This window comes from Cavia porcellus, unplaced genomic scaffold (genome assembly GCF_034190915.1).
Source record: "Cavia porcellus strain 051 isolate PalLab524CR breed Dunkin Hartley unplaced genomic scaffold, mCavPor4.1 scaffold_4, whole genome shotgun sequence".
In the NCBI taxonomy this organism is placed as follows: domain Eukaryota; kingdom Metazoa; phylum Chordata; class Mammalia; order Rodentia; family Caviidae; genus Cavia; species Cavia porcellus.
Window position 1 is genome coordinate 89,378,930 of NW_026947487.1, and position 72,089 is coordinate 89,451,018.

The following is a 72,089-nucleotide window of genomic DNA, read 5'->3' on the forward strand; positions in this document are numbered from 1 at the left end:
TATTATCTGACCATAGAGCAATGAAATTGGAAATTGATCATAAAAGAAGCAGAAAAAAAAAAAAAAAAAACACCATAAACACACGGAAATTAAATGACATCCTTCTGAACAGTCAACATGTCACAGATAAAATTAAAGAAGAAATTAAACAGTATCTACAGTCCAAAGAAAATGCAAACACAACTTACAGGAACTTGTGGGATGTAATAAAAGCGTCCTCAGGGAGAAATACATAGCAATGAATTTGCACATCAGGAAAATGTAAAGAGAACACATAAACAACCTAATGCTGCACCTCAAGCTACTAGGAAAAGAAAAGCAAGTCAAGCTGAAAACCCAAACAAAAGAAGAAATTGTAACGATCAGCGCAGAAACTAACGCATTTGAGACCAAGAAATCAACACAAAGAGTTAGCAAATTAAAGAGTTGGTTCTTTGAAAGAATAAACAAAATTAGTGGTCAGGGACTTAGCACAGTGGCAGGAGTGCCTATCCAGAAAGTGCAAGGACAGGAGTTAGATCACTGTTACAAAAAAAAAAAAAAAAAAAAAAAAAAAAAAAAAAATTCATAAACTCCTATCAAATTTTATCAAAAAAAGAAAAGAAAAAAACTGAAATTCATTCAATAAGGAATGAAAAGATTGTACTGACTACAGATCCTGTAGAAATTCAGAAATCATTAGTACCTAATTCTAAAATATTGACTATCATTAGATGGAAAACACAGAAGAAATTGATAGGTTCCTAGGAATTATTCAATTACCAAAGCTGAATCAAGAACCCAATATTAGCCATAGAAATATGCAATTGAAAATGAAAATCAGTTTTATTATTAATGTCTCTTAGTTCATTGAAAATGAAGGGATATGCTAATATCTACTGGAAAAATTTTAATGCTCATATCTTCTCTGAATATCTATTTTAAAAATAACAATATACAATTTATTAATTATTGTTTGTCTTTTGTTATGAAATTTTGTTTTACCTTTCTTCCACAAAAATAAAACAAACAAAAAACTTAAAAAATGAATAAATAATTTTAGGAATCAAAAAAGATATGCAATTAAGCAAAAGATAGTTTACAATTTTATGGATGTTCATCATGTATGTTTTTCCAATATGGTTGATGGGAAGAAGTAATTTAATGTAATACCTTGCATAAGCATAACTGGCCATAGTAAACAAGTACAAGTAAATCCAAGATTATAAAGGCTGTTAATATAAATATTTAGTACACAAATACAGAGGAATAAATATGGTGATACAATGCAAGAAAGATAATAGCAAACCTTGCACTCCATATTGATATGTAAACTTACATCAATTAGAAATACTGCTGGATGTCTCAGTTTAAACATAGTGAAAAGGTGCTGCTTAGCTTTGAAGATCTCCTTAAATGTCATTTGGAAAAATTTACGATTTCATTAGAATTGGAGAAATTGGGGCACTTGTGAGATATCTAGACCTTTAGGACTCAGTTTTCACAATGAGCTTAATCAGTTATCAAGGGACTGGTTTGACTATCACAAAATGGATTTATTACAAAAGTAACATCAACTCTCCTGGGGTGCTTTTGATCTTGTACTACTTGCATGGGCTTACATCCATTTTCATCTTCTCTTGACATGTGTCTTTATTCTGTAATGGTACAATTTGCATAAAGTCATGGACCAGATGCAAGCACTCTGATGCAAGCACTCTGTCTCTGTCTGCAAAGCTGAGAAATAAATGTTTCTTTGTAAATCCCTTGACCTCTGATATTCTGTTACAGAAACAAAGAACAGATGGAAAAAAAAAGACATTCTTTGTCAGAACTTCTAATTACAGAAATTAAACCTCACATAGAAAATACAAAATATTCTCACAAGATGCTTTAGAAAAACCAGAGGCTTAATTTTAAAGGGTACTTTAAATGAAAAATTATTTTTTTAATTTTCATGAAAAATTATTTTTTATTTTCTTTAGAAGGACAAAGACAAAGTTAAAACAGAATTAATTTAAAACTTTTAAATAAAACATCTATTTTTATTAGTAGATATTTACGGAGTAGGTAACGCAGTTTTATATGGGTCCACACATGTATTGCAAAATAATTTTGGGAATCCTGTAGTTCATCTTGGGATTCTTTTAAAGATTTAGTTCAGCCTGTTTTTGAAATCAACATGAGTGTTCTTTCATATACAACTTGCAATTAAGCTTGCGTAGTTGCATTAGTAGTTTTCAGAAACAGCACAGTTTTTTCTTTTTAGACAGATGTTGCAAACAACCAATCACTTTAATTATTCAGGGTTTGGACAGACTCTGGTGCTAAATTTTAGTAAGACTTCATCTACTATCGTTTTGAGTTTAAATAGTGCCTGTAGATTCTATGTTCTTCTTAGCCCTTAGAAATGGTAGGGAATGCAGCTTTGCCCCTGAAAGGTCCCAGACCCAAAATTTTAACCTCTTGCTCTATAAAGATTTCAGGGCTGGCAAAGTTTTTGAGTGAGAGAATAGTGGTTTGCTTGAGAGAAATCTTTTCCCAGAATGGGTCTTTCCTAATACGGAGGATCTCTCAGTATTTTACTCAAGATTTTCTTGTTGTGTTCAGATTAACTTTCAAGCCTTGCGTATCATCTGAGAATATAGTCAACGTACTATGAGGAGAGTTGTTCAAGTGCATTTTCTGCATTTTATGAACAAAATGCAGAAGTGAAGGCTGCATTTCTGACGTTTAACAAAATTCTTCACAGGATAAATGAACTCTGATTTGTCTCCTCCTCGCTGCTTGTCCTGGAAAAGACAGAGAATAGGCACTTAGTATGCACTAAAATTTAGGCAAGAAGAAGCTTTTAAGCTGGAACTCATTAAGCTTTTTGCCTTACTTTATGTTTTAGAAATACATTCTCATACCTTCCATAGCATTTTGTTATCTCATATGTATGCTTTATTTTTTTTTTAATTTTGCCAACATTTTCCAGTTGTACAAAGAAAGTGCCGCTCTGCTAAAAATTAACACATCTTACCTGAAAACAGATGTCTTCATATATTTTTGAAACGTGAATATTTAAAGTGGGAAATAATATCACAGGTGCAGAATAAAGGTTGGATACTAATATATTAGTATCCAAAATAGGGATATAGGATTGAACTGCAATAATCTTCCCTAACCTATGTGGCATATATTCCAAGATGCTAAGTGGGTACCTGAAACCTTAGATAGTAATGAATTCTATGCAGTATATACTGTACTTCTGCTATACCTTACAGGGCAGCCACACCAGAGCTAATCTGTCCTTCCATGTCTTATGACCTGGTATCTCCTTTGAATCACTATTTTTGGTTTGAGGATCATTATTCAGTAAAATAAAGGGTACTTGAACACTGAACTTACACAATTGATCTGAAAAACAAGGAGAGCTACTTCACTAACTAACAGACAAGTAGCATACACAGATTAAATGCAAAGTTTTCAGAAATAGTTTACATTGTGAGTGAGAAAAAGCAAGATGTCATGAATTATCACAGTACTCAAAACAGCATTTGATGTAAAGTTTATACATTGTTCATTTTGGTAATATTTCATTGAACATTTTTGGAACACAGTTTACTGTAGGTAACAAAAATGCAGCAAGTAAAATTATGAATAGGGAAGTAAGGAGACTCTTCTTTGCTCAAATTAGAAAAATGAAAAGATCATTATTATTTTTCTTTGCAAGAGAAGTCAGTAAATTGGAATGTTTAAAAATAAGCAGACACTGAGTAGTATGAAACTTTATGACTTTAAGAAAGTTAAACACATTTTCTGAGTTCCAGATTGCTCCTTGTTGAGGTAGAATGAGCAATCTTTTTCATGTTTTCTCATAACGAGGCTGCATAACTAATCATTTCAAAGCTCTGGGAACAAAATCATCTGATGGTGATCTCCTTCCTTAGAGCATTCCACCATGATAAACAGCCAGCTCTACACTACGATGGCATATTTCTGTGAGTTTGATAAATATTTACAGTAAATTAAAATAATTAAGTTTGTTGTAGGCAAACATTTTTTAGTATATGTCCTGCTTTCAAAATAGTGTCCTCAGTGCCTTCCTGGTAAGCACAAGGTCCTGAGATCAATTCCTGGTATAAAAAAAGAAAAAGATAACAACATTTGCTGTCATTGTAAGATAAAACTTCTTAAATTATTTTATATAAGCTGATTTGAGGATAGGTCTGCAGAGGAAGAGCTGGGCAGATCTGGGGTGCCCTCACCGGCCTCTCTGCGTGTCTGGAGAACTCTGGATATCTGCACCCAGACTGCTGGAGTTCCCTCAGGCTTCCAGGTGCAGTGAAGGAGAGAGGTGGGTTTGAGGCTTCCACATCAGCCTCCCCATTCCCGGCTTCATTTGGAGACCTGCTGAGCTCCCGATAGGTGGGCTGGCCCACACTACCAGCCTAGCCCAGCCTGTTTAGCTGCCGCGCCTGGCCATAGGTCTGCAGAGGAGGAGCTGGGCAGATCTGGGGTGCCCTCACCGGCCTCTCTGCGTGTCTGGAGGACTCTGGATATCTGCGCCCAGACTGCTGGAGTTCCCTCAGGCTTCCAGGTGCAGTGAAGGAGAGAGGTGGGTTTGAGGCTTCCACATCAGCCTCCCCATTCCCGGCTTCACTTGGAGACCTGCTGAGCTCCCCATAGGTGGGCTGGCCCACACTACCAGCCTAGCCCAGCCTGTTTAGCTGCCGCACCTGGCCATAGGCCTGCAGAGGAGGAGCTGGGCAGATCTGGGGTGCCCTCACCGGCCTCTCTGCGTGTCTGGAGGACTCTGGATTTCTGCGGCCAGACGGCTGGAGTTCCCTCAGGCTTCCAGGTGCAGTGAAGGAGAGAGGTGGGTTTGAGGCTTCCACATCAGCCTCCCCATTCCTGGCTTCATTTGGAGACCTGCTGAGCTCCCGATAGGTGGGCTGGCCCACACTACCAGCCTAGCCCAGCCTGTTTAGCTGCCACGCCTGGCCATTGGTCTGCAGAGGAGGAGCTGGGCAGATTTGGGGTGCCTGCATCGGCCTCTCCATGTGTCTGGAGGACTGTGGATATCTCTGCAACCAGGGAGGGTCCACAGGTTCTTGAAGCACTGCGGCCTGTGGTGAGTACCCTAACCCGGCTGCGATTGAAGAACTGTGGAGCTTCCAAGGGGCAGGTGGGCGCGCAGTGTCCCTGAGGCCCAGCTTGTCTGGAACTGCAGAGTTCTGAGCAGGCAGAGGAGGGCCACTGGTTCTGTAGGCCTAATGGCTTGGAGTAGCGCGGCGCCAGAGTCTCAGTAGCTCCAAACATAGAAGGGGATTTTCAACAGATCCTGAGGAAGCTTTCAAATAACACTTGAAACACAGAAATATAGGAAAATGACAAAACGAAAGACCAAATTACAACCTCAAACCTCCAGCCCATCTCAAGAAACCCTAGGAGTGATGTATATAGAAGAAAATATATCCCATCCACCTCATATATCGGACACAATAGCCACTGAAATTGACAAGCAACTCCAGGAAGCTTTAAAGAAATTCAAACTCGAAATAATCTCCCAGATAAAAGAAGAAATGATAAAAGAAATGAAAGAGATTCTAAATATATCTAAAGAAAACACAGATAAAAAATTGGAGGAAATAAACAAAAAGATAGAATCCCTAGACGAGCAATATAAGAAACAAACAGAATACATAATGCAGATGCACAGAGATATACAGGAAATAAAAAACTCCACTGAAAGTTGTAAAAGCCGCCTTAATGAAAGTGAAGATAGAATTTCAGACCTTGAAGACAGGATTGCAGCTAGTGAACAGGAAAGGAAAGATCTTTTGAAAACAACAAGGAACCAGGAAACAACAATTCAACAACTGCATGACGATGCAAAGAAGAATAACATAAGAATGATAGGGATTAATGAAAGAGAGGGAGACAACATGTAGGATGTCAGGAGGATATTTAGAGAAGTAATAGCTGAAAATTTCCCAAGCATGAGATCAGAAACTGACATCAGGATCAGTGAAGCATATAGAACTCCAAACAGTCATAACCAAAATAAAACTACACCCAGACATATAATAATCACCATCCCAGAAATCCAACACAAGAATAGATTATTAAAAGCTGACAGAGAGAAAAGACAAATCACTTATAAAGGAAAACCTATCAGAATCACAGCAGACTTCTCAGCACAAATGATAAAGTCAAGAAGAGCATGGAGTGAAGTATTCCAGATCCTAAAGCAAAACGATTTCCAACCAAGACTGATATATCCTGCAAAACTATCATTCAAAATAGATGGTGCAATACGATACTTCCATGACAAAGAACAGCTGAAGAACTTCATGAACACCAAACCAACCCTGCAAAAAATATTGAAAGACAGTTTAGATACACAAAGGAAAAAAACACTAAGCAAAGCAAATAATTAAACAGAACCGAAAGATAAAGATGCAACAGCAGAGAGATAACATTCCTACAATTAACCAGCATTTAACAGTAATAACCATTAGTGTAAATGGTCTCAATGCACCAATCAAAAGAAACAGACTAGCAGAATGGATCAAGAAACAAAATCCAACCATATGCTGTTTACAGGAAACCCATCTAACCCAGAAAGATACTCACAGACTGAAAGTCAAAGGATGGAAAACAATTCTTCATGCAGCAGGAATCCAAAAAAAGGTAGGAGTAGCCATTCTGTTTGCAGACAACGTGAACTTTAAACCAACAATGACCATAAAGGACAAAGAAGGTCACTACATACTCGTAAGGGGAAAACTCCAAGAGGAAGAGATAACTATCTTAAATATATACGCACCAAACTCCAGAGCACCCAGTTATATAAAACAATTATTAACAGAAATGAAAACTCAAATTATCAGTAACACAATTGTAACAGGAGACCTTAGTACACCACTGACACCAAGGGACAGATCAACCAGACAGAAAATGAGCAAAGAAATAACAGAACTGAATCACACCTGTGAACAAATGGGTTTGATAGACATATACAGAATGTTCCACCCAACAACATCAGAATACACATTCTTCTCAGCAGTACATGGATCATTTTCTAAAATAGACCATATATTAGCTCACAGAACATATTTAAGCAAATGCAAAAGAGTTGAAATCATCCCTTGCATATTATCGGATCATAGCGCTCTGAAATTAGAAATTAATGACAAAGGATACTGCAAAAATTCCACAAACACATGGAAACTAAATAAAACACTCTTGAGTAATCAGTGGGTCACAGAAGAAATTAAAGAAGAAATTAAACAATACCTAAAAGAAAATGAAAATGCAGATACAACTTACCGGAATCTGTGGGATGCAATGAAAGCTGTTCTGAGAGGAAAATTTATTGCACTGAGTTCCCACATCAGGAAAACAGAACGAATACAAATAAATAACTTGATGCTACACCTCAAACAGCTAGAAAAAGAAGAGCAAGTCAAGCCCAAAGCCAAAAGAAGAGAGGAAATTATAAAAATCAGAGCAGAAATCAATGCAATAGAGACTAAGAAAACAATCCAAAGAATCAACGAATCAAAGAGTTGGTTCTTTGAAAGAATAAATAAAATCGATAAGCCCCTAGCCAACCTTATTAAAAAAAGGAAAGAAAAAGCTCAAATTCATGCAATAAGAAATGAAAAAGGAGAAATCACTACAGACCCAATAGAAATACAGAGGATCATCAACACCTATTTCGAAAACCTCTACTCTCAAAAGTTTGATAACACAGAAGAAATAGACAGATTCTTAGAAGCATATGAAGTACCAAAGCTAGATCAAGAGGATATAAAACTGTTGAATAACCCAATCTCTGCTAATGAAATTGAGAATGTAATTGGGTCCTTGCCCACCAAGAAGAGCCCAGGCCCAGATGGATTCACTGCAGAATTCTACAAGAAATATAAAGAAGACCTAATGCCGACACTCCTCAAACTATTCAATGAAATTGAAAGGGAAGCAATCCTTCCTAAGTCATTCCTGGAAGCAAATATTACTCTAGTACCAAAACCTGAGAAAGACCCAACTATAAAAGAGAACTATAGACCGATCTCCCTAATGAATACAGATGCAAAAATCCTCAATAAAATATTGGCAAATAGGATCCAGCAAATCATCAAGAAGATTATACACCATGACCAAGTGGGATTCATCCCAGGAATGCAAGGATGGTTCAACATACACAAATCAATAAATGTAAACCACCATATCAATAAAGCCAAAAATAAGAATCACATGATCATCTCTATAGATGCAGAAAAAGCCTTCGATAAGGTCCAACACTTATTCATGATAAGAACTTTACAGAAAATTGGAATAAATGGTCTTTACCTCAATATAATAAAGGCCATTTATGATAAACCAACAGCCAGCATCATACTAAATGGCCAAAAATTGAAAGCCTTTACTTTAAAATCGGGTACAAGACAAGGATGTCCTTTATCACCACTCCTATTTAATATAGTACTGGAAGTACTAGCCAGAGCAATTAGGCAAGAAAGAGAAATAAAAGGGGTAAAGACAGGAAAAGAAGAAGTTAAATTATCATTGTTTGCAGATGACATGATACTCTACATAGAAGACCCCCTAAACTCCATTGAAATACTCTTAGATACAATAAATAAATTCAGTAATGTGGCTGGATACAAAATCAATACTCAGAAATCAATAGCATTCCTATACACGAACAACAAAATTACAGAGAGGGAAATAAGAGAAACTGGACTATTCACATTAGCAAGCAAAAAAATGAAATATTTAGGAATTACTCTTACGAAAGAAGTGAAAGACTTATACAGTGAAAATTATAATACACTGAAAAAGGAAATTGAAGATGATCTCAGATAATGGAAAGACATCCCTTGCTCATGGATAGGAAGAACAAACATTGTGAAAATGGCCATTCTCCCAAAACTGTTATACAGATTCAATGCAATCCCAATAGAAATACCATCAACATACCTTATAGATCTAGAGAAATCACTCCTAAATTTCATCTGGAACCAGAAGAGACCTAGAATCGCAAAGGCAATTCTAAGCAGCAAAGACAAAGCAGGAGGCATCACAATCCCTGACTTGAAGTTATACTACAAAGCAACAGTAGTAAAATCAACATGGTATTGGAATCAAAACAGAGCTGAAGATCAGTGGAATAGATTAGAAGATACAACCACAACTACGAACACACTCAACCACCTTATTTTTGATAAAGGAGCCAAGCAGGTTCACTGGAAGAACGACAGTCTCTTTAATAAATGGTGCTGGAAAAACTGGCTCTCCATTTGCCAAAAACTAAAGCTAGACCCATGTCTATCACCATGTACTAAATTAAAATCTAAATGGGTCAAAGATCTGAATATTAAAACAGAAACACTAAATCTATTGGAAGACAAAATAGGTAGAAACCTTGGAGACATAGGAGTAGGTAAAGAATTCATGAACAGGACTCAAACCGCACGGGAAATACTTCCCAGAATCAATAACTGGGACCACTTCTTATTAAAAAGTTTCTGCATGTCAAAAGAAATCTCCAGCATAGTGAAAAGAAAACCCACAAACTGGGAAAAGATTTTAGTGAACTCTCTCTCAGACAAGGGCCTCTTGTCTAAAACATATAAAGAATTAAAGAAACTCAGACCTCCGAAATTCAAAGATCCAATCCAAAAATGGGCATCTGAGATGAATATGCAATTCTCAGTGAAGAAATGCAAATGGCAAATAAATACATGAAAAAATGCTCATCATCATTGGTCATTAGAGAAATGCAAATTAAAACCACACTGAGATACCATCTCACTCCTGAAAGAATGGCCAGGATCAAGAAAACCGACAACAAATGCTGGAGAGGCTGTGGGGAAAAAGGAACTCTCCTGCACTGCTGGTGGGAGTGTAGACTGGTACAGCCTTTGTGGAGATCTGTCTGGAGATTTCTCAAAAAGTTGGGACTGGAAATCCCATTTATTCCAGCTATTCCACTTCTAGGCATATTCCCAGAAGAACTGAAAGCATCATACCACAGTGATATATGTGCACCTATGTTTATAGCAGCACAATTTGTAATCGCCAGATCTTGGAAACAACCCAAGTGCCCATCAACTGAGGAATGGATAAAAAAGTTGTGGTATTTCTATACAATGGAGTATTATTCAGCTATAAAGAAGGATCACATTGAGATATTTATCAATAAATGGGCGCAGCTTGAGACCATACTCATTAGTGAAATAAATCAATCTCGCATGTGTGAATACCGAATAGTTTCCCTAATGTAAATATTGATTCAAATATATAAAAATATGTGGTAATCATGATTCCCCATTAGGTGGCCTTGAAGCCTTATAAAGTTTTCACTCATTAATTAGAAAGGCTTTATTCTGGGCTTCTTGATATGAAAATATTTGAAGCTAGAGTATATGAAGTTTTACCCAAATATTTCAAGGAAAAAGACACTATGGTAACTACTATTAAGTCAGGTTATATGGTGGTGAAGTACTAGGTTGTTGAAACAGTCATACTGTGACCTCTATTGTTATATTGTTATGTCCTGTTTTATCTCAATCTCCCCCTTATTGTTTCAAAAAAAATTATTTAGTCATTTCTTATGTTTGTCTTAATTAAAGAAAAAATTCAAAAAAATTAGGATATATAAATAGTAACTCTTTTCGATTTCCTATTAACTTGTTTTGAAGTCCTGTAGTACTCCCACGATCTTGTTCTGACTGATTAGACTCTGTTCCATTCTATATGATAGTATCAAGTTTGAAGACATAGGCAACTACTTTGAAGACAATAAGATTCACTAAGATACCCATTCTGGTTTGACTATTGTCTTCTTTGGAAGTCCTGTAATGTTTACAATGCCTAAGTTTTATTGGTCTTGTTCTCTACTGTTTTGTCCAACTTTATAATATCTAATAAGATAGACAATTCTTTTTAAGGAAACAAGGGACAACGTTGATAACCATTGTTGATAAACTTGTACTCTGTTCTACACCATGTGCTATGTCTATCCTTGGTATTGACTGACAGCTTTGTTTTGCCATATTTGACTGTATTCTCCCCCCCCCCCAAGAAAGTAATAAGCACTAAGGAGTAGTAAAATCCAAGAAGTGTAAATTTTGTTGTAAAAAAGAGAGGGAAAAAAAAAAAAAAAGAAAAAGAGCTCTAACGGATATAACAGCAAGTGTGTTTGGGGGCAGTCTCCCTGTTTGAATGTCCACCTTGTGTTCTTTGATACTGTGATTTGAGGAACTATTTTCAAGAAAATAGTGTGTAATCTACTAGCAGGTAATTTCTTACTGTTATGTTTTTTTGTTTTGTTTTGTTTTGTTTTGTTTTGTTTTGTTTTGTAGTTCTGTATTGCGTGTACCCTTACGCCGCTTTGGTTTGTTTTGTGTTTTTCTCTTTTTCCTCTTAAATTAAAAAAAAAAAAAAAGCTGATTTGAGTTTTTCGATGTTTCTTTAATCACCTTTTTTACAGAATACAGCAAAATTATGACCTAAAAATGGATAGACAAAACAATCAATCTTTTCATGCTTCATTTTTAGTAAATCAAATATCTGTGTTTTATGCAGATATCTAAAGTGCATGTCAATCATTCTATTGTTGTTACATGCCAAAAGAACCATTTAAAGATTGGGTATTTTAAAATCCTAAATTCTAGTACATTAACTCAATTTTATAATAAATTTATTTTGTGTTCCCTTACATTCATATCTATTTTTCCTGTAGTTACCTTGAAATTAACATGGAACCAAATGCCATCTACTTTTCAGTTAATTTAATATCTCTTAAATTTTTCTCAGCTACTTACAGAATATTCATTCTGAAGTTTATTTTGGAATTCATACAATAATCATTCAGAAATGATGCTTTAATTCATCTGGTCTCCTTTTCATATACCTAATTTATTGTTCATTTTATTAAAATGGTATAAATATAAATATGTTCATGACAAATAAAATATAAGCTAGAATATTAAAAAAGCAATAATGCAGGTAAAGAGAATAATTTCCTAGATAGTGCTTGATAAAATATTTTAAAATTCCATGTAACATTGAGGAAAGTTATTTGCAATTTTGCCAGAAATGGTTATTAATATCTGTTTCAATTAGAGCTATGTTCCAGTAAATAGCTTGGAGACTTCAATATCAACAGCACTCATTTTATTTTTCAAGATTTTCATGGATGTAAATTTTAGAAGAGCTTGGCTGAAGTGTTTAGTTGAACTCTCTTACACAGCTGAAGTTAGACTGTGGACAGAGGTGAACCTGACTTTTCTTTCCTATGCATCTCTGTAATTTGGTCTCTGTCACAACATGGTGGCTTCAGGGCAGTGAGACTGCTTATAGAGAAGCTACAAGCTTCAGAGTGGAGCATGCCAGAAAGCAATGAATAGATTAAAAAATGAAGCAGGATCCTTTGTGCACAGCCAATGGTTACAAATGAGTCCCAAACCTACTCAGACATAAAAGGACGAGAGGTAAACTACATATCCTGATGAGAAACTGGCAGGATCCTATAAGACACATGGTGAAGAACACTTTTTTAAGTTTGGCCTATAATGGCCACTATATTAAGACACATAAATTACCAGATATTCAAATGCCAACACAAATGCTCTTAAGTGGCTTGGTGGGTAAATGATAAATATTAGCTTTAATTGTCTCCTAATGACATGTCCTCTCCTGTTATCCTGGGTGTTCAGAAAGGATAAAATTCAGAACACTGCTAAGCGTCAGTCTAATACGGTGTTATAGATTTAAAAATTTTAATTATAATGTGTGAAACTGAAGTTTCCTCTACACTGTTAAAATACTTTTTATACTAACTGCCAATTTAATTTTTCCTTTATACATTTAAGGTTTATATATTTGGTTATTATTACTTTAATATTTTTCTCTATTGGTATATGCGGGCAGTGCGTGTGTTGTTTGTGTATATATGTTGCATGTGTTTGTTATATGGTATATTATATGTTATATTGTATAAATGCATAAATGTATAATTACAGTTATACATTTTTCAATATAATTATGTGCTTTAGAGTTTATGTACAGTGATGATAATTTAGTTTATTATTCAGTAAATATTTGTCTCCCTTCAATGTGGACACAGTTTATTACTGGGGCTCATTAATTTCAAGCTTAGACAAGTAATTTGCATTGACAACAGGACATGATTGTAGTACAAGCTTTAAATGTGCACACACAATTTCCTATGGTGTCGGTGGCTCCAGGAATAGATCATAGAAAAATGTCACAGGAATCACTCCCCTTCAACTTGACCTATAAATAAGAACACAGAGAAGAAACCCAGTCTGAATGTGAGCACCCAGGTGGATCCATTCCAAGACACCAAACAATTATGGGTCACAGATACATAAAATTAAAATAAATGCATGTCTGGACAGACAACTGAATATGTATGGTTTGATTTGCAGCACTATTATTTTAATAGCAATTAATATAATAACCAAATCTGTAAATCATTTTTACTATCCACAAGTGTCATTTTCCCCCTATTAACACAATGGACCCAACTAATTAGTTTAAATAGACATCAGAGATGTACAACATAGGGTCCTATGCAGGGAAAACAAGACAATATGGAAACTGTTGCCACTTTTTATATTTATTAAATTAGGGATGTAGATGTACCATCTTCCCATTACAAAGCTGTGTAGATGTGCCAGCTGGCACAGGACCATGATTTAAGGGACTAGAATTGAATGAGGTGGAAGTAAATGGCCACCATCTGGGTAAAGCTCAAGTGAGCTTGTTCGGACAAGACTCCAGGGTCAAGTAGATGCAACAGACTTTAATTTCAAGATGCAGCTGTGAGGGCATATTCTCCCTCCTGCAGGCCATGGTGCAGGTGTGGGACATCAGCAATATGTTTTCAAATGGGATGGGATGCAGTTGTGTCTAGGAGGCACATGTGGTTTCTGTGTCTGAAGAACCATGTATAATAGCCCCTGGGCATGTGTCAAGAAACTGGAAGCTATTATTAGAACTTGTGTGAGCCAAAAAAGACAGCCTGCTTTACACTGTACAAGGTATCTTTCTGCAGGGCTAATTAGAACATGCTGATTCCTTTTTCTCTGCAACCTGGATTATGAAAACTGATATTTATTGAAGTGCTTGGATTGCTACAATTTTGTTGCTGAGCTTTAAAAGTGGTGAAGAAAACACAGCTTAGCATTCCGATCATGGTGATTGATGTTTCCATGTTGAGTAGTAGGATCTACATACATTCTGAAGCAACCAATCTACTAGCCTATATTGAAAATTTTTAAGAGGGAGGCATGCTTTCGGTTTAAGTTAAAAATTAAGAAGGGAATACAGAGTATAGGACTACCTTGTATAAGGGCTCACTCATATTTGGAACATTTGATTTGAGGACCTCTGATTTTCTCTTGTTGTGTGGCTGGGTCAACTTACTGATCTGGAGAACTGTAATTAGACTGCTCACAATAACATTTAATGGCCTCAAAGAAAATATCTGTTCTCCATAAAATGTCTGTGTATTTATAGTCCAGACCTTGACTGGATGTGGCCAGTGGATAATGATTTAAATCAGCTATACATACTACATGATACTCACAAAATTCATTAAACCTAAACTATGCTAAATCTTAACAATTTAGGGGAAAAAACACTTGACAAAAAATAATTCATTTCTTTTGCCTAAGGCATGAGATGTTTTCTGGCTAGGCTGAGTGGAATATAGATGACTGATCCAGAATAACCAAACTCAAATCCTTGAAAGAGAATCTTAGAGAATTACATGTGAGTTAGGGAGCTCAGCAGAAGCAGGGGCAGAGCATGGCCACGTGACTTACATCAAGGATACTGCAAGTCTCTCTTTAGTAGCTCCCAGCATGCCTTGTACAGTTTCCATACTCCTCTGCCGAGCACTTTGTATTGGATCAGAATACTGTTAGGAGCTCTGCCTTTATCACTGTGCTACTAGCAGGCAGGATTATTGTGTCATTCTTTGCCTTCTTTATGATTAACACAGGGCTTGTCTATATAGGGTGTTCTGAATGCAAGTTTGTGTATATCAAGGAAATGAAACACAAGTACTTAGTGAAATGAAATGGGATATTTGTAAACTTTATATATTTGTAACTATATATAAATATATATATATAAAGTTATGGCAGCCAGTGCCAACATAATGAAGGGGAGAAAGTCCACAGTAACTATTGGAACCCAGGTAAATTGGTTTAATCTATTCTTGGAAAACAAAGCAATCTTTATTAAGACAAATGACAATGTGCACATCCATTAGGCTGGTAAAAGGCTCCCTGGAGTTTGTCCTCGGGATGTCATCCAACAAAAATTACGGATGCAAAGAAGCATCTATGGAATGAATTTTCCAAACTATGAAAAGAAAGAATTAAACTATTTTTATGAAGCAGGCCATGGCGCACTGAAAATGAACTTAAATAATGCAAGAAAATATGAAAAAAGTCTGCATTATAATACTAAAAGCAAAACCTAAGTCAAACCCTATGCATGCAACATTTCCAGTTATACAAAATTATAAAATAAATGTGCAATGATTGAAGGTAACATAGTACAGAAAATATAATTGAGTGATAATGTTTACTTAATGGGAAAATTTTTTCTATAGGTTTTCCAAGTTTTATTTAGCCTAACATTATACCATGATAATTGAATATAAATTGATTGTAATAGGTATTCCATATTTTCCACATAATAAAAAGCACTTTACTAACCCTGTGGTATTTCTGCTCTGAAAGTTTAGAAAGAAAGATAGAGATAAACCATATTATTACAATCTATTATTTAATGATCCTGCACTAGATTTCTGCATCAGTGTACATTAGAAAAGAGATATACGGGCCTTCCACATACCGAGAAAAGCATATTAAATCACTAAACAGATGACAAATAAACTGGGACTAGAAGTACAAAGCTTTGTGGTTGGTCCAGGCAGAAAGAAAGCCAAGGGGCTAAAGGCTATGTCAGAAGAGCTAATGTTTGGATATAAAATATAATAATAAATTCAAGTATAGGGGAAGATGTTATGGTAAATGCAGACTGGCCTATGCTTTATGGAGGTGATTTTAGAGATCAAAATGAGGTGGAGTGCTTTGATAATGGGAATACGTACAATAGTTTTCAATACTAAAAGAGAATGAAAAAGATGGAACAGTTTATTTCTGGAGAATGAACTGCATTTCTAGAGTTTTTCAATACTTTAAACATTTACTTTGTACCTAACTCACTTAACTTTGCTATTTATTAATTTCACCAAACAGACTAGAGCTCACCTTCTCTTTTAAAATATAAATATTTAGTTTTCATGTTTTAAATCCAATCCTAGATGTGGTGGCAAACTGACCTTTTTAATAGAAAATATAATTCCAGTGGATTTTATTTTCTTTTGTAAATGTCTTTCAGATATAACTCATAGATGTTCATGAGTTAATAATTCCTCAATAATCATCAGTTATTATTAATAAATATGTATGAAACATTGCAGGTTGAAGGGTAAGTGGTCTTACCTTTGCCACATTAATCAAGGGTTATTCTACTTCATAGCATCTTCCATTGACAAAGGAAGAATTTTTAATTCTCACTTTCCACATAAAAAACTCAATTTCAAATTGGTCAGTTAGCTTAAGTAATAACTTGTATGTGAAGTTTTGGCTTGAGATTCAGCTTCTCTCCACCTCAAAGCCTACTGCATTTCTGGTGCTATACACTTTTAATGGTACTATTATTTCCTTTGTACAGATTTCTTAGGGCATCTATCTTGACAATCAGGAGGGTTATTAATGGTATTGGCTGAGAGGCACATAATTCATTAAATAAAATATTATAAAGTGTGTGACAAGCACCAAAATTTGGAGAAAAAGAGAAGAATCAGAAAAGAAAATTCTGTGCTTGTGGACTTCTTGGTCTAGTGCAGAGATGGATAAGCAAATCAGTGGCAGAAATGTCTTAATGAGTATAATTGAAATAATACACTAGTAAGATTTTATAACACTATTTATAATGAACATATGCAGTCTATGTGAGAGAGTTATGATTTCCACTTCAAAGATGGAGAGAGAAAACACATTAAAGAGGAAGAGGTACGTTTTCAGGTACTCTTAAACACTTTGCAATATCAACTAACATGACTGATACGTGACCTTAATCAGGGGCATAAATACTCTCTCCCTTTGCCCACATTAGTCTGACAAAAAGGGAAAAGTGTCAGACTTTGTTAAGAAAATATTCTCCCTTTACTGAATGAGATTAGTTCATACAAGCCTACGATTTGTCACCTACATCCATTTTAGGAATGACTGGAAATTATTCTGTTGGGAAAAGCTCGGGTGAAGAATCGGTTTTGGGATACTGGTTTCTGCCCCTCGCAATCAGGCATCCTTTTTCAAATTCTGGTTGCCATAACAACCAAATAGCACTTTTGGTCCCCAACACAACAGACTCCTTTATTGTGATGATTATTATTAGTGAGTTTTCACTCCAGGCAGAAATCTGATTTACTTTCCCTGAGGAAACTCAGCATACAACATGCAAAATGTCAGAGGGAGAATAATGCAAACTGGAGGTATGGAAGTGCTGAGACATAAAACATGTCTAGGAAACTACACCTTGTGAGGCCTATATCATTTTTAAATGAAAAGTTGTCAGATTATTCAGCCAAAAGTGTGATGTTAACTTTGTCACGCCTGGGAGCTACATAATAGTTATCGGAAAGGCAGTGTTGTAGGTTATCTATGATGGAGTGCTTGATAAAACTTGACACCTGAAAACTTTGAAGGTTCCTGAATTTTTGACATTGTGTTGTAGACCTATTGATTGAAGATGAAAATACATTTTAAAAAATGAGTGTTTTCCTTAGGACACCAGCCAGAGCAAAATATGCTTAGCTTTCTTTAAAAATTTACGAATGAAAGAAAAGCAATTTCCTCTCAAAATGCAACAAGCAATCGTGATGCCTGTGAATAAGATATCCAGCTCTAAATGTGCTGCTTCTGAAAAGAAGATTTTACACAGTTTCTTTCCCAAAGTTAGACAAGGCATTATCGTAACCTTTTAATGAAGTTTGACCTTCAGGGAACCACAAGAATAAAATTTCTTAGAGACTTTAGTATGGGAAAATAAAGATTGCATCTACTATTCCAGCCAACTATTTATTTGTGGTATGTTTATCAGTAATGTGCCCCTGCTCAACAAAATTGTGTCCTTGAACTAGGGATATAAAATGATACTATTAAGGGAGCCAAGCCAAGTCCAGTCAAGGAAAGTCATTTATTTTCACTGGCCGAGCTGGTCAAGGGAATTTCTGCTCAGCAGCTTGACTCACTTGAGATCAAACACTGCCATCATGCCTGTAATTACACCATGCAAGTGATTTCTAGGAATGAACACTGAAAAGAAAACAGACATTCCTGAGTAATACTGTATTTCCGTGTAGAAGAGATAGAAAAGTGAATGCAATATATATTTTTATGTAATTTATAAACAATAAAACACCTTCCATTTGTTTCAATCCATTTTTTAAAATCATACCAAACCACCCAAAACTTAATAGATTAACACAATGAATATTACTTATTTGTGTAATAGTCTCTGATTTAATGGCATTCTTACTGTGGGGCAGTATATCTGGGGCAGGGATAGCTGGGTTTTTGTGTTTGTATATTTGGTTGGTTTGTTGGTTTAGTTTGGGTTTTTAGAGCTCCAGTGAACTTCTGTTGAAATAAATTAACAAAAATCAAAATTTTCCAATCATCTCTTCTGAATCTTACAGAACTCAGCAGGCTGTCATCCATGTGCATGTACACAGAACATCATACATCCCAATGAAAGACTTCCCCACTGGAACACTTGCCAGTTAACAGAAAATTCTGGTCTTACATATGTGAGATGCATTCTAGAACTGATGAGGTGGCTAAGATAGATCCTCACTGGGACTTTTTAAAATGCTAGTTGAATGATTTCCAGCATTCAGAGAAAACAAGACGCAATGCAGAACAATTTTGAATTCTTCGTATTATTGCTGCAGTAATGGCAGTAAGTTGTCACCAGTTCAATGGTCAAAAGATAGAAAGGTAAATCTCTTTAGGAGCATTACTAAAGCAGTTTTGTAGAATTTATTTTTCAACATACTTGAAGTTTCTTTCTTGGAACTGAGAACATCAAAGAGCTGGTCTGCTTTAAAATATTTTAATTTAGGTTTGTCGGCAATTTTTTCTTTCAAAGGACGTGAATATTTCCAAATACATTGAAAGGTGAAAGGAGCAGCAATATATTTACCAAGGTTAATACACTATTACAGCTAATTATACAAGGTCTCAATTGTATGATTTTAAAATTATATTTGAGGAAATAAAATTAGTTTTATTTGTTTTATAGTTCTTTATGATAAAATAATTGTGATCTGATTTGCTTTTACTGCAGAAGCTGAATTATTCTGGCAGGATAAAATCTATTTAGGAGACACAGAGTGAAACATTTTCTTGCCTAATTTGAAATTATCACAGACTATTTTGTCTTATTTTACATACTGTTTTAGTGAGGCATTTAAGACTATGTATGAGAACTTATGTAATTTACATGTCACCTACATTTCAAGGTGTATGACATGCATAAAATATCATTGCCAATCTTAGGGGCTTAACCCAATAGTCCTCCACTCCTACTGTTTTGGTGAGCCACAATTTAGAAGTGACTCAGCAGAAAGTTTCTATTTCAAAATTTTTGCATACTTTAACTTTACAATTTGGTTGAGGTTGAGATCCTTTAAGAATTCATATTTCACATGGCTGGAACCTGGGCTACAGTACTCCAGGAGCTCAGAGGTGGGACAACTGGGGTTTTGGTAGACTCTCTCTGAGTCTGCAATTACTGCATAAGATCTCTTTAGAACAACAGATTTAGAGCCAATGACTAGGTTTTATTTTTTCTTTCTTTCTGTGTCTCCTCTCTCCTCTCTGTCCTCCTCTTCTTCCGTCCTTTCTTCTGTACTGAACCCAGGGGCTTTGTCCTGAAGTACATCCACAGTTCTCTTTCTTTCTTGCCTTTTTTGCTTTTTCTTTCTTTCTTTCTTTCTTTCTTTCTTTCTTTCTTTCTTTCTTTCTTGAGTAGGATCTCATTGAGTCCTTAAATTTCCATGGCTAAGATGCCACTCACAATCTGTCTCCTCCCAGATGTTGAGATTACGAGCCTGGGCCACTACACTGGCCCTGAATTTCTTACATGAAAATTCAGATCATTGTACTAGTCACTGCAGCTGTTGAAGGAGGTAAAGATGAGATAATCTAGGTATAAGAATTATAAAAATACATATTTATTCAAGTCAATTAGAATCAAATACTGAGCACTTATTGTGCTGCCTACAAACCTCAGCACTAACAGGGTACAAAGGTGGATTTATTTTATTATCAACAGGTCAGTTCATCATAATAAAATAAAATGAGCACTATGATAGAATATAACCTGTTATTGGTGTAAAGGAAAGTAATAACAAGCATGTCAAGAAGGGTATCTTTGATTGGAAAAGGATTGATGATTGAGAAAATGTTCAACCATAAGGATTTCTCTGAATGAAAATGAGAATGGAAAAATAGTCATTCCAAACACACAGTAAATTGGGGGGAAATTCATGAATATTATATACAAGACAGAATATTCAGAAGCATTAGTAAGCTTATTTTATGACACAAATTTTATATATTCATAAACTGAAACTTGGCTTTATTCATTTTTCCAGGGTCACAGGACTTTTCAATGAGTAACTCAGAAAGAACTCTAGAAATTGTATGACCTCAATCAGGTTTTCTTTTTTATTGAATGGATCTTAAAATAATACTGATTTTTAGTCATTTAAGAGAAATATCACATCCCATTTCAACATGTTACTTTCCTTTAGTGTAATATTCATTAACAAACCTAAAGTAATTCACTTGCTTTTTATTTTCATTTCATTGTTAGGCTCTTCAAATTGAATCTGGAATTTATGGCAAACTCACTTTACAGTGATCAGTTATAAAACTGATTCTGCTTAGGTAAAATTGTGGAAAAATTCTATTTTTAGTTTTATATGTTAATATAAAACTTAATTTTAAATGTATATATAAGTAGCAAACTTAGCTAATTCAGAATGATGTACCTGGTAGGTGTTTCAGAATTGCCAAGGCAAAAAAAAAAAAAAAAAAAAAAACAAAAAAAAAAAACTGGTAGATTTGGTAGAGACCTTGGGCTGGAGAATAGCAATTGGCACTAAGGGAAAAGGTGTGAACAGTGTAAAATCGGATTCTGATCCTTCCAGCAATCAACACTTTAGGAAACCATTAAGGGTGGTTTTCACAGGATTGCTCAAGTGTCTTAAAGAAATATGTCAGAGGAAGGACACTTGTTAAGGGCTTAGGAATGGATTTTTCACATTGTCTGAAATAATTCAGCAATTTTCCAAAAAGACAGCTTTGTTAGGTCCAATATGTGATTTTCTAATCATATTGTCTTTCTACATTTGAGGTTATAAACTCACCTTCATAAATAGCTCTGGAATAGACCAGTGACAGTAAATTTAACCTAAAGTGATGGAGACACACTTCTCCTCACTAGGGAAATGGTAACCATAGTGAAAGGTGAGATAAATAAACCACTTTTCTGGAAGGAAGACATGAGTGTATTTCAGTAATTTAATATTTTCTCTTAAATATTGCAGGGTATTTGAGAAAGGAATGATTGTATAGAGAAAGGAAGAGTTGACATGCAGATCAGAAACACTTTTTCAGAAACAAAAAGTAGGTCATTGATTAGGATCCATTCTATGAAAAAAGGAAAGATGAATAAATTGAAATCTATTTGTAAGTTTAAAAGAAGTTTTCATAACAAAAACATGACAGTAAGTAAAAAAAAATACTGCTTTTTGAGAGGATGAGTAGAAAAAGCTTTTACACACTAGAACAGGAATAAAGGCAAAATAAACTTGTGCTTTTATATTATAAGACTTCTTGGCAAATTTTGTTCTTTGTGCTGTGTGTGTGTGTGTGTGTGTGTGTGTGTGTGTGTGTGTGATTCAGAAGTAGATACGTTGTAACATCAGTTATTTCAATCACGAATTTCATATCAACTTTAAATGAGAGAATCAGGATACACTCAGTAATAAATAGTTGAACACTTGTTATGAACATTCAATATGTTAGCAAATATGTTTCAAGTGACTATTATCATCCAGTAATTTTGCTTGAGATTGAGATTGAAAGAAAAAAAAATGAGTGTGATATTACATATGTGTAATTTGCCACCTATTATAAAATCTGTAACTTTTACATTGTGTGAAGAAACAGATCATTAAGTCATTTTTTGGAGAATTTATAGAAAGGAAGATGGAGAATAATTCATATTAATATAGATTTTAAGCTGAGTCTTACAGTGTATATTAACCTTTCTAGTTAAATATAGTTAGGAGACACATCCTACGCACAGGAAAGAATGAGAGATGACACATGGAGCAGAAAATAGGTGTTCATGGGATATCGTAAATGCTCTGCACTATGGAATTTTAAACTATAAGCTAGACACAGGAAGAGACATAGAGATAAGAGACTCCCAGTCATATCAGTAGACTCCAACTGTAAGATTCACTCCACAAATATTGCGTCTTACATTCAGATACATGTATTCAGGATCTTCATGTCTAGAGGCAGGGAATCAAATAAAATTGTCTGCAATCAGTTACATGACAAATTGGGTTGTGAAATAAGGTAGTAAATGTGAAAGGCTATATGGCTTAGGAGGAAAAATATCCAAGATCTACAGGGAGATGTAAGGTGCAAGATGGGGAAGAGCTTTGCATTTAGTACAATGCTTGCAAATAGTACAGGAACCAAACATCAGAATGTGCAGAGCCAGCCAAGAGTTAGAGTCAGACCTGAGAGCGCAGCAGCAAATAGCAGGAAGCTTCAGACTAGAGATCTGAGGGAAGTGACGCGTGGTAGGATAAGGGTGGAGGAATACCTTAGAATCAAAGTAGATGAACATATGTGTTAGGGAGGACTGCCAAGAAAAATGGAGAGGCTAGATAGAGAGCCTGAGGGAGGAGGAAGAGGACGAGGAGGAGGAGGAGGAGGAGGAGGAGGAGGAGGAGGAGGAGGAGGAGGAGGAGAAGAAGGAGGTGGTGGTGGTTCCTCATCTTCAGGGGCCATCCCAGATTTACTTTATATTTTCAGCCATGCATAACTGTTGGAGAAATTAAAGGTGGAGGAACCAAGAAAATCCCAAGCCCATTTCTTTATCTGAAATTAAATGAAATATCTATTTCCTAATTGAAAAATGTCTTTATTGAAATTATTTAGAGTTTACTAAAAAATATAAAATGGTTAATTTTACATATTGGACTACACCCTGCAATGTCCATGAAGATGTAATGTGTAGGGAAGGTTGTACACTGTGCATGCCCCCACCACTCTGTCGTATCTCGGGGTGAATAGCAAGCCACTGCTCTGGTGGATCACGAAGTTCCCAGAAATCCTAAACCCTCTGTCCCTAAAGAATGAAAGTACCTTAAAATAAGAGAAGACAATTTATTTGAAAATGGGTAAGAAGCAAAAGAGATGACAGAAAGCTGCTGTGGACAAGTAGGGAGAATTAGAAAGTGAATAGATGTTGGATTTCTTGTCTGCAGCTCCATTTACTGAGATCTTTGTCTTAGAAACTGATTGGCTCCTTGGCTTGTCTTTCATCCTAACCTTGGATTTCTTCCCTCTGTGAGACGTTTCTTTGCTCCTTGGTGAAGGTAAGAATATGAATGGGGATTTATGGTTAGGTAGTTTAGGAAAAGGACTATATTAATTGACCTGCCTAAAATTTCCCTGGGTTCTTTCTCTATGTCATCCTAATTACGTGAGGTTACCTACCTTTGTCTAATTCCTTGGGGTCTAGGTACCTACATCCTTCTAATTTCTGGAGTCTGGCTGGAGTTGTCAATGCTGTTTTATTAATTTTAAAATAAAGATTGATGAGGCCTTTGTTCTATCTTTTCCTTGCCTAAATTCCGTATAAAAAGTTTTTATAGCGCCATTTAGGAAACCCAATAACAAATCACTAATATTTTATAAATCTCATATATAACCAAGGGAGAGAGGGAAAACAAAGTGTCTCTTTTTGTTTTGAGTTTGGCTACCGTCAGTGTTTGACTTATTCTGACCTTCAGAATCAAAATCAATAAGGGAGGTATACTGGAGTGCAGGGAGTCTAGCCCCAGCCCCTACCTAATGAATCAGAGTTTCTGGAAAAGGGTCATAGTTCCTTGCTTTTAAGCTGGCTTCCATTGAGAGTCTAAAGCTCACTTGAGTTTTGAATCACTGAAATTACTCTTAGCAAACCCAAAACAGACCCAGCAGGCATCACTTAAAACCCACAGGGCACTTGACCTTGAATCAAAGAATTGCTCCAGGCTGTTCCTTCTTCACCAAAGTCCTCACAAATCACCTCTCCTGCCTCTCTGGACAAATCTTATTCTCCATTTCTCCCCTTATCTCACTCAGTTTTAATTTGGAAACTAGACTCTCTTCATTGGTCTTCATCTTCAAACCCCTGTACCTTGGTCCTGTGACAGGTTCCAGAGCAAAAGTCCTGACCCTGCCACCCCGCAGCTCCTGGTTGTATCTTCCTAGCCTTTGCAAACCACAGTATGAGAAACGTGAAAATTTTCCATAATATGAAAGTTTTATAACATGTGTTTGAATTTTCAAACATGTATGTAAAAATGAGTTCACAACTATTAAGAAGCAATTGAATATGTAGAAATATTTTATCTCTAATTTTAAAACTGAGACCAGAAATGGCTGATTTAAGACAATTAACATGGGTTACTCATTCTTAAAAGTAAATTGAAGAAGGACTTTTGAAATCTGACACTTTTGAAGTGGAATCTGCTAATTCTTTGAAATACTTGTAACTGGGGGCTCTCCTATTCACTGAAAGATGTGTTATAAGCAAAAGGCATTGTCAAATGTCCCAGAGGTGAAGAACACAATGCCCCTCCATAGAAGCACTAGATAAAAAGTGCCCACTCCTAGGATTGTTGAAACACTGAGAGAATGTGTATGAAACAGAGATTAAATTCTAACAGAGCAAACACAGAGTTTTTATGATGCACAAATACGTGTTCATGTTTAAAAGGAGGTGTTAATGAGTTCAGGTTTTTTAGCCTTTTTAACATATTGATGATGATGTCAGATTAAAGTGTAATACAAACTCCAAGTCTGCTTTGATTATGGTCAACATTGCAGCATAGGTACCCAGCAGAGGCCACCAGGCTTGTGTGAAGGCAGCACAGCATGGATTTACTTTGCCTAGGTTCAGGCAGAGAGTGAGGTAAGACCTTCTGCCTCAAAAAACAGAAAATTGTCACCTTTATTGAGATAGAGAGGAGGTAAGGGGACATTAAGCAGGATGATCCCAATGAATATCTGTGGTGAAAATTTTTTGTTTGTTGTTTTTAGCAATTATGCTTCTCAAATGTACTGAGTCCTTTGAAGTACCCATTATAAATGTTTGGATGGCGCCAGGATCTGAAAAATTGCTTTTCCAATCTTATCTCCATTCTTGTGTTCACCAATGAAGCATCAGTACTGAGTTGAGTTTCCTAATAGGCTAGGGGCTGGGGGCCTCAGACCAGGTTGGAGAATTACAAATATTCTGGCCAGAGAGTACAAAGCAAAGTCTTGATCTAACCTGTTAGATGCACATATAAAATGATTAATTTTACATATTGGAGTATACTCTGCAATGTCCATGAAGATGTAATGTGTAGGGAAGTTGGAGTAGGATACAATTTATCAAGTAACTTATGCCTTTTTACAAGTACATCTTTCAAGAATAAATCATTAATCAGTGTCTATGTTTCAAAACTAAGAAAGTATTTAAATGAACAGGCCTGCTGAACTCACTGGCATATGTGTAATATTGCTTGAAAGGGTTTTGGCCCAGATAAGACATTGTAGCCAGGAAAGCCTCAATGGAAAGCAGGAAGCCCCTATCCTCCCCGCCCCTAGGAATTTACCTGTGACACCATCTTCCCGCCCCTGAAAAATTACCTATGGCCCCAAACCTAGGCTACCTGTACATCCCTAATGCCCACCTTAGGTTCTACCCCCAAAACGAGGCTATTTACATACCGCCATGCCATGTGTCCGCCAGAGAGATCACCGGATGCCAGCTGTGGGGGGTGCTGGTCATCTCTCTCAGTGTTCTCAGAATAAAGGCCACTTTTTCTTTTATACTTCTCATCTTTTGGAAATATTTTTCATCTTTTGGAAATAATCCTATCATTTGGTGCCATGACTGGGTCGGCAGGCCATTGATTCCTGGGACACACCCAGTTGAAACCCCTAGCCGATAACCGGATAACAGCCTGGATTAATTCCATGCTTTTTCCTCTCCTGAGACTTCCTTGTCACCAGCCACCTGCACTCACCATCGGCCAGGTTGATTTCAGGTGAACATTCTCTGGGGAACTTTTGGCACTGGGTAGCCCCAGTCGAATGTTCCCCTCGTTCACGTAGGTCAGTGCATTTTCACATCCTTAGGACAGCTCAGGGCACAGTTCTTTCTGGGCTAACCTGTTTCTACACTCTATAAAATATCTCATGTTCTTTGGGTGCAGATAGCCCAAAGCAGAGATTTTTGGACTGCCCATACTAAAAGCCCCTCACTTCCCTTAAAGCCTCACGTTTTCACTTGCAAAACTGTTACTGACCCCATGTGGGCTTCACTCGTAAATCTCTCAGTGACGACAGGAATATAGGAGTTTTTGGAACCTTAGCTGCCACATGGTACCACAAATGAATGATGACTTGTTCTCTGGACCATGGCTTATTTCTTGCCTGAATCAGTCATGGGAAACATATTTTCTAACTCCCCAAAGATGCCATTACAATGCGTAATTTCCAATTTACGTACTCTAAAAATTAAAAGTACAATAAAAACTAAACAATTACCTTTTTACTGCCAGGAGGTCTGGCCAACCTACCCGCTTATCAGCAAGCATTGGCCCAAGGAAGGAACATTTGACCCCTGCATTCTCAGGAATTTGTATGATTTCTGTCAGGCTGGAGACAAGTTTTAAGAACTCCCTTATATTCAGGCCTTTCTTATTCTGAGAACACGCCCATCTCTCATTAAGTCTTGTGCTCCCACTCAGTTACTTTTAGCTAACTCTACTGTGTTGCAAACTTTTCCATCCTGCCCTCCAGTGTTTTCATGGCCACCGCCTCCCTTCCCCCCAAAATGGTTCCTCAACATTATCTCCCACTGTGGGATCATCTTCCCCTCTGTCTCCTGGGACCCATAACTCTCCCAGCGGCTCTAATCCCTCTGTTAGTGCTTCCTTGCAGTCTCTGACTTCTTCTCCTGAGAATTCTCTATCCCTTACAGAATTCTCACCACCCACCCACCATTCTAGGTCTCAGTTGCTATGTCCTTCCAGCAGGCCACGTGATTGTTCCAGCTTGCACCGGGAACAGTTGCCATGTTATAATCCCCCACCACGTGGCCAGCTGCCACCATATTTGGGGCCATGTGACAGGGCGCCACCCTGTTCCCAGGACCCTCACTGTCCAGGGGTGCCCCCTTGTGGCTCCTCTTGTGAACTGCAACAGCCACCCTGTTGCAGTGCACATGATGCTTCATTGTACTGCCGACAGCAGTCCTCTCGCTGCAAAGGCACACAGTGAGATGTCATCTGCTTGTGTTTCCCAGGGTGACCGGCAGCAGCTCTGTAGCTGCTCTACAGATGATTGCTCACATGCGCCTACCAGATGGATGGCTGCCCAATGGCCCTCTGCTCCAGAATCTTCTCCTCAGGCTCTGCTACCACTTCTGGAGCAAGCTGGCCCCAAGAGACATGTTAACATCCATGTGCTTTTTCCCCTTTCTGATCTATCCCAGATTGCACATAAATTAGGTAGCTTCTCTGTTGACCCACAGATTTATATCAGGCAATTTGAATTTATTACTAATTGTTATGATTTACATTTTAAGGATGTTTGTATGATTCTAAATACCACTCTCAGCTCACAAGAACAAAATCAGCTGTGGCAAGCAGCTTAAGAAGTTGATCACAGACATAAGGTAAACACCACTGATAATGACCCTGGGCCTATAGCTGTGCCAGAGCAGGACAAGCATACTAACTATAACAAACTTTGTGGTCCAGGAGGCTAATAAAAACCCAGCTGTGTTCCAAAATTGGCTTTCTAATCCTCAAGCCCCGAGAGCAGTTCCAGCTTCATGTGCTGCATTGGGCCGCCTCCCAACCCCTCCCTCATGCGCCCTCCCAGCCCCTCCATCCCCTGTGTGCCATTGTCACTGCCGCCTTATACGTTTCTGGGGGCAGTCCCAGCCCACCCCTGTGTACTACGTCCCAATGCTCACCCCACCCTCACACTGGGCATGCTCTGCCGGCACATCTCGAAACAGCAGCTCAGCGGCTCCACTCAGACATGCTTTTTTTACAATTTGGCTCCACTCAACAGATGCTATTTTTTTAATCACAATTTTCAAACCATTTAATCAAGGTTACTGGCCACCTGGTAATTTTACCAGCCTTGTTTATCAATCAAAGCCTTTTTTGTTAAATATATAATTCCACACAACACCCTAAAAGTGATATGCCATCCAAATAAAGCCTGCTTTCTGATCTAAAATGCCAATATTAAATTCCTGCATACTTACTTACTTCTACTGTAGTCCAAGTCCTAACAAAAGGCAAAACTTGACCTTCAAACCTTAGAGAGATCTTAATATGGTTTTTCATATTTTTAACACTTTTGACACTTGGAGTTCTGAGGCAGGTAAACGTACACAAGATGGAGCTGCCTGACCCCCTCCATGGACCATGCTCAAATGCAGCAGAAGACATTGGGCAAGAAAATGCCCCATCCTGGCATTCTTTGAGACCTTACTCCAGGGCTGCTGGGCTGTCCTAGCCACCAGAGAGTGGGTAAGCCATCCTAACTTCTAGCCCTCACAGGAAATGTCAACACTGCCAGATTCATCATCAACAAAAAATTGCTGCTGAAGACTGAGGGGGTTCAGGGCAACAACAGCCCCCTTTAAGGTGTCCATCTCAGAGTCCAAATCGACTAAAGTCTCAGGTAAGACAATTCTCTATATTTGTGGACATAGAGACCATGTATAGAGAGTTCTTCCTGAGTTTTCAGATTGCTATATTAAGTCCTCAATCTCTATGATGGGGTATTGATGGTCAACCTATGCCATTTATAAACAGGGCCTATTTTGTGCAGGTCCCAGTCCTAAATCTTAAAATGCTTTCACTCCCTTGTGTTTATGCAGGCTCATTTAGACACACTGAGGCCTCAGCAGTTTCCACCTGTTGTTGCTGGTGGACCTCTCTTCAGTGACATAAGACCACCCCCTTCCTTTCTTATTTACCAATTTCTCAGGTAATCCTAGTCAAGAATGACAGATACATTTTGTCTTCTCACTTTGTTTATACTTTTTCAGGATACATAAAAGCCTTTCCCACAACCAGGTAAACTGCTGATACAACCAGGTTACAGCGACCCATGCCTAAATCAAAGTTGTTAGACTGCCATCCTGGTTTCACATCATTCAGGCTAAGATGTGCCCACCCATCCTTAAATCTGTTCATTCTGAGTGGTCATCTCATCTTCTGTCACCCACCTGTCTCCGTCTCACAAAGACCTCACAGCCACAGTTAACAGGCTAAGTCATGTTTTGTTATCCACTTTGGTTCCTAATTTCTTATGTTCTATTAATGATCACTTTTACAGCAGGACTCTTTAACGGTATTGCCTACAGACTCCAATGTCATGCATACCAGAGACAATCCTTATCAACCTACCTCATACCTACCTCGTAATTTTTATGATTTCAGACGGTGGAGAAATCACCTCTCATAACATTATTTCTCCTAACCTCACACTTAATTTTCAGAATTCTGCCTTACCATGGAACATGTCTAAATTAAAGGCACCTTTCCCTCTACCTCACCTGGGTCCTTAAATATGACAGTGCCATGTCTCCTCATAACATCTTGTCTCTTTTTGTCTCTTTGTTTTTCCAGTCTAACATACATGCATTTACCAGTGAAGTTGTCCTGGCTAAAACACCTGGCACCAGCTTCTACCTGGGCATCAACCTTCATCCTGGCAACTCCCCTAGGCTCCAGTACAGCCCCCTCTGACAGCAGGAAGTAGTTAAAGAGAGAAATCTTCCCCTTGTTTTATAATAATAATCATAAGATGGCATATGGAAGGGTTTTGGCCCAGACAGGACACTGTAGCCAGGAAAGCCTCAACTGGAAGCAGGAAGCCCCTGTCTCCCCCACCCCTAAGAATTTACCTGTGACACCACCTTCCCACCCCTCAAAATTTAACTATGGTGCCAAACCTAGGACCAATGGGCTACCTGTTCATGCCTAATGCCCGCCTTAGGTTCCACCCCAAACCAAGGCTAGTTACATACCCCCACGCCACGTGTCCACCAGAGAGATTGCCAGATGCCAGTGGTGCGGGGTGCCAGTCATCCTCTCCGTGTTCTCAGAATAAAGGCCACTTTTTGTTTTATACTTCTCATCTTTTGAAAATATTTTTCATCTTTTGGACATAATCCTATCATTGCTCAGTAAAACAAATGCGGCCTTTAAAAATTCTGGAGCTGAACTAGCAAAGCAAATACAATAAAATCAAAACTTCATCAGGAGTTTTCTTCAAGCGACAGAATCATGTTCTAATTTCATCCCATGTATACTTATAAATTATTCCTTTCTTCTGAAACATTAAAACTCCATCCTTTATTTCTTTCCTTTCTCCCTCCCTTCATCTCTGTGAACACACGTGCATGTGTATTTGTACATGAGCACAACTACACAAAGCTACTTTTAACCAACTGCCAGATATTAATCCTATGAAGAAATGAATGTTCTTTTCTGAATCTGAATCACAGTCTTTAGCTTCCTTGTATTCAAAAACCTACCCTGCCTCTCCCCAGGTGTGCAGCTAGGAAGTGCAACATAGTTTTAATTATAGAGTGAAAAGAACAATATTTACACAGAACAGACCATATTTGATGATTTAAAAGGTTAATGCTTTTTTTCCCTTATTTTTGCTTCTCCAATTCTTGAATTGGCAGGAGAGTGAGTAATTTGACTACTGTTGCTTCAGCTAAAAGAGGATGTAACTTTTAATAACATAACCTTGAGTTTCTTTTCTAGATTCACAATACAGTAGCACTGCTCAAAGGCAGGGAAATTCCATTACAAAAAAAAAAATCCATAATGTCATAGATTAGAATTTTCCCTGGGGAAATGATTTCAATTCACGCTCAGGTCAGCAACTCCATACATTTAGCCTGGTTTCCCTACAGAAGAGGCTGATATAAAGTTTTCTCTGAGTATACTGTAGTTGGAATTTGACCCTACTGACCAAAAATGAAAGGTAATTTGGAAGAGGGAAACACAACCAAGGAACTTCCTGACATGCAGATAGAATTCTTTTCAGCATCATCCTTTATGTAAGGCCAATGAAGGGTGAGAACACCTTTTCCACATTAGCAAAAGTTTTCTCCATGGTATTTTTACTTTTCTGCACTTCTGGTTTCTTTGCACAGCTGCACGTGCTAAAACACTCCCTTGACAACTCACATAGCTGGGACAACAGAAGGTCCAGGAGGCGGGTGACATCTGCATGGCATCGGAAGAAAAAGAGCTACCTGCTTTATGACAGCTACTGTACAAAGTTCAAGAGGACCTTAAGATATACATAGATGCAGATATTGGCATATGCAGCTTTAATATTATTCATCAATCTACTTGCATAATCTCAATATGATTACAAATGTTCTGCCATGTTCAAATGTTATAATATAGTCTGACATTACTGTAGTCACCATGAGAGATCTGGCCTTTGCTCTATTTGATCTTAAAATCTAGGGAAATTCTAAATTGATACTCAGTACTAATATTGTAAAAAAGTAGAAGAAGATAAATTCCTTTCTGTTTGGTAATATAACTTAGTAAATTTATGCTACTGTGCTTTTATTTGTTTAACTGTTCTTTTTTTCTAAAGGCCTAGATAAACTCTCCTTCATTGCATGCTGTGAAAATCATCTTCATCATGTCACTGATGGTTTCACTTGTGAGTTAAAGTAATCAAAATGTGTTTTCCCGTATTTGTTATGAAAACCATGGCTTCACCTTCTATAAATTTGTACTTTAAAATTTCTTTATTTTCCCTTTCATTGATTTGTTCAGGCACTCATCAGTCTTCTAATCATTTTTAGGTGCCTGGTGCTGAAATGGGTATTGTCCTGGGTGCAGCGGATATAAAGGAAAGGAAAACAGGATAAAGTCTTGCTTCGCTGAAGCTAAGAGGGAAAATATGACTTGTGGGATAATATAAAAAGACAGAAACATTTATTTAGGAGCTGCGGGTCCCTATTCTGCATAAATATCACCTTGGGAACTTAATAATCATGAAATTTCCAAAGTGTCAACTGCATTTCAATTCTGTAACTTCCGTTATGGAAAGCCAATTATCTTGATTTTAACCTGCTCCCTGGGCAGTTTGATGTATTTGGTCTTGGGAACAAGATTTTATGAGAATGAAATAAATCCGAGCTTTTCACATTTGCCTGAACATTTTCAAGTCTCCATTTCATGCCAAGAGCATGATCAAATCACAAAACAAAAATTAAAATAATATCTGGAGATCTGAATTCTGATTTTTTTCTCTTTGCATTCTCTAAATATTTAAAACATAACACTGAGCATACTAATTTCTAGCTCCTCTAGGCCCTCAATTATGTTCTTAAAATATCAGGTTGGACAAAATGACCACTAATGTTTGTTCTAGCTCTAAATTCTGCAGACAAAACTTAAATATATGAATATTTCATGGCCCAGTATTCATGATGTGTGCTGCATACTTTAATTTATTAATGTTAGAATTCATTAGTTATTACTAGAATTAATTAGTGCAAAAGAAATTATGAACTGGTACCAAATTTTGCATGATTTTATTTTATAAGACATACAATAAATCACCAGTTAACATTCTGTAACTAGTTTCTCTTGTAGTACTTTGTAATGAAAACAGCTAATTAATATGCCTCTAGTAACTTACTGAATCATATGCTTGGCACTGAAAATGAATCTTCAGAAGTAGCAGGAGCCACAGTGCATGGGCATGCCTGTGACTGCAATTGCAGGGAGGACTGTGAATTACATATAGTATCTAATGAATTATTTATAGTCATAAAAATGAGCTGAAACACGCATGGAAAAGAGTGAACTGTGATAGCACTTGGAGAAGTCGGCAAAATTTCACTGCCAGACCCATGATGACCTTAAAATTCTTTCTAAGCATTATGGGGCCTAGGCTTTATTCTTAAAAATGAAATAGAAAAGACCTAAAAAAATAAGAGGGAGAGAGATACACTTTCACTGTCCATCCACACAGGTTTATATAACTATCATTATACTGAGTGTCCTTTTTTTTTTTTTTATCAGTATCAGGGATCGAACTCACGACTTTCTGCTTGCAAGGCAGGCCCTTATGCCACTGAGCTAAATCCCCAGCTCCAACTGAGTGTTTTAAAAACAGCCGAATTAATCCTTGCAAATTTGAAAACAGACAGCAAATGTTATGGTCTGTATTCAAATGTCCTGCCAAAGCCTCACACAGTCTTAGGGCTTTTTTTAAAGAGGTGTTCGAATCTAAATTGTGTGATGCTGGGATTAAGGGTGTGTGCTCAATTCACTAATTGGTTTGGCACTGCCCAAGTCCTAGCAGCCTTGATAGAGTAAAAAAGGTACAGAAAGATGCAGTTAAAATCGGTTGTTGATTTTGCTGTCTTCTGCCTGTCATGAACTGTTTTCTGCAAAGCCACCCTGCCCTTGAACCAGTCAAGTATGTACTGAAACTTCTACACACTATGAAGTAACTAAAGATTTTCTCTCTTAATTTTGGGCATTGCACATTTTGTTTCAGCAATGACAGAATTGTAACTAAAACACCAGGACAAACTAAATAAAGAAACAAAACCCTGGAACTTCATTTTCCACAGTCATTGAACCTAAGAAGTCCGACATCAGGGAGGTAGCAGATTCAGTGTCTGGTGAAGAACCAATTCCTTGTCCATGGGTGGTGAATTCCAGATGTTTTTTTCAAGTGATGGTAGGAGTTCTTGAGCTCAATGTGGCTGTTCATAAGGGGACTAATTCTATTCTTAGTCATCTCAGCAGACTTAAATATACAGTTACCTCCACAAAAGTCCAGCATCTAACATCATCAGTTCAGTAGGATATTTACCTGTGAGTTTGGAGTACAAAAGCATTCAAACTATAGCAACCCTTCAATTAATTTTCTGTGAGTTGGTGATCATTGGCATTTTGTGTGAAGAATATCACCTTTCTGAATATTCTCTAGTTCCTTTATCCATTATTTTTCTCATTATATTTGATGATTTATTTGTAAAATATTTGTTATTTGTTATAGATGTCTTTTAAAAATAATTTCCATTGTTATTTCTCTAGAAAATGATATATGAGTTAAATAGCTGAGAAAACATATCCACTGTAAACTCTTACTAGATAGAAAGCTCACTGAGAATACGTGCCAAGATTCTTCTATCCTCCCTGTCTTAGTCACTTTTATCTCATTGATGAGACAAAACATCTGACACCTAAAATGAAGAAAGGAAAGGTTTATTTAGCTTACAGTTTATGGAGGTTTCAGTCCATACTCAGCTGGCTCCAAAGCAGGGTTGCATAGGAGAGGGCAGCACTTCAAGGTGGCAGCAAGAGCAAGAGTGGGTAGAGCAAGCCTCTCTTCCTCCCTTATATTGTAAGCAGGGTGGGTGTACAACACTGTCTCCATGCCCTACTCTTGTTTGGGTGTTCACAAAGTTGGGGTAGTTGGGCCTGGCCCCCTGCTGAGTCACTTAAACTTCTCAGCTTCTTGAGTTAACAGGATGTATCCACCATTACATTCCCCTAATACATTTCACCTACTTTATTCCACTGGGCAGACTGAATATTCATCAAATTTACTGAAACTTGAGGAAAAGTGTCTGGTAATTAAATCAATGGAAGATGTTGTAGTATGTGAAGTAGAAGGTGGCTCCTTTTGGTAGAGTTTATGTTGTATTGGCAGAGAAAAATGGTTGCTAAGTAACATGAGGAGATTTAACAATAGATTTGGTTTATAGACTTTTAATGATAAAGGAACTATAACCGTTTTATTCTCTTCTGTCTTTTTCCAGTGTCCTCTTCAGGATCTGACTGCATGTTTCTTTTCATGCTTAAAATGAAGTTTGAATTTGTGTCTTAAATTGATTTACCTTCATTATACCCATTAAGAATAATTTAAAATATTATTGAATCATAATACATTATTGTTACTGAATCATATAATATTGTTATGTGTCACGAACACTTGGAGTGCTGTGGTATAGTAATATAATTTAAAGCAATTCAGATTTGGCTCTTATCTTTGCTTTTTTAAAGTTTTTCTATGGAATATACTTCCTTTGTTTTTGTGTTTAAACACTTTTTTTTTTTAAATGAAAGTCTTATTTTAAATATCTGTCACTTCCTCTAGGAACCCCTCGCTGGCTCTCCTTTGTTATGTAGGAAGTGTTAAATACTAGTTATTTGTGCTCCCACAAACATCTGAGCTCAGCTAATTACACTTTAATATGCAGTGAATTATTTTTCTATTTCTAGTTTGGCTCTGTCTGTGAACTTCCATTCATTATTCAAGAACTATCTCAAATTATCTTTGTGAAATTTTGTTTTAGGAAAGGAAGTCCCTCACAACCTGGTACAGACTTAAGTTAAATCATTTAACACATCTTCCTCTATTATTCTGTTTAACAGCACATTTGATTTAGGTCTATGACCTTAGAATCTAGCACAGAATCTGGAGTATACAGACGCAAATTAAATTGCAGGGTCAACATTCCATATGATCACCCGTGCAGATTTGTTTCTTCCCCAAAATATCTTTGGAATCTTCCTGCATTCATCAGTCCTTAGGAATAATGGTCCTGTATGTCTTTAGTAAAATCTCTGGTAGCTCATGCAATGTATAACAAAAAAAAAAAAAAAAAAACCTCTAAACCCTGAAGTTGTGCAATTATTTGAGCATATTGCAGCAAGGATTTCCTTTTCCAATAAATTGAACATTTTATATTCAGAAGTGTTCCTGGAAACTCCAAAATCTATTTTGAAGACTTTTCTCAGTCAGACCAATACCCTTAAGATGACTTCTATTTCTTATGCTATTATAGCTCTCCCTCTGATGGATCAAACAAATGAATAAATAACCCAATGAACAAGAACAATAAAAATGCATTTCTGGTCGTGGAAAGGGAAACATAGGCAGGATTCCAGTCACGCTGTAGTAGTGAAATAAGAAGCAAGGGATGTGTCATGAACTCCAGAATCTGTATCATTCTTCAGCTGCAAATCTGAACATAATTTCGGTGTCATTAGAAACCATTCTCTAAGCTCTATTTTTTTCTAAAGGACTAAGGTGCAAAAAAGTGTATAGTATGTGTTTCTGTTTGTATAAAGCAACAGAAAACAATGTTTATTTGTGGATTTTTAATTTTCTTTGAAGTATACTCAAGAAATCCATAATAGCTGTGTTTATAAATGAAAACTACTATGGGATGGAAAGTAAAAATTTTATTGCAGAAGCTTTATGTTTAGTGAGTTTTGAGCCTGTAGCATATACTTTTTCCTCATTCAAAAGTAAAATACAAAAATTTAATTAAACCCTTATTTGTAAATCAACTCATTTGAGAGGGTATTGTTTTCAAAGCTGCAGGGAACTTGTGTCTGTCAGAGATAGCTCTCTTCTTCCAGGGGTCACTAGTGAACCCTTCTGCTAATTCATAGCAGATAGACACAGGAATCTGTTGCATCTAGGAATTGATTTCATGATAAACTTTTTCCCTTACTAAAGTGCACATTATCAAAACATGAACCCCCTACACTTCTTATCCAGTACTGTCCAGAGGTCAGTTAGGCAGAGTTGCTTAAAAAATAATAAATCTTTCTGAGAAGGGAGTGGAGTATCATCAACAATTGATTTCATAATTTATCAAAAGACATATTGAAAGCTTTTTGGACATGGCTGAGGTATTTACACTTTTGAAAGGAGTTATATGTCACTTACCTTGGAACCAGACCAATAAGGGTTATAAGAAAATGAGCATTTGTTAAATTGCTACTATCTGTGAGGCTTTAGGATGAGTGTTTTCTATTCATAACTATCTGAATTATAATTAATTCTTTTAATCCACTTAAACTCATCTGATGGAAATATTTTTACATCTCTTTTATAATTAAGCAAACAGAAATAAGTATACTGAATAAACCTTACATATATCTATCCTCTCTGACTCTAAGATTCTTTGTAACAAACTCCCAGAGAAATATATGAAATGGTATAAAAATAATACAGGCTTAAAAATCTCATTTCGTTGTTCCAGCTGTGTTTGATTAATCCTATACTGCAAAATATCACCACCAAATACAAGATGCATTTCATAAAACACCTTAATCTGTTTATTCATCACTTAAGGGTACATTAAAGCAACTGGGAACTTGATCTTCATTTTCCGACTAACAGCTGTTGCTACTAAGAAATATGTAATTGAGCACTTCAGGACAATTATTTTAAAATATAATGCTCACCTTTCCAATAACTTTCCATGTGGTTTCTTGAAATTAAGACACATTTCATGTTGACTCATCAAATGACTCCCTGCCCCCTCCTTTGAGACAATGTTACCTCAAAAAGAATGGCTTTAAATTGCCAACCCAGTACAAAGAGAAAGAATGTCAGACTTCTTACATATTCAGAACCGTCTGTAACCAGGTCTGGAGCTGCTAACCGAGGCTTTTTAAGCCTCTCTGTACAGTTTCTTTTCCTTACACCCAGGTGATTAGTGCATTCACAAAACATTTTTCTCCCTCTTAGAAATTCTAGAATCTTAATGTACATCTGTATCAGGTAACAGTCTAAAAGATAATTTAAATAGCTCAATTGCTTGATTTCTCCAAATGTACTCTAACACATCTTTTTGCATTTATATCCACAGTTTTTTCCACCTAGCACGTGTCTGCCTCACCCACACACCCACTATCTCTTGCCAATTTTTATTTATCTTGCAGAATCCATCTCATCACTGCTTTTTCTCTGAAATATATCCCAATTTACCCCATAACCTACACTGAGTTATGAATCTTCCCATTGTGACCACATTGAAAATATGAAGACCTGTCTTTCAATAGTCCCTTGCTGGCCCACCTCCTCCCTTTGGACTAATACTATTCTGAAATCAAGCACACACTCACATAAGGACATAATTATTACTAAAAATTATACCCAGCTCAGAGCTTCCTTAACTGAGCAAGTAATTTTTTGGCAAATTTTTAGAAGTGTTTCTTTTTAATTAGAGCAACAGAGTTTTTTGGTCACTACTGCATAGAACATCATACTATATACATTGCGGTCTCCAGATAAACACTGTTGGTATGAAAGGGGACAATAGCATTGGTCACAGATGCAAAGATACCTTCTACCCTCACTTATTCATGTGTGATAAGTTTTCCTTAGGGAAATGAAAATATCAGAGAATTCTGAATCTATAGAGCTGTTCTTATTTAATGAGATAAACCTGTATTTGACATTCAGTGTCTATAATACTATCTTATATTTCTTGCTGTTGAGACAAAATACCTGACACCCAAAGTTAAAAGAGGAAAGGTTTATTTGGCATATAGTTTGTAAAGGCCTCAGGTCATAGTTGGCTGGCTCCAAGGCAAGGAGGCATGGCAGAGAAGCATCACAGAGAATTGGTTCATAGCAGACAGGAAGCAGCAAGACAGCAGAGTAGCACATAGAAAGGGACAAGCAGGGAGCAGAGACACTCTTTGTCTCTCTTATATCCTATTCAGGCTACCCTCCCTTAGAGTACTCACATCCATTGTGGGGCAGCCTCAATCCTAGAACTGCCTGAATCAACCTCAGCATCACATCTTTGATTCGAATATCACCTACCCTCAATCCAGCATCCTTTGAAAAATCTCACCTATGACCACATAAGCATGATGGGTGAGATACAGAGGCAAGCCATAACTCTCACTTATGGGTCTGAGACACCATAGACTTTAAGGACCTTACCATTCATTTGGGAAGAAAAGTTAAGATTCAAAGAAATATAAACAAACTTTCTGTTTAAAGAGTTTTCAGTGATAAGGACTTTTAATTCATTCACAAATTTAACAACATTTGAAGACAATAATTAACACAATAATAGGATCCACAAGATTAGGAGTTTATACCTTCTTAAAATATCAATCTGCTGTTCTAGATCACTTGCTTTCAAAGTGGACTGTCTAGATGAGTAGAAATAGCATCAGCTAGGAGCTTGTTAGTCATACAGCATGTCCAGATCGATCTAGAATAAACACAAGCAGATTCTTGGCACTGGACCCAGTCTGTTAAAAGTTAGAGAACCACTGCTGTAGGCAAAATTCAGTCAGAGGGAAAAAGAAAAAATACAGTTTATATTCATAGACCTCCTTGAAAAATGAGTTCTGCCATTTTCCCCCAACATATAATTTTATAAAAGGACTGCAGGTCCTTTGAAGAAGCAAAATCATAGATTTCCTTCTTTCCCTTTTTATTCTTCCTGGGCTGTAAGTCAATTGGTTGATGTCACCCAAATCCAGGATGTGTCTTCCTCTTCAGTAAGTACAGCATCCTGACACACCAAAACCATATAAACTAATCCAGTTTAACACTACAATTAGCTATCACAAATGTTTTCCTTTCCATCACCCCGCAGTCATAGGGAAAAAGTTCTCCTGAGAATAAGAGAAATAGAGGGAAGAGATGAAGAAGAAAAAGTTACCTGAGCAGCCAAAACTTTTCTTTTTCTATGCTAACAATATGTCCTTATATTTACTACCATTTTCATATTTTATTGGCATGGTAATAAAGAAAACTCCTGTATTTCTTTCTCCTTGCAGCATAGTTCATACCTATATTGTTAGGTATAAATTGATCTTATGGATATTCAAATAACTTAAATGTTCAAGTTTGAAAAGATATTTGAGAGAATTGTTCTTAACCTCCTGGGTAGACAGCATATATTTTTATTTTATTTGTTTGGGAAGGGAAAGGTCAACTTCACTCTGATGAGATAGTTTAAGAGGGTCAGTGGAGCTGGGGGTATAGCTGAGCACAGTCTTAGCATGGAGAAAAGTGTGACTTCCATTCCTAATACCATACAAAAAAGTTAACTGACAGAATCTTTCCTAATCTTTTCTCAATATAAATCTATAACTTCCTCATTTCTTTAAAAAGTTTTAGAAATGACAGGCACTCACGTGTCCTCAATCTGTGCTATATCCACATATCTTTGTCCCAAACTTCATTTTTTAAAATGACACATTATATGAATCTTGAAAACCATGTACTGTAATCAATATTTCTTACTGTGAAAATTTGCTTTAAAAATAATATGATGTTACCCTACATTGAATCCCTTTTACATTACTATTACATTTGAATGCTCGGCAACTCTACAATAACTGGACATTTACAAGTTTTATGTTCTTAAGGAGAGAAAGTCAAATAATGAGCATGGAGTATGCAAAAATATTAGAATAATAGAAACAATTTGGCTTCTTCAAAAAACTGAAACATTTTACTAAATATTCAGAATAACTGCTGATTTCATCATTTATTAGCACTTTTTAAATATGGAAAGAACAAGTGGCATTTAATACTCTAGATTCATTTAGTAAATTTTCACTTGAAATGTGGATATTTGTCATTACAAAATAAACATAGACACAACTACTTGCAAAACAAAAGTGTGACTTTTAAATGTAACATATAATGTTCTTAACTTAATATTATTTCATTTTAAAAGTGAATTGTTTATCTTGAGGTTTTACCTATGTATGTCAAAAATTGCCAGTTTGTAGCTGGGGATTTAGCTCAGCGGCATAAGCACCTGCCTTGCAAGGAGGCGGTCGTGAGTTCGATCCCCGGTACCGATAAAAATGAAAAAGACAAAAAAAAAAAAAAAAAAAAAAAAAAAAAAAGGCCAGTTTGCTATTATTAATGATGCTTTATTTTTCCATTTCAATTATCTATAAAATGTAATATCAAAATTTCAATTTTCCATAAAGTATAATTTTTCAGCAAAGAAAACAGTGATACTATTTGATGACTATTATCTCATGAATTTAATAACTTAAACTTTCAAGTAACACAAAATAGCTGAGTAAGGTAAGTATATTAACTTTACAAATTTTATTCCTCATGCATATATATTTTGAACTCCCTAATGTCCAACAATGAATGCAGTGAAAATGCAAGAGTTTCTAAGCCATTCAGAGCTGCACTTCAGAATTAATATGCCTTCTTTTGGTTCACAGGATAATATGTTTTGCTTCAAGAGTTTGGAGAGAAAATGAGTCAATACTCTTTTGTTATGGTCCTCAATCTTCTGAAATAAATGAACAAATTCCATTCACTTTATTCATGTGGTAACCGCAAAATTGAAGGCATCACATGAATAAAGGCAGCATCAGGAACCCCAAAGTACCCACATATTCTTAATTTACTTATTAGCTTATTGATTAGCATAAAAGTTTTTATATGAACTTGTTCAAAAACTGCTTTAATTCTAGCTCAATTTGACCTGGATAGATATAATGCATATTTGATAATCCTCGCAAGCATATTTTTACCAGAGGCTGACCATTAGCAAATATATGTTCGAAATAGCTATGAGATGATTTTTTAAATAAAAAAAAGGATAATTGTCAAAACAACATTCATCAGAAATACATTTTTCAAAATACTTTATTTTGGATCATATCTGCTGTTTAATGACTATTAATTATAAATAGAATATTTCAAAGTTATAAATAAGAAACAGCAAGGCTACTTTGTTTGTAATACATTTGTTAAAAGGCATTAAGTACTTTGAATATATATATATATGTATATATATATCTTAGTATTTGAATATTAGTATTTGAATATGTAGTATTGGAATATATATATATATATATCTTAGTATTTGAAATAGCAATAAAATTTTGAGCATCTATTTTGTAAAATGAACGTTAGAAATAGGTGGCACTTTAAGAATAAAATTATTCATTAAAAAGTAAGTGAATTATCATACATATCCAAATATATATATATATATATATATATATATATATATATATATAAAATTAACTAATCACAAATCTGCTCAAAAGTCTATGTGGCTATTGACAATGTCTGTACTATAATTATTCAAGTTGATGAAAAATACCATATCATGCATTTTGATTGACTCACCATTACATTTCATTTCACACAAAAGAGGATCAATTATCCCAAAAATATACCCAATTTAACCAAAGTAGTCCAACATAGCTGTATCAATGCTTATTTTCTTTTTATTATGCAGTGCAAATTATTTCATTTATTCATATCTTATAAAGTTAATTGTTGAAGAAAATGGTGATAACATTGGGTGAACACAACCTCTTACAAATTGTGTAACCAAACTTCTGAGGAGCACAAAATCCTTGCATTAGTTTTACATTTTTCAGTCCTTTTCACCTATATTTGGATTCTCATAAAATGCAATGTAAGTGCCAAAGCGTTTCTAAACTTTCAGAGTGAAGGACTGCAAGCCAGATTTACAAGTATTAGAACTTCTTTTGGTCCGCTGGATAAGTTGCTATGCTTCCAGTACTTTGGAAACCATTTGTAGACTATTTAAAAACTGCTAAATACACTAAGTGTTGTAATGCATTCTTTGCTTTTTTTTCTTTTTTTCTTTTCCAGGTTAGATTACATGTTCACTATCTTTTAAAATTTAAAGATAAACACATCAGCGAAAACTCTTGTGCAGAATATTTTAAATAAGTGTAGAAAGCATATATAAATAAAAATACAATTAGGTTTCAAGAAAAGAGTTGGAAGGTGGGAGTGGTGGCACAAATCTATGATTCTAGAACTCTGGGAGGATGATGTAGGAGGTTACTATGTCTGAGCCCAACCAAGGTATCTTAGTTACTTGTTAGCTTAATTACCTGTATCAAAAAAAAAAAAAAAAAAAAAAAGACAACTGGGGACTGTAACTCAGAAGGCCCTAGGTTCAAACCCTAGTACCTAATAAATAAATACTGTAAATGATTACTTCCTTTCTTATCTTAGACACAGTTTGCCTGATTGTTTTAAATATTTTATTTTTATCATAATAAGTATGAATTACAATAAAAGTGGAAAATATAACTATCTGTAACAACAAACAGACATACATTTAAAAGTCTCTGTTGATGACATACTTATAAACTTTTACATTTAAAATTATGACTAATGTGAATTTTTCTGATTTCTTTTAACACACATTTTAAAAGACCATCTTTTACAGTAAGGTTCACAACAAAAATGAGCAGAAAATACAGTTCTCAGATATTCTATTCCCTTCTGTGGTACCAATAATCCTGCCAGACTGGTTCATTTCTTATCATTCATGAACTATATCAGTACATGATTATACTTTGATGACTTTAATCTGCATTAAGTTCGTTCTTTGGATATGTGCATAATGATGTAACTGAACCATTATAGTATACAGAACAGCTTCCCAGACCTAAAAGTCACTAGGCCCTGCCTATTTATCCTTGTATCCATCCTAGAATCAGAAAAACAGCAGACTTCTTTTTTTTTTTCTCTACAGTTTTGGTTTTTCTATAACAGCATACACTTGGAATTGTATAGTGTGTAGCCTTTTAAAATTCACATGGTAATGTACGTTTAATTATTCCTTTATGTGTTTTCATGGGTTGGCTTTCTAGCATTGAATAATGTTCTGGGAGTACCAGTGTATTTACCCATCACCGGCTGGGACATCTTAATTGCTTCCACACCTTGACAATTATAAATAAAGTTACCATGAACATCTCTGTGGGGTGTTTGTGCTGATATTTTAACTCCTTTGGGTAAAGCCCAAGAAATATTTTTATTAGATCATATGGTAAAAATATGTTTAGTTTGATAAGAACCTGCCAACACATCATCCAATATGGTTATGATATTTTTCGTTTCCCCCAGCAAAGACTGAGAGTTCCTGGTACTTTACCTCATCATCAGCACTGGGTGGTGTCAGTGTTCTGGGTTTGGCCTTTCAGATAGGTGTGTAGTCGTTTGCTTTACGGCTTTACTTTACTTCCCAATGACTATGACATGGAACGTTTTTTCTTATGCTTCTTTGCCATCTGTGTATCTCCTTGGATGAATCCTTTCCTTGAATTCTTTTCCTTCTTTGTAAATCAGGTTGCTTCCTTATTATTGAATTTTAAGATTTAAAAAAACATATTTTGGACATTTTATCAGATATTTCTCTTGTAAATATTCACTTTCAGTCTGTGACTTTTCTTCTCAATGTTGGCATATTTTTCTTTCATAAACAGAAGTTTTTAATCGAATTGAATTTCTGTTATTGGGTATTTATTGCATGGATTATTACAGCTGTGATTTTTTATCTCAAAGGTGATCACTATACCCTAGGTCATCTAGATTTTCTCCTATAAAACCTTGTAAAGAATGCATTGCATTGTGTTTTACATTTAGGTCTATGATGCATAGATTACTTCATACTCTTGCAAGGTTTTGGAGGTTTGAGGTTTCAAGATGAAATAACATTCCAAAGCCTTTTGCTATAAGTTCTGTAAGATCATATTGACATCTAAATCCAGGGCACATTCAAGTATGTTAGAACTAATATTAAAAATAATGAAGTGGACAAGAAAAACAGGAAATGCAACATTTAAGCAAAGCTCCACAGAAAGTATTAAGGTTTAAGTCAGCAATAATACATTGCAGGCTAAAACATCAGCATAGAAGAGAATGACAGCAAAGAACATATGAAGGGAGTTTCACCTCTGCTGTCACCTGCAGGTTCAGATAAAAGGCAGAGAAAGTGGTAAGAAGAAAGAAGAGATTAAGTTCCGTTTAGCTTTTTAAATTTTTTTGGTTATCTGCCTAATTTCTTCTGATATAGCACATAGCAGTATCAGAATTTTACTTACATTTCACTACTAAAAACCAATGTTAATGCTGTCATGTAACTTTATACTTATCTTAATTCAGAATTACATTTACATTAATGCGTCCTCCATAGAATTTATCAATATACATGGCATCAAATATGATGTAATTTTTTTTATAAATTCAGAATTTTCCTCAAGTGGACTTATAAGTGTTATTTTTCTAGGAAATTTAATAGTACTTATACTTGGTATCTGTACTTCAATTCTACTACTCGTATGACTGCAAATTAAATATATTCTTTTCAGCTTTCTCTACCAAAAAATTTCTCTGAAAGTAATTTTTGATGTTAAGGAAATTTTACAAGAAGTTAACCAGAAAATGGACAGTGCCTAGAAAAATAAAGGTATTATATTTTAAAGGGAATGCATTAGAAAGTGAGCATGACATGATGCATAATACATCAATATTTTATGTATTATATACTATAAGAAAATTATGATTATTTGCAACTCTAGATATTAGGACATATCAATATCATATTAAAATTCAAATATTTCACTCGTTCAGCTTTTTCATGCTTAATTTTTTAACTCTAGTATTGCCAGTAACCTTTGACTTACAAAATCTTTTTTTTTTTTTTTTTTTTTTTTTTTTTTTTTTTTTTTTTGTCATTTTCCTTTTTATCGGTACCAGGGATCGAACTCACAACTGCCTGCTTGCAAGGCAGGTGCTTATGCAGCTGAGCTAAATCCCCAGCCCCAACTTACAAAATCTTTCACAAGTATTTCTTTTATATATTTATATTTTATATGACAAGGATCTAATTAAGCAGATTCAAGGAAAAGAAATGCAATTTCCTTCTTCAGGAGTTTCATTTTACGTTTTAAAGGGAGGGTGTAAATTGTACTGTAATCATGTTAAATTCTAGTCATTGTTCAGTATTCTTTTTTATTTCTCTAGAATATAATATTGGTTACTGAATTGCGTTTGCAGAGACAAAGCTATCTTTATTAAATATCAAAGTATTAAAAATACCTGATTGTTTGCTGGTTAATTGCAACATTTTCTCGGGATTTTCAAAATTTGCCTTGTGATTGAATTTGTGTGCCTGCTAAATATAAAGATAGTAATCTTTCTCTTTATTTTTAAATAAATTTTTCTTATACTTCTTAGTTCAGTTATTGCCAAAAATCCCTAGGCGTTCCTGAACTCTCAACTGAAGATTTTATGTTTCAATAATAAATGTTTTTGGATTTAAATCTGTAAGCCTTCTTTTCAGCAATATGTTGGTTCTGAATATGAACTATATGTTACAGTCAGCCAATTAATTCATAGACTTGCAAGTTTAAAACATATTGATTAATCTGTTCATAGATAGCAGTTAATAATATATAACAGTAATCTCAATGAGAACATTGTAACAGAAAATATAAAATCATAATTACACAAATGTTGTAATACAGGTGTACACAATCTTCTATGAGATCATTTGCCAAAGTTTCCTTAGTTTTATCTATTTTTAAGGGTTGTAAGTATTAATTTTATATTAGGTAGAGAAATAGCAGAAAGAATTTGTCAAACATCATTTTATGAACAAAATTCAAGGAACAAGCCAGCCAGGGAGGATATTTGATGTGGCCCACCACATTCAGCATTCCAAGAGAAGAAAATATGCATAAGAGAGGAACATAAATCTGTAGCTGAGGATGGAGAATATATAGCAATGCAAATTTTTGTTATAAATACATAATTGAGCTTGCTTACTTATGAATGCATTTTCTTTCATGAAAATTTGTATCATTTTATCTAAGTTTTCTCAAAATTTTGGTTATTCTTTTCATTGGACTTGTTTATATTATAGAATTCTCTTTAAGTTAATTAAATATTTATGAAACTGAACAATCTATGAACATGGTATTTTGTTCTATACACATTGAGATCTTCTCTTTTGTTCTTTCACTGACTTAAATCGAGTCCATGTAAATTTTATATATTTGCAAAAATGCAAATTCCTAGAAAATGTTTTGTATTTTGTACGGTCGCTATACATGTTTCTTTCTCTTCAGTTGCTTAAATCTCCTCATGGAAATATTCTTTATCTTATTATACTGTTTATCACTTGCATCCTCTTAACACAGGCTTCAGCCTGAGCAGATCAACCAAGTTGCTTTCCTTTTTAGCCAAGGAATGTTACCTCTAAAACTTTTTCCAGGATCATTACATTCTAAAAGCCACTTGCCTCAAGTTTTCTTAGTTTTCTCACTGTTTTGAAGTCTGAAGGTTCAGTAGGTAACATATGAAATGGTTCCTTGATATGCACATGACAATTCAATTACTCAGCTGGATTTCATGACTGGTCTGATACTAGTGAATAACATCCTAATGTAGAATCTAGAAGAGCTACTGTCTTCCTCAGTGAAGTGGAGTATATTTTGTCCTCTTGTCATCAAAGTGATTTAGAAATGTTTTAACTCTCATGCAAACACACATAATGTGTTTACTGACTGTGAACTCTATTATATATAATCATTTTAATTCTTCAATTTTCTATAAAATGTATATATACAGGAATTTTGTATGAATATACCTGAAGAATGACAAGAGTTCTGGTACAGTTGGAAGAGAAGAGAGGAGACAGTGATATAAAATAGTTTCTTACCTAGTCAGGTGAATAGTTATATACTTCTTAAGATGTTATTTTCTAGATAGATTTGAAAACAATTGCATGATGTTAGATTTGATAACAATGTTCATAGATTTGAAAACAATAACATGATGTTATTTCTGCAAAAATAAGACTATACTCAGTTTGTTTAAATATTGGTATTAAAAATACAACTACAAAAATACAGCGGATGAAAAAAAGCCCATCATGAAGTATGTCTCAGAAACAGTGGCTTGGGTAACGTGAGTCTAATTATGCATTGGTTCTTGCAGATTCACCTCTAGGCTCTCCAGGAGCAAGCATATGCATATACCAACGTACTAATGAGACAGGGGCCTTTTTCTCAGGAGAGCACTTCAAATTCAACTCACTTGACACGGTAATGGATCAAGCTTACTTTCTTAACTCAATACACTTTTATTTTGCTCTAATTAGCCCTTAACATATTCTAACTTTAAAAGCTTTGGTAAGATATCTCAAATATTCATATAAATAGAGTTTCAATTTGATTTCATCAAGATTCTAGTGTTTGTGGATACATGTGGCACTGCACAAGTTTCATTCTTGGACCTGCTTTCCTGTTCTCATTCTTCTAATATTCACTGTGTGACCTTGGGTATGGCGTCACTTCTATTATTGGAAAATGATGATAATTTTCTCTATAATGACTTTATGTATGCAAGACTTAGTGGCACAGAATTGACTCAGTACATTGAAAGTTTGTTTTACAACCCTTCCTGACTCTAGCTTACATATCTCCATAAAATATATACATTGTTGGTTAGAAAGGAATTCCATTTATGACTGTTTGGCTGATATAAATATTTAATTTCCACAATGACAGTAAAAGGCACACATTAACCAAGTCATTCAAAGTACCTATGGGTGGTGTTTATAAGTAGCAGTTTGTCTTGTTATAACATTGTTTTAATGGCAAGTTTAATCACTACTTTTTACCATTCATATTACCTGCTTGGATCCTGCTTTTCTGGAACACATATTTATAGTAGCATTTTATTATGAATATGATAAGGATTCTCCAATATTCTATATTTTCATTTTTCCATCATGATTCAGAATTCTTCATACCAGAGACTTCAGTATGTTTCAATGCATGCAGACTCATAAATACATACCTCAGCTAAATCTGTACAGTCCAAGAATAATATCTGTATTCTAGGTTAGCTTCTAAAGGACAAATACCAATGAAAATTTTAAATGTTAAACAAATGGCTTGAAAATGTTATGAATACACACGAACATAATGATGACAACAAAGAGTGAAAGAAGGTTAGTATTCAATATCTCATGAAGCAACACTTCAAAATAAAAAATGGCATATTTTAAAAAACTATTATTTAATTTAGCTCCAATGCTATGAGTAGTATATGCAGAAATAGGTCATCGATGTCAGAATAGTGTTATATTTGTACAGGTGTGCCTGGACCATTTATTTTGTTTTGCTTTGTTTTTCAAAATCATCCACAAAATAAAATCATATAAGTAATCAATAAATAACTAATGAAGTTTATGAATTATAACCACTCAGATGTTTTTGTGACATGTATTCAATATTTTACAATCACATTATTTTTGATTTGTTCATTATACTTAAATAGTTGTTGAATTAAATAATTTTAATAGTAAATGAAACTGCCATATTTTATATTATAAAACCAAGTTGCATATATTTTAAGATAAATACAGTAGATAAATTTTAAGATAAATACAGTTTTTTTGCTGCATATCTATGTTTTATGTTTCTACCCTTGTCCAAATAATCACTCATTCTTCTCTCCTCTTAGGAATACCTTGGTGAAAATATTTTTGATAACTTCTTCCAACAATTTTATAAAACTTAAGGACCACTCAAGATGACAAAGTGAGAGGCTATTATATAAGAATGGTGTCTAGATTAATTCAATACATTAAATCAAAGCATAGCTATAAAGCATATATATATATATATATATATATATATATATATATATAGAGAGAGAGAGAGAGAGAGAGAGAGAGAGATATCCGTCTATCCATCTATAGATACACTTACAAATTCACAGTATACATAGTATAATATTTTTAACCCTTTTTCCTTCTTAGATCCACTCTTTCTCTGATCTCTAGATTTATTTAAATAATTACTTCCTATTTTTCAACAGGGATAAATCAGATGAAACTTACCCCGATTAAGAATGCATTTGCCATCGATATATGCCTCATCATCTATTTGCTGTGTTGAGTGGAATCACAATTCACTCCTCCACTCAGACTAAAATCCTCATCTTGTTTTCTCCTCAGACAAAATAATAAATAAGGAAACAAACTGAATCAAGTCTATTTCACTAACTTTTGCAAACTCACCTAACTCATTTCATTAAATGGTTATTACTTGTGTCATGACTTGCTTTGCCTCTTGAGAGTCTCACAAATCAGTCTTCCAACTGTACTCTGCTTCCTGTTCATTTCTATCTGATACTTTGCTAATATTGCCATCCAGAGCACCTGGACTAGAGCTGTGTTTTCTGCACCTGACCCAGACAAAAATAAGTCACATAAAAATATAACTACTTGACCTTACAAAGAAATATGATTGTAAGTGTTATCATATGACCAAGTATTTTCATGTTTATTACTAGTATTAGTAAATGTCTGTACTGCACAATGGTTATATTTATGCTGGGAAATCTGTACATGAACATGACACATTTTAATTATTTTTTATTATTAAATAACTTTATATTAAGTAACCTTAATCAGGCAGAAAAGGAGCTTTGCTTTCAGTTTTAATAGCCTACAAGAGATTAAGGTCAGGGCTATCTATTACCATCCTGTTTTCCGTCTTTGATCAAAACAATCCTTTAACTTGTAAGGTACAGAAGATTGGTAGTCAAATTCATTCAGACCTAAGTATTTTATAAACACCAATTCCACTGATATGCTTATAGAAGCAAATGGGTATTGTAGTGGCTGGTGTGAAACTGTCTCCTGGAAGTTTCATTTGCATGCTAATGAAACCAGAGGCCAGATGCCACTAATTACAGTCCAGTCACTGTGTCCAACACCCCACAACCAACTGCTAGTGAATGGACCTTATCATTCCATTATGCAAATGCTACTCAGGAAGAATAGGAATAAATTCTAAATAGTGGCAACCCAAGCCATATATTGGCAGAAGGTAAATTAATAAATATATTCAAGAAATGCAAATTTAAAAAAAATTATTATTCAGCCCTGGATTAATCATGGCCAAATAAATATGGAACAGAAGAACTTTTTTTTTTCCTGATGTCCTGTGTAATTGAGTAAAAACTTCAGTAGCTTACAGTATAGTAAGCTGTGTTTCCTGGAGTCCTCAATCAGATAACTTCAAGGCTTAAGCTTCCCTAACACATTCTTCCCAGTGAAAAATAAACATGAAAGTAAACCAAAGTCAAACAAGCTTAAAAAGTAATTTTATTCTTCTGAGTTACAAAGACTGGTTAAATAGAAATCAAAATGGAGGCAGAGATGATCTTTGCCCACACTTAGCTCAGCAAAACTTACATAGAACTTCTCTTTCTATGATACTTAGAGAATTATATTGAGTAAGGAGGAAGCCAAAGAGTATCAAATTAAAACCATTCAAAATGCATGTTTCTGCAAAGTGACTTGCCTGCAAGTGCGGTGAACACAGCAGACTGTTATTAAGTGCAGGCAATCGTCCTCCCTGAAGACTGCCTTAGGAAAGATGTGTGAGCAGAGAGCAGTTCTCCCCCAGGCAATGTCAATATCATGGCATCATTTTTCATGAAAATCACAATGCAAGTTTAAACTATATTTTTGCACATCTCTATTAGCAGCCTGCTTCTCTCATGGAAGATTTCACTAACTCCCAGTTGATTGGACTCCTCAATTTGTGACCAAATACTTCCAGTTTTCCAGCAATTTCTGGTTGTTTGCATTCTAAACCATAATTAAGGTGACTTGTTACATGTTTAACCAGGTGTGATGAATATTTTTGTGCACTATAGTCCTTATTTTTTAATATCAATTCACAAATTAAGGCTTTATCAGGCTATGAATCATGATTATACTCTCACAATATCTCCTTGCATCTGCAACTTACCTTGGCTTTAATAGAGTTAGTGAAAAATTTTTGGATGTCAGAAAACAATTAGTGCTAATAAACTGAGGGGAATCCTCCCCCTTTGACCAGATGGATGGCACTTAGTATTTGTTTTGGTTTTAGGCCACCTATATGTTAAACCTTAACTCTATTCTGTGATTTATACCAGTTGTCATTTAATATTCTGAACAACCTTGGAACAAAGAAACCCTCTACAATCACAGCCTGAATGAACAACTCAAATGAAATATGCAGATTAGTACTTTTCAGATAGTAGAAATAAGAGTCAGTGATTTTGACTAGATCTCCACATGGTTCCTACACAGAAAAGTTGTGATCTAAATTCAACCTCTTTTCCATCCAACTCCTGCCATCTTATGAAGGGTCTACACGAACTCTAACAGTCTTGAGATTTCTCTGTTCCTTATTCTTCTTCGATCTAAAATAATCTGTGGCATGCCAGGAATGGACAGGTAAATGGAAGTAACTCAAGCTTTTCTAATCCGTGTGGAACTTGCTTAAAAAATGGGCCAATTTCTCCATATGGGAAAAATCACAACACCAAGAGAATATTGTCGAATATCAGATAGCATGAACAATTCATAGTTTCACAGCAAATGTTAGTCTAATAGAGACTAACATTTATTTTAGTCTAATAGAGAAGGCTCTTTTTTTAATGAAAACTTACTGTGGAAGTTACTATATTCCTATCAAAAAGAGTGAAATAAACGGGCTCCAGTTCCCCACATTTAGGCAGAGTGAGGTATGGAGACAGGGAAAAATGATTAGCAAAGATATCAGCAGGCAGACAGATTGAAGGCAGAAAGAAGACTGCAAGATTGCAAAGAGAAAGATCTAAGATGCCTTTGGAAATAAGTAAGAGTGGTATTTTATAGAGTATATTAGAAAGAGCTCTAGGGAGAAAAGTAGACTATGGAGATAAAAATAGTATTTAAAAGAATACAAACTTTCTATGTAATGAGTTGTGATATAACTGTTAGCTCCATTTTAAAGTGTAGTATACATTTCATCAAATTATTTAATTTTTCTGACACTTTCTTTGCTTGTAAGAAAAATGGAAAACATAACATCTAACTCAGACTTGTGAAGATTAAATGAGATGTTGTATATATAACTTTTGTATCTGCCTTGGAAACATGAATAAAATGTGAAAGTCTTGGGTATTAGTCAGACCTAATGGCAGGCTGAGTAAACAGTAGGGATTTTATGCAAATGATAGTTTTATATGAAAATATTAGTACAGAGAATGTTTAGCAGAAAGAAGGAAAAGAGGACCCTAAAGAGAGAGTAAGGTTTTTGTATTTTGCTTTTGTTTTGTTTTGGTTTTGTTTGGGTTTTAGTTCTGGTTCTGGTGCTGGTTTTGTTTTCCTTGTGTTTCTTTGTGGTCCTGAGTAAAGACGCGTCCATGTAAACTGGGTGAGAAAATTATTAGTATCACTCGATTTGCAGAGGAAAGTAACAGTACACCAGTCATGATATAAAATGTTCAACGGAGGAGCTCTAAAGATGTGTAAATACAAATCCAAAATCTGGAAACAAAGGGCCAGTACTGATGGAAAACTTGTTGTGTCCCTCAGTCTCACCTCCTGCAGTCTCCTAGCTATGCCATCCACTAGAAAATAGTTCCTTCTAGAGGCTGAACTTTGTGATCTGTGAAGTAAGAGTATCAATTAAAGTGAAGTGTGCAAAACCCTCAGCACAGACATTCGTACATACAAAGTTTTGAATATTTGTTTCCTAATTTGATTATAATGATTAAGATAGCATTGCATCATATTTATAAGCCATCTAATACCTTGGTTCTTTGGTCTACAGGTACCACTGAGAAATTTCGAAGACAGTTTTAGTTTCTGCTCTTATTTCATAGGTGTTATGAGTCAGCCTCTCGATAATTCTCATATCCTCGGTAGCAGTTTAACAATTCCACTCTAAATTGGAATTTAGTCTATTGTGATCACAGAATGATCTTGGGAGACTACTGATTTGGGAGGCAGAAACAATCTCACATTTAATAAACCAATCAGTGCTGTCCTAAGACTATACCTGAGAGGGAGGAAGATACTTTGATTCTAGCAGGATTATCAAGGGCATTGTTGTCCAGTTAATGGGAATGTAATTGCTCCTTATTCCTGTTTTCTCATTAAGTCAGTTCCACAAATTGGACCCTCATAGCAGTGATCCATAAATTTATAAGAAAACATGTGTCTTGCTGAGTTGAGAGGCCATGAATGCCCATGCTCATTGCTTACTTTTGAGTACTGTGTATAAACCTCACATTAAATGGTGTACAAAACCTCCCAGGAAATTGGGAGAAGAAAATGGTTACCTACACCCTCACCTTTCACAGATGAGAAAGCTTACAAAGCAGCCATCCAACAAAAAGTAATAACTAGCTTCCGTTGCTTTACCAGCTCTGAGTTTAAGATACATTGGTTAATTTAATCCTCACTGCTAACAATGGACTAATTATTATCTCCATTTTATGGATGAGAGAATTGAAACTCACAAAGGTTAATTGACTTGCTCAAGGCAAGACAGGTGGTAAATGGCTATCCCTACTAGCCCATATTGTCAGGTTTTTAACCTTCATATAAGGAATTGTCAAGAGGAGGAATTCCTGCATTACAGAATGGGGGCTGGCCAACATTTTCTGTAATGTTTCTATAATAAGTATTTTAGGATCTACAGTATAGAGCATATGGTATCTTCTATAACTATGCATCTCAGTCATTGTTAGACAAAAGCAGCTGTTGGCAATTCAGAAACGAGTAGCTGGACTGTGCCCCAAAAATACTTTATTCACAAAAATTATTCAGTGAGTTTCTATAATTCACTGAAAGCAGTTTTCTGAACTCTATTTTAAAAAATGAGTTATTCACCAAGAAACAAGAATTCTGATGGTGGGTTTGCCTTTAATCTGCTTCATGACTTTGGACAAATATCTATTTTTGTAAACTTTTGTTGTTATTTATAAAGAAGAGCCAATCATTTCATACTTCCCAAAATCGGAACCAGAAATTAATAATGCAAATACATAAATTTCATGAAAGCTGAGGTTTGTCTGTTTTGTGTAATGTAAATAGTCTAGAACCTAGGGCAATATCTGACATATGAAAAATGTCCTGATATTTTGTGAATTAAAGAATAACTTAATGAGACAATATATACATTGAATTTTAGATCATAAAGCAGAACACAAGGTAGCTGCTCTGTAATGGACAGTAGTCACTATAACTGGCTTCTAGGATCCTCATTTGGTCACTATGTCACCTAACCCACATTTGTGGAGTTTAGAGACCATGACTGATAATTACAAAGTTCAACAGGCATTTAGGGGAATAGGCCAGCTCAGCCAGAGTCAACTTGTATCAATTTATAATCCAGGTTCACTTCTAAATTTCCACTGATGCTCTTTTATAAATCATTGAAATTCTGCAGCCTTTATATTCCAGGTAGTATTTTATGAAAAATAATATGAGACTAAAGAACAAAATTAAAAGTTTTAGCATTTAAAGTAGATGTTATATGAAAAACATATATTAAAATCAGAAGTAACTGGAGTACTTTTAATTAGAAAGTTAAATCTCCTCCTTTACTTAGTTAACAAGACAGGAAGGAGGCTAAACAGAAGAAAATTAGGGCAGTCGATAAAGTAATGCAAATGCATCTGTCCTGTTCAAATGAGTATTAAGGTGCAAATGTCTACCGCTGTACTATTTCTTGTGTTCTAATAGTCTGAGTTCCATGACTGAGAGACTCTTATGGCTATGGCTATGGCTAGTGAATTACTAGGAAAGGAACACACAGTTCCTGCCTGACCTCTGAATGGGAAATCAGTAAGAGGATTTTGTGTCCAATGTATACTTAATTTATTGTCCTTAATATGTAAATCTGAATGTGAATTTCCATTACAAAAGTAGTTCTCCTACTTTATTGTCAATCGTGTGAGGACCATACCTGCAAAGATGAACAGTGGACCTTCAAAGATGCAAGGTCTGAATGTTTCCAAAGGCCACACAGTGAGATACCAAACAAAGCAAAAAATTCTGTTTCAAAGGCAAAATCAAGTCTGAAGTATTTTTCAACCCAATTTAAAAATAAGAAAACAAAGAGAAACACAACCCCCTGGAGAAGGTTTTACTCAAAACCCAAGTCACAGATCCTTAGCAAATGTTTCCACAGTAATCAGTGAGCTGCTAACAAGTGTGGTAAAGACTGGGGCGGTGGGAGGAACTTAGACAATTGGTCTGAATCAGAGATTTTTATGAGTGCTATTAAGGAAAGATGAGCGAGTAATTATGTCAAACAGGGCAAGGCTCTCTCAGCTCTGTGACGCAAAATCTGGCCAAACCCATAAAATAGAACCTTTAAAGTCAAACCAAATCAAATGCAGGTCTTGGGGGGAAGATTCTTTTGTTTCTTTTCTTTGTTCTTTTAAAGATGTTATAAAGAGTTGAAAAGAATCAAATACCTCTGAGTCATCATATCTTATAGGACAAGATAGGAGTTTTGTTTTGCTTTATTTTGTTTTGTTTTTGATTTAGGGTCTTACTATATAGTTCAGGCTAAATTTGTACTCACTGTGTATCCCAGGCTCACCTTGAACTCAAAGCTGTTTTTATGCCCCTGTCTCCCAAGTGTTGGGATTAAAGATGTGTCACAACACCTGAAGGGAAAGATAGGTTTTAAGAGCAAAACAATTATGAAACATTAAGGTAATGCTGCCTTCAAATATATTGAATATCTGCTACAAATTTAAGGATGTACAACCCTATTTTATCCATCCCTTGTCTATATTTAAAAATGTTAAAAAGTTGTTCAGAAAAATGACATTTGAAAATTATATACTTAAACTCGTTATAAAGAAATACATTTTCTTAAATAACCTATTAATAATCTGTCAGAATTTATGTACACTGCCCTCATTTGCCGATTAACTCTGTTTCATTTATTTTTAATCTTCTTTGCATGTTTAAAAGTTTTCTTCATGTGACTTTCCACCTGTCGTCCTGGCATTGTTTACTGCTTCCACAAATTTCAACCAGGCAGTAACTTAAAATAAAGAAAAAATTACTGCCCCCTTTCTTTTATACTAATCAAATTTTACTCCCATCTCTATTAATTTTTGACTTGTTTTTATGACTGCTCTTCACAAGTACTAATTGAAGTCCTTCGCAAAAATATTTTTGGTGCCTGAACCTGGTGAAAGTTTTTAGTTGCTCAGAAATAAAAACCAACGATTAGATGACAGCAAAAGGAGTTTCTTCAGTTTCATTAAGGAGGAACTTTTTCATGTTTAGCATGCACTTAATCTACACTCCATACTGCAAGAAACAATCTCAATATGAACTCAACCTATCCACTCAATCAAATTTATTAAAGATTTAATAATGTTCCGGCACTGTGTTATGTGAATATAGCCATGCCCACTTAATGGTGGGATAATATGCCATGAAACACATTGTTAGCTGACTTTGTCATTCTGTGAACATCATAGAGGGCACTCCCATAAACCTAGATGGTTTAAATCAGTCACTTAATATAGCCTCTTTTTGCAACCAACGTAAACGCGAGATGTATGGGGACACTGCAGCCATAAAAGGATCTACCACTTTATAATAAGCACATTTTATAAGAAAAATACTCTAAAGTAATATGAAAAGCATGGTGCTACCTAATGTCCATAACTGTATGTATTATACTTTCACATGAGTCACAGAGCAGTGCTTGATTGCATCAGCATCACCATAAACATGTTAGTAAATAAGGTGTTACTTCATAAAGTGAGGGTGTCACTGGTCAACAAAATTTTCTCAGCTCCTTTGCGTGCTTTAACACACTATTTCTTTAATAAACCAACTTTACTGGGAAATGAGATAATATAAATGAATCCTTCTAAGTCTAGGAACCAATGCTTTTATATCTGCTATACAGAAAGAGCTCTAAGTATAGGGTTTCTTCATGTTCTGTCATGTTGTCTTGATGAGCACATTAGATTTGTAAAGTCATATTAATTGAATGAGTTACGATTTAATCTGATGTAACTGGAAAAAAAAAAAGACTTGGTTGATTTAAAACATGCTATGAGATGAGGTTCAGACAGAGCACATTAACACTTTTTCCATTTGCAATGTCTAGGTACCAAGATTAGTGGACTCCGGGACTAGCAAGTTGCTGCTCAGTGTGGGAGGAGTGCGAGTTAACAGGAGACTTTCTATTACCCCTTTCTTATTGACCCCTTGGGAAGTACAGTAACAGACCATGGTTTAAAAAAAAAAAAAAATATTAATGTGGATCTTGTGTGGAACCTGTCATCGTATCCTTAATTAGCTAAAGTTTTATCTTACAGAAAGAAGTTCAAAAATTATTATACTTCTTTACAATAATGAACCTCTCTATTTATCTGATTTTGTATTCCGAAGTTTTCCAATTACCTGTGTCAAACTTTATCAATTTAAGGAAATGTATGCCCCTCTCAGATTATTCACAATTAAGATATTAACAAGATTAAAATGATTTGTCTGGATTCTGTAAATTGGCATTATTTGCTACAGATTATTTTCATCAATGACTGTCTCTAGACAGAAATGTACCAAAATTGTCCTATGCATTTCCATTTCGCTTAAAGTACAATTTAATTTATGAGTAAAACTTCAAATGGTTGAGTTAGAATAATTTTGTTTCAGGAAGTTTAGAAGCAAAACCTTTTATAAGAAAAGTAGGACATTGAGTTATTTCTTTGTTTCATTCTGTTACCCAAGATAAAGTGGGGACACAAATTTTTGTGGACATTTTGGAGTGGCTCTGTGGATCTTTCTCCTTCCATCTGCTTTCCCTGATACACTCGCCAATAATCTTCTACATGTTTATTGCATGAGAAGGAGAAATGATCCTCCAAAAACTAACTTCAATTACACATTGGTGGGCAGTGCTGTGCTATGTGTGCCAATCAGAAATAGATGTCAAAAATGCCACCTTCTGTCTTATTAATGCTGACTTAGCAGAAAGAGATGAAATTTAGGGCAAGTCAGAATTTTTATTTCAATGTCCTATTTTCAGTAAGAGAAGGAATTTAGGACAACTTAGAATGCTTTCTGCTGCCCTATTTTATTGCATCTATGTTTATTCATATTCAGCAAAAGAAATTCCAAATTTAGCCTTTGGTTCATTTTAAAAAACTGTTTTTCCAAATTAATTTTTTTTGTTTTCAAATTAATATGTCTAGCTGAAGAAAATGAAAAAAAAAACTTACAAAAACTAGGAGAAAAATTTTTACTCAGACTGTCACTGACCAAAAAATATGCTCTGTTTTAATAAACTCTTTAAATATTCTTTTGTATATGCTTAGTTTTTATGTACATTGATTTGTTGTGATCATAATACATTCATCGGGTTTTTATCTCGTGTTTCTGTCACAAACTGTGTCTTCATTACTATAATTTTCACTGTAATATATGTAACACAGCTTCTAATGTATTGTAAGAATGTGACATATTTAACTTATACGGTAAGCATTTATTTTTTCTATTGCTTTATATATTATGTTGATGTGTTAGTTCTATTTTTCATTCTTTTTTCATGTCCATATGAATTCATAAGAGAAAATTTTAGAAACAAAATAAATTCATCAAACTTTACAAGTGCTTGTAGACTGTTAATGTGTTACATATTAGGCTGCATATGCTGGTTAGGAATTTAAAAAGCAGTATAAATCAAATAAAATTTTTTTGTATGTCATACATTCTAAACCCATATTTTTAAATAATTTTACCCAGATATTGTGCTCATTCTGTAATATTATGTCAAACAGTAGCACAGGAACAAATTTCCAATCTTGTGAAAATATAGATTCTGATTTAATACATCTGGAGTTGAATCTGCATTTCTAACAAGCTCCTGGAAAAATGACTGAAACAAAATACCTGCCCCAATATACATGCTAGAATCACTGTGAAAATGATTCTACATAGGGTCAGAATATGGGACATACATTTTTTTTCTTGACAAAATCAACATTGTAGTAGTTCTAATGCTGTTAATATTCTCAGATGTACCATTCACCTTTTATGGCAACAATTTGAAGTCTCTATTCTTAACATGTATTGGATTTCTATGTAAACCACCCACATCCCTTGATATATTTTGTTAAGATGTGTATAATTTTAGTGCTTTCTCAGTATAAGAATCTGATTGTTTCAATTGGATGTTTATATCTATTTCAAAATAGTAAGAATTTATTATGCTAATTTTCACAATAAATAATACTTGAGAGTAAAAATAAACTGAAATCATAATGAACTCCTATATTGAGCCTTAATCACGAAAACCATGAAATTTTCATATTAAATAATTAACTTAATTTTTAAACTGCTTTATTTACATCTTCATAATCTTCATACTTTTCTCACTAACAAAATGAGATCAGTCAATTCCATGTTCCCATCTCTGTTCTGTCTTTTGGCCTCCTGTTCCAATTACTATAACTCCTGTGGCTACATGGGATCCTCATAGTCTGATACAATCTTCCTATTTTGATTAACAAACTTAACTCTGTAAGTTATTTTTAATTTCACTGTGCCACCTAGCCTAGCTACAAATTATGAGAAGCAGTACATGGATATCACTGTGACATTTTTATTCTGCTTCTCAGAGGAGAATGAGAGATACCTATCACAGTACCTGAAATATAACAAATGCCTAAAATGATTGTCATTAGTGATAGAACTGATGTTATATGAGGTGATGGGTTTACTCTGCTCCACCTCATGGACCTAAAAAAAGCTCTTTGAAAGTACTATATTCAAAAACAGCAGGAAAGTAATAGTGAAATTTAAGGTAAAAGTTAGTACAACTTAAATTCCCAGATGTGGCATAATTCCTTAGGCAGTTCATGTATGAAGTTAAATGTTTCTGAGAACCTCTGGTAAATTTCTTAGTTACAGTAGTGTTTGACTAGTTCAGTATTTCTCTGGTTAAAGTAACATAAAATCAATTTCACAATGTTTAATTAAAAAATAAACTTCATTATTTTGAGCCATTTTGGGGGCATAATTTTTAGTATTGTGGCTTGGCTCTTAAAGCAGGTTCTCAAGTATGATGGCAAAATAGTCATGAGTAGTTGCAATTCTTAGTCTTATGTGGGAAAAGGTTTTTTTCTCCAGTTTAAAAGAAAAACAACAGCAAAAGATCTCATTGGACACATTGAGCCATTTGCATACCCGTGCAAAATGTACCCCGATTGCCTGGGTGATAACTGTATCTTTCATGTCATCCCTGGAGTGTGTACAAAGGAAGACTGATCCTTTATTGATAGAAAGGATATGTAAATGTGTGTGCCAAAATAGAGGGGAATAACTGAAGTGTGGACAAAACCAAAGTTGTGCACAGTAAGAGTACCTATGCTTGAGAATTTTTTCATAGTAACATGAGAAAATAAAAGCTGGGTCTTGTCAATGACAAAGATACAAAAGGTATCAAATGTATAACAAAAGATTTTAACAATATAACCTACTGACCAATTTCCATTGGCAAGTGCATTTTGGGAAGCCAAATTCATTTTTTGTGCTTGATGAATAAAAATGAGCCAAATCAGGTATTTGTCTCGCAGCTTTGTACATCTCGCAGCAGTGCAGGAGCAGTGTATGGTCAGTGAATTACTGCCCATCAGTCCTAGTTCTGAGACTTATCCTCCCTCACCTGTGAGGCTCACCTGTGGTTCCCTTCACTTTCTCACAGCTGTACAAAGGATGTTATAATAAGCAGGCTGGCTCAAACCTAATGCAGTGACATTATTCAGTGCTGAGGATGGGGGCAGAGGACGCTACAAAAGGCTCAAGAATACAGGACTGGACAATATGAGGCCTGATGCAGCAGAACATGTCTGGCAGTCTGCAGTTCTCACATTCAGAAGAATTATACTTGTTGGAACATTAAGTCACCTGCAGACTTGCACCTGCTTCACCAACAGAGCTCAGTCCAGACAAGTACTGACCTCTTTGCATTGTGTTTATGAGATGTAAAAATCAAATTGAGGCTTGAAATGGCTTTATTTGCAGGCAAATAAAGCTAACACAATTGCACACATTATATTATTTGATTTTTTTATCAGTGCCTACAGGTTTTCCTATAGAGAAAAAAAATGCAGAATTTTTCAGGGGTAAAATGAAGTCCCCAAGCCAATTCTGTAGAAAAGAGAGCAGAAAATCATGTATACCATGATTAACAATCATTATCAAGCATCTTCTCTGTACGGAGCATCATGAAAGTTCTTAGAAGTATATAAGTTGGTGGTAAGAGAATTTATATTTGCTATAAACACAATGGCCTCAGATTGAATTCCAGCTTTAATATCTAAGAAAAAACATAGTAAAGAAATGAATTAAAATATCAATTTTTTACTTATTTGTAAAATAGACATAATATTATCTACCACATGAAATTTTATGAAGGTTATGTAAGAAATTTTTGTAAGATAATTTGCTTTCTAAATTGCCTGGATAGACTTCCCCAGAAACTGTATATTATTGAGGATAATGAAGTTAATGAGTATGGTATTGTTGCCACAGCTTTTGTGCAATATAGGTATTGTGATGATTATTTTTAAGACAAGACTGTGGACTAGAAATGTGACTTTCCTACAGCTATTCAGTTACTGGTTGAAAGAACTGGAATTCTGAGCACAAAGCAGTGTCTGTTCCTTTCCATTGTATCTTATGATATTAAATGACTATACCTTGCCATGAAATAGACTACGAAAGATTACAGCTCATCTAGGAATTTTGACAGAATATTATAGAGCTAAAAATATCTATTAAAATTAACCTCTAGGTTCATGGATAGGTATAGGAAGAAATCATAAATTCTTAGTTGTGTTGTCAACAGGATTGTACTACATATTGTGAACCTTAGTATCTACAATGATGGTGACCTTCCAGACAACCCACATAGGTATGAAAGACACAATGTTTTGAGAATGAGCATGTTCATGTAGAAAGCATCAATCAACACCTTAAATGAAAACCATTTTGATAAATGGAGATGTCTTTCCTGTCTCTGATATCCAATTACATTTTCATCTCTTCCAAAATCAGTTCCCTCCTAATGTTTTATATTTGGAATGAGAATGAAACTTGCTCCATCTCATTTGCATGTCCCATTACTATGCTCATGGTCTTGCCTTTCGATCTAACTCTGCAATCTTCCTACTATCAATTTCAACCTTCGTGGACACCATTATGTCCCACTAACAATTTATCTCAATCTATTTTCAGTCTCACAACTTCTTCATAGTCACATTTGGTTGTTTACTGATAGCTTCTGGGATGCAGTCCTTATATGAGTGTATTGTGTACATCCTGATTTTCCTTGACCAAGTTCTCATCATCATTTGGCAAAACCTCAGACCCACTTGAGGTTAACTCTATGCTCAGTGCATTCCTACATTTACTCAGCAAAGCTTGGTAAGAAAAACATCACCATGCTATCTTTGCCTATAACGTCAAGATAAATCTCTATGCCATGGGCAATCCTGAGGATTTTCCCTTAGTACACTCATTTCTACACTGGTTTACACATCATTGGTAGCAAAACTTCTAAAATATCCTGTTTTTTTCTAGCATATGCTGAGGATTTGACATTATAGAACATTTTGGAAAAAAATTGCCATCTACTTACCGTCTACCAAGTATTTTACCAGCTTACATATACATTTAACTTTGTCGGTAATGTATTATCCATGACACTGAATAAGAAGAAATCCTTCATTATAATTCTACAATCACCTTTACAAACATTCAAGAAAAATATTAAAGTACATTTCTTTTTTGTGTCTTCTTGTCTTAGTTTTGGTTTACCCAAGAGCAGGCCTTAGATCAGATATTTAGAGGTAATATTTAACAAGAATTATATGATTTGTACTAAAATGCCACTTGGTAATGATTACTTCTTTGAATGCTCCCTATCCTCCTTGTGGGCTTCCCTTACACACACACACACACACACACACACACACACACACACACACACATCTGACACTCATTTACTTATTCACGGTTTTGTTTATTGTGTAAGTTATAAACCATGAAAAGATATGTTAGGTAGTAAAATAATACATACATTTGGGGTTCTTTTTTTTTGCCAATCTCATAAACTGCAAGGTTGGTGATGCCAGGGATTTGTTTTATCTTATCCCTTGCTTTATTTCCACTGATCTCACAAAAATTATGTTTAGACAATGTTCATTAATCATTAGCTCCTAATTCATTATCAGCAAATGTTCAAAAGCATGAAAGAGAAGAAAGAAACGGAAGAGAAAGCATGACAAAAGGGAAAGCAAAGAGTGGCTGATAGAGACTTTCGGGAAGATGCTGGAGTAGTAAGCAGCAGAGAAACAGCCTCTCTGCAAGACATCATCTAGGTGCTGAAATATACTATAGCGAGGAAGAAGGAAGGAAGTGGGTCCCTTGGGCCCAGGAAGAGTCTGCAGTCTGAATCAAAGCCCACAGGGAGAGTAAAAAGAAAAACTTCAATGAAGAAGCATACAATAGTTGGTGGTGCCTTTGCCCAGAGCCAGGCTTGCTGTGTTGGGGGAGCTGCTAGAATCAGGGGACACGCGCTCACCATGGCAATGACGGCTGGCCAACCCAGAGGCCTCTGCAGAAAGACTCGATGGTGGAGGGGTGCAGTAGACATGGAGGACTGTGCAGACTGGTGGTGAATGCAGAGGACTGGATCCTCCAGTGGAGGGAGAGATTGGCCGGGAGCCATTTTGAAGTCAGGTCAGAAAAACCCAGGACCAGAACTGTTGCTGACTTCCTCTAACAGCTCCTAGCTGCGTGCAGAGCTATGGAAATTTCTTGGACTGTGTGAGACCTCTGAGTCTGGTCTAGCGGCAGGCTTGTTAAGGTTGTCTGCTGCAGCATCATAAAGCAGCTCCTGCAGGGTACAGTGCACGATTTTGGACACTATCTGTACTTGGTGTCTACTAGTGAATCTGGAGATCATCCTGGAAGTGGACTACTTTGTTTTTCGTTTTATTTTGTTTTGTCTTGTTTTTGTTTTTCTTTTCTTTATTCCTTGTTTTTGTTTAATTCGGTTTGTTTTATACCTTTTATCTCTCCCAGCTGTCTTTTTTCCCTCAGTTTTCTACATCAGTTTTCTCAAATTGGTGGGATTCATCTTTGTCCTCCAACCTACTCATAAACTCTTTTCCCACTTTTCTGTTTCCTTTTTAATCCATTTTGAATCTTAACTTTTGAGGACCAAATTGATAGTTTACAGTCTTATATACTGTTTATAACTGTTTTTCATTCTGTTGAACTGATGTGAAAGGACACTTAAGACACAATCTCAGACACCTAGTTCACCAAAGGCAAACCCACGGGGCAAGGAGCCTGGAAAATCCAAAAGCCCCCTGTCAGGGCTCCCCCAAACAGTAACAAAGCAATTGAATGTGGCTCTAGAAAAAATAAAATCAGAAATAATCTCTCAAATAACTACAGAGATTACCAAAATACATACCAGGCTTAGTGATGTTAGAGCAGACACAGACAAAAAAAGAGATGAGCTTAAGCAAATTATGGAAGCACAAGGTAGAAAACAAATGGGACCCATAATGCAGACTCAAGCAGATATCCAAGAGAATAAAAACTCTACTGAAAGTATTTGAAGCAGATCAGGTCAATGTGAGGACAGGATCTCAGATATCGAAGACAGGCTTGCAGTAAGTAAGCAGGAAAACAGAAGATTTCTCAAAACTAGCAAGGGAACATGAGAAATCAATCCAGCAGCTACTAGATGAAACAAAGTAGAATAATTTAAGATTAACTGGTGTTAATGAACAAGCAGGAAATACCACAAATAACATTAAAAACATCTTCAGAGATACTGACAGAAAATTGTCCTGGCAGAGAAAAAGAATTTGATATACAAATAAGTGAGACATACAGAAATCCAATTAGCTATGATCAAAAAAACCTCCATTCAAAAATATTATACTCAAGATTCTATAAATTCAACACAATAATAAAATTTTAAAAGCTGTTAGGGGCAAGAAACAAATGACTTATACAGGGAAGCCCTTCAGATTTACAGCTGACTTCAAAGCACAGACTCTCAAATCAAGGAGAGCTTAGAGTGAAGTACTCCAAGTTCTAAAGGAAAACAGCTTTCAACCCAGATTGATGTATCCCACAAAACTGTCTTTCAAAATTGAGATTCTCCCTCAATTTTCTTCCATGACAAAGAACATCTGAGGAAATTTATAACCAACAAACCAGCACTCCAAAGTGTTCTGAAGAACAATCTAGAAAGACATACTAAGAACTGCAATTCCATGAACTCTAAGAAGAACTCCAAGAAATCCACCAGGAAAGGCAAACAATTAGAAGGAAGGGACAAAGAAAAAAAAAGAGAGGGAGCAAATAATAGGAAAATAACATGACAAAGATAAATCAATACATGTCAATCTTAACTAATTTAATGTTAATGGACTCAATTCACAGACACAATCTGGAAGACACAATCGGGACACAATCTGGAAGAATAGACCAAGAATAAAGATCCAACAATATGCTATATAAGAAACACATGTAGTCCAAAAAAGAAATGTATAGACTTAAAGGTAAAGGATGGAAAACAATATTCCATGCAACAGAAATTTAGAAAAAATAGGAATTTTATTCTATTTAAAAGTGAAGTTCAAGCCAAGACTGATTAAGAGAGAAAAAGACGGTCACTACTTCCTGGTAAAGGGAACAATCCAAGAGGAAGAGATAACAACCACAAATATATATGCAGCAAATATTAGTGTACCCAGTTATATAAATTTTTTTACATAAACAATTATTAATGGACATGAAAAAAATCAAATAAGCCTTGACACAATTGTATTGGGAGACCTCAATAACCTGCTGTCACAAAAAGACAGATCAACCAGACAAATATTCAATAATGAAATATTAGAACTAAATCAAACTTTTGAGCAAATGGACTTAGTAGATGTCTATAGTAATCCACCCAACATCATAATACACATTCTTCTCAGCTGCACATGGGACAATCTCCAAAATAGACCATATACTGGCTCATAGAACATGCTTAAATAAATGTAAAGGAATTGAAATTATCCCATGCATACTATGAGTTCACAGAGCAGTGAAAATAAAAATCCACGGCAAAGGAAACCACAAGAACTTCATCAACACATGGAAATTAAATAGCACCCTATTGAATAATCAGTGGGTCAAAGATGAAATTAAGGAAGAGATTAGACAGTTTTTACAGTTCAATGATAATGACAACAGAATGTACTAGAACTTGGGGGCACAATGAAAGCAATCTTAAGAAGGAAATTTATAACACTACCTATATCAGGAAAACAGAGCAAGCACATACAAACAGTGGTGAAACTTAAATTTGTAAGAAATGAAGATCAGGCTAAGCCAAGAACTCATACAAGGGAGGGAATTATAAGAATCAAATCATGAATTAACACATGGAGACTAAAAAAAGAAAATCAATGAATTGAAGAGTTTGTTCTTTGAAAGATTAAATAAAATTGACAAACTTTTGGCCAACCTTACTAAAAAGGAAAGAAAAGACTCAAATGTATGCAATCAGAAATGAAAGGGTGAAAGACCTTGTAGAAATCCATAAAATCATGTATACTTACTTTGATAACTTGTATTCTAATAATATGAAAAATGAAGAAGAAATGAACAGAATCCTAGATACATATGAATTACTAAAGCCAAGTCAAGAAGATATAAAAACCCAAAATAACCCAATATCAATAAATGACATTAAAGATGTAATTACAAACCTATCACCAAAGAAAAGCCCAGGCCCTCATGGATTCACTGTTGAATTCTGCAAAAAATTTAGTGAAGACCTAACACCACTACTTTTCAAACTCTTCAATGAAATTGAAAGGGAAGGAGTACTCCCACATTCATTCCTGGAAGCAAATATTACTCTGATTCTAAAACCAGAAAAAGCCTCAAATAAAAAAGAGAATTGCAGACCAATCTCTCTAATGAATTTTGATGCAAAAATCCTCAATAAGATACTGGCAAACAGATGGTAGCATATCATCAAGAAGATTGTACACCATGATCAAATGTAACATATCATATTAAAAGAGCCAAGAACAAAATCATATGACCATCTCAATAGATGCAGAAAAAGATTTTGAAAAAGTCCAGCACCCATCCATGATAAAAGTCTCATAGAAAATTGGAAAAGAAGGTTTCTATCTCAGTTCGATAAAAGCCATCTACAACAAACCAACAGCCAACTTCATGCTAACTGGACAAAAATGAAAGGTTTCATTCTAAAATCAGGAACAAGACACAGATGTCCACTGTCTTCACTCTTATTCTACATAATCCTGGAAATTTTAAACAGAGAAATTAGAAAAGAGAAAGAAATTAAAATGAATTAAGATAAGAAAGGAGAAAGTTAAATTAGCATTATTTGCAGATGACATGATACTCTACTTAGAAGACCTCAAAGACTCCACCAAAAACTTCTAGATTTAATAAGCAAATTTAGTAACATAGCTAGTTACAAAATCAATACTGAAAAAGTCAATATCCTTGTTGTATATGAATAACAAACTCACTGAGAGACAAATCAGGGAAACTATACCTTTTATGATAGCATACAAACAATGAAATACCTAGGAAACAATCTAAAGAAAGACGTAAAGGACCTCTATGTGAAAACTATAGTACTCTGAAAAAGAAGATTGTTGAGGATATTGTAAAATGGAGAGATAGCCCATGCCCTTAGGTAGGAAAAAGAAATACAGTGAAAATGGTCATACTTCTGAAACTGTTGCACAGATTCAATGCAGTTCCATCCAATATTCAAACAGTATATCTTAAGAATTAGTGAAAACAATCCTAAAATTCATCTGGAATCAGAAGAGACCTAGAATAGCAAAGAGGAGCACCAAAGATAAGACAGGGCATTACAATCCCAGACTTGAAATTATACTATAAAACTATTGTGATAAAAATAGTGTGGTATTGGCAAAACAAAACAAAACAAAACAATACAAAACAAAACAAAAAAAAAATTAAGATCATTGGAAAAGATTAGAAGATACAGAAATAACTGCAGACATATGAAGCTACCTTATCTTTGAACAAGGTGCCATACACATTCATTGGAGGAGAGATAACCTCTTTAATAAATGGTGTTGGAAAAACTGGCTTTCCACATGCTGAAGATTAAAACTGGACCATATCTTTCACCTTGTCCTAAGCTATAATCAGAGTGGATTAAGGAGCTTAATATTAAAATAGAAACATTAAATCTTCTGGAAGATAGAATAGGTAAAAATCTTGGAAATATTGTTGTAAGCAAAGACTTTATGAGTAAGATCTAGAGTGTACAGAATTTATCAAAGAATCAACAAATGGCATTTCATCTTGTTTAAGAGCTTTTGAACAACAATAGAAACCACCAACAGAGTGAAGAGGCAAATCATTATGTGGGAGGAAATATTTGCCAGCTGTCCCTCAGATAAGATTATTGATAAGAACATATAAGGAACTCAAAAATATCAGTCTTTCCAGATTTAAAGACCCAATCCAAAAATGGGCATCTGAGGTAAACACACACTTCTCAAATGAAGAAGTACAAACAGCAAATAAATACATGAAAAAATGTTCAAGATCAGTGGCAATTCAAGAAATGCAGATTAAAACAACACTGGATTCCACCTCACCCCAGAAATAATGGCTATTGTTAAGAAGAAACAAATAACAAATGTTGGAGTTGCTGTGGGGAAAAGCACACTTCTCCATTTTTGGTGGGAGATCACACGGATGCAACCACTGTGGATTTCAGTGTGGAGATTCCTCAAAAAACTAGGATTGGAGGACCCACTTGACCAGGTATTCCCTTTCTGGATATCTTCCCAAAAGAACTGAAAATATCATACTACAGTGATATTTACGCATGCCTGTTTATAGCAGCAGAGTTTATAACAGCCAGATCTTGGAAACAACCTAAATGCCCATTGACTGAGGAATGGATAAAAAAGGTGTAGTATTTCTATCTAATGGAGTATTATTCAGCCATAAAGAATGATACACTGGACATTTTTATAGGTAAATGGATGCACCTTGAAAACAGAGTTATTAGTGAAATAAATACACCATGAATGCATATTCATTCCATTATTTCATTAGCATGGCAAGGAGAAAACATGTATTTTGTCCCAGAGAAAACAACTTCAACCAAGCAATGACTCAGGCCATACCTGCCTTCACTTTAAACTAACACACTGTGAGCCATTTTGAGTTGCTTTTTGGGTGTTTCAAGAAATTTTTGATGCGTTATATGGTATTTTGCATGTGGATATCCAGTTGTTCCAGTGTAATTATTGAGGATACAATTCTTTCTCCACTTACTTGGTTTTGCATCCTTGTCAGAAATCAAATGTCTGTCATGTGGGTATCTATTTTGGTACTTTATATTGGTACTTTGGAGGTTTATCTATTTTTATGTCAATGTTGTTCTGTCAGGATTGGTGTAACTGTGATAATTTATGGGATTAGAGAGGTCTGGAGCTCTAATTTGCTCCTTTATTAAAGTTGTTTAGACTTTTTCAAGTCTTCTTTTATTTTTACAGAAATATAAGAGTCAAAATGTTAATCTATATAAAAAATGATGTTGGCACTTTTAAGAAAAAAGTGGCTGACAAAGGGAAATGGTAAAAAGAAACGCAAAGCCTTCCATAGCTGACATAATGCTCTTTTAACATTCCTTGCTGTCTTCTTCTGTGCCCCTATTTCCTGTAATACATGCAGGAGGTTGGCAGTATTTGAAAAAATACAGCAAAGATAGATACAGGCATCAATACACAGGAAGTACTCTTACTAGGGAGGGTCTGTATTAGCAAAGAAATGTTTGACTGACTGGTTTTATACATCCAATTATGAAGATTTTGAAAGTTTAAAGGATTTTTCATTAACTAAAGGAACTAGAATGAAGCTTGAGGTCTATAGGAAGTAACAAAGTTAAAATAAAAAAAAATAGAAAACTAAAAAAAAAAAAAAGTAAATTAAAATAACAATACAGCCAATGGCTGGAAGGTAATCTGCATGAACCCAGAAATATCATAACAGGGATAATAATACAAATATATTTCCCAGAATCCTTGTGAGATATCATTTTGCCTCTATTACCCTAATAACTTTCCAGTTCAGTGAAGTTACCTACCAAAGTCAGCTTTTAGATGTCTTGCTCACATCTATAGTCTAGCACTTGTGCAATCTGCCACTTGATGACTGTTAGGAACATGTGTCACATTCTCAACAATGACAGAAACAGAGTTTCCTTCCCTTAGGGAAGCAAAATGGCAAGTGTTTCATGTTAGTGTCCAGTTGATTTGGAAGAGTAAGTGCAAGTGAGGGGCTTTGTTTATAGCCACATTGCTACTTACTGAGAGATGTAACAACACTGACCTTTGGGAAACATCTGGTTCTAAGACAATTGACCTGTGATCAGAACACCAAACTTAAGAATTCTAGGATTGCTTTCAAATGCCAAAGATAGAACAAAAACTTTTCCAAATAGATTCGTGTTATTTGTTATGTAATTTTTAAACATTCTTTATTGTGCAGTGTGGAAAAATAAACCTATAAAGCTGCTGGAAGCCATGCATCACACACAGCAAATGCAGCTTTGAAAAGCCACAGAATCACTGTAAATGTTAAATATTCCCGAATCAGAGCCTGCAATCTGCTTCTCACACAAAAACTCACAGTGACATAGATCACGTTTGTTTGCCTCATTATTTGAGTCCCTCCTTCCCAACTACCAAAGCAATAAATAGATCATGGAGCCAGAGGGATAATATCTTTTGCTTTCAACTCTTCTTAATTTCCCTCTGATAATTGACTTCTAAAGCGAGCACAGGAGACGGAATTGAAAAGAAATAATCAGTTGACTTCATAATGATTTCACATTGCATACAGTCCCTTTTGGTTTGGAACAGATACACTTGACATCCCTATCAAGTGATCTGATCTGAGACTTGTAGGAAAACTTATACCACGCTCAGGTGCACTTGTTTTCAATCCAAGGAGGGGGGTTTGACGCTGAACCAGTGTGATACATGGAAGGGTTGGCGTGGGAGGGAAGGTGAGAGGAG